This window comes from Primulina tabacum, chromosome 11 (genome assembly GCF_025594145.1).
Source record: "Primulina tabacum isolate GXHZ01 chromosome 11, ASM2559414v2, whole genome shotgun sequence".
Lineage (NCBI taxonomy): Eukaryota > Viridiplantae > Streptophyta > Magnoliopsida > Lamiales > Gesneriaceae > Primulina > Primulina tabacum.
The window spans coordinates 10,028,235-10,100,323 of NC_134560.1; the positions used below are offsets into that span (position 1 = coordinate 10,028,235).

The 72,089-nt window shown below is 35.9% G+C and overlaps 2 protein-coding genes and 1 non-coding gene across 7 annotated transcripts; 1 reads left to right on the forward strand and 2 right to left on the reverse strand.

The window, feature by feature from the left end:
• Positions 1-927: 927 nt before the first annotated feature.
• Positions 928-1,001, reverse strand: TRNAA-CGC (transfer RNA alanine (anticodon CGC)). The gene has a single exon. It is a non-coding gene; the product is annotated as a tRNA-Ala (tRNA).
• Positions 1,002-24,751: 23,750 nt separating this feature from the next.
• On the forward strand, positions 24,752-32,641 carry LOC142519004 (uncharacterized). 2 transcript variants are annotated; one of them, XM_075621880.1, is made up of 6 exons: positions 24,752-25,331; positions 25,430-26,174; positions 27,280-28,411; positions 29,679-31,074; positions 31,169-31,249; positions 31,944-32,641. In XM_075621880.1, exons 2-6 carry the CDS (start codon positions 25,448-25,450, stop codon positions 32,535-32,537), a joined length of 3,930 nt encoding a protein of 1,309 aa, XP_075477995.1. In that variant the 5' UTR covers positions 24,752-25,331; positions 25,430-25,447; the 3' UTR covers positions 32,538-32,641. The 2 variants fall into 2 exon arrangements, with proteins under 2 accessions (XP_075477995.1, XP_075477994.1); XM_075621879.1 differs by having other exon boundaries at positions 24,753-25,134; positions 25,274-26,174.
• A 7,558-nt stretch (positions 32,642-40,199) lies between these two features.
• LOC142519392 (uncharacterized) lies at positions 40,200-42,264 on the reverse strand. 4 transcript variants are annotated; one of them, XM_075622393.1, is made up of 3 exons: positions 42,052-42,264; positions 41,483-41,628; positions 40,200-40,569 (listed from the first exon to the last, which is right to left on the reverse strand). In XM_075622393.1, the coding sequence occupies exons 1-3, from the start codon at positions 42,122-42,124 to the stop codon at positions 40,321-40,323; spliced, it is 468 nt and encodes a 155-aa protein (XP_075478508.1). In that variant the 5' UTR covers positions 42,125-42,264; the 3' UTR covers positions 40,200-40,320. The 4 variants fall into 4 exon arrangements, with proteins under 4 accessions (XP_075478508.1, XP_075478511.1, XP_075478507.1 ...); XM_075622396.1 differs by having other exon boundaries at positions 40,200-40,532; positions 42,052-42,263; XM_075622392.1 differs by having other exon boundaries at positions 41,483-41,631; positions 42,052-42,262.
• Positions 42,265-72,089: the final 29,825 nt, after the last annotated feature.

A 72,089-nucleotide genomic window follows, 5' to 3' on the forward strand; every position in this document is an offset into this window, starting at 1 on the left:
ACACTAGCAATTCAGCTCCAATCCTTTAAAACAAGAAATTGGAAATGAAAAGGTGTGAAATTGTATCTAAAAAGTAAAACAATGAATTGATATTAAGATTTAAGACCTTGAAATATGCAGAGAGTTTATTTCGTATAACTTAACCCACTACTTCATAAAAATTAAGCTCAAGTCCTATCGTTATTTCTTCTTGTAATACAAAACATTCATAAAATTCAATAACTTAATGATCAGACGATGAACTTGAATCAGTATAATAACCTCATCAGCTGTGTCATAATTTAAAAGAACGAACTTTGGTTCAAACGAGGCAGGAACTGCACCGTGCTCAATTGGTTCGATTTCGCTTCCACCTTATAGCGAAATGGGAATCGCCGATTTTCGATGACCGTGAGTGAAGAAGATGCATTGCTTCAGTAGAAGAACTCGTAATAATAACTACAGAATTTTGCAGTGCTTCATGTAATGGAAATCACGCTACCTTATAACATAGAACAATTCACTCGAATGGAACAGTACACTTGACTAATTTTAAGAATGTTGATGGTTTGAAGATTAGAGCAGACAATCAATTAGAACAAAATGGATGTTTTGATGCCATGGAGAAGAAATCAACGCAACTCAAAGGAAGAAAAAAGGGACGAAAACCAAGGATCTTTACCTTAGATGCAAGAATCATCTATTTTCCATCCTTGAACATTGTTGCAGCCCAATATCAAGAAAATGAATCCCACCCGATGCAAGAAACAAGTTTTCACCAACCCGCATCATCGTCAAATTCAAGCGGGAAAAAAAACTATTTGGAAATATTACATTCAGAAAAATCAGCCCTGATCAAGGAAAAATCACCAGTAAACAGAAGATTTTTCGAAAATGGAATAGAAGCGGAACTTTCTCGCGCGCACACAAAACTGAAGCGAAAAAAATTGGAGGTGCGGGGAAATCGAACCCCGTGCCTCCCGCATGCGAAGCGAGCGCTCTACCATATGAGCTACACCCCCATCGACCTTTGAAAGGCTTATTGCTAATATTTTAAACCTTTACGTCCTTTCGGTTTTAGCTTTTTTAATCTTCAGTAAGTTCTTTTTTCTTTAAAGTTTAATCAATTGATACATATAAGTTAAAAACATATTATATTTAAAATTTTTAGTTAATATTTTAACAAGCCACCTTGGTATTTAAAAGTTGGTAAAAACTTGTGTGAGACGGTCTCACGAGTCGTTTTTTGTGAGACAGATCTTTTATTTTGGTCATCTATGAAAAAATATTACTTTTTATGCTAAGAGTATTACTTTTTATTGTGAATATCGATAGGGTTGACCGTTTTGCAGATAAAGATTCGTGAGACTGTCTCACCAGAGACCTACTCTTAAAAGTTGAGGTTGAATTTTGATAAGTGGATTTGATTTCAAGGCTCTCCACTTGAGTGTTTATTATTAAAAATTACTAACTAACTGCTTCCACTGCTTGAGCAATGTCCGGTCTTGTACAGATCATGGCGAACATCAAATTTCCTAGCTAATTGTGCCTTCAATCCTTGGACATGATCTTTGTTAGGGCCTGCTACCAACATATCGTCCATATACAACAGCAAAATGATATAATCATTACCAGACATCTTGAAATATGTACAAAGGTGTACACTCAGTCTGTTGCATCCAAGGCTCATGATATATGTAACGGCCCGAATATTTAAAGGTCCACGCAAACCTATATGCATACAAGTTATTAAATTCCTTTGTATTTTTAATTAAATGTTTTAATTGCATGAATTAAGTATGATGTGTATATTGACATGTTTCAAATATATTTTTTACATGGTTGCATTAAAATATAATTTTTAAAAGGTTATTCGAGTTGCGATCGAGGAACAGAGACCGATGGCTGAAAAATAAAAAATGTTTTTATTGGTTAATTGTTTTTAATTATTTAAATTAAGGGTAATGTTTTTTCTTATTTTTGAAAATATGGGGTTTTGAGGTGATTTTATACGCCGGGACATAATTTTTATCGGTGTTGTTTTTCAACAAAAATACGAACGTTTTGACAACTCGACTAATAAATTCACAAATTTATTTAAACAAAATAATTTTATATTTTAATTAAACACTAATGGGCCTAATTAGCTCCACTAATGGGCCTAGTCTTGTTTAGTGATTAGTTAACTATAAAATATTCAAAATCCCTACCCTAAACCCCATAATTCCCACGCCCCACACTCCCTATCAAATTGTAAAATCCCTCCCCAAGCAACACCACGGCATACACATCTTAAACAAGCAAGGAAAGTTCGATTATTGCAAGGAAAACCAAGCCAAGGTCGTTCGTCGTCGTTCTTCGCAATCGTCAACGTTTATTCATGCGTAAATTACGCAAAGGCACGCATATTTCTTTCCTTCAAAACATCATCACACCATATTATGTTTTTATGCATGAAAAGTTTGGAAAACAAGTAACCCCTTGAATTATTTTCGGATTTGTGGCATATGTAAAACTTTTTGCTTGGATTTTCCTTCAAATATCATGTGTTTGTATTGTTTAAGGGCTGCCATGATATAGGTTATGATTAAGCATGGTTTTCACGATTTTTAGAGTCCTAGGATCACCCAAAAATGCTGCAAATAAATTGAACAAAAGCTGGAACCAAAACCTGGCAGAAAGTGATCTTATGGTTTGGTTTTCATGAGAGGATGGCTTAGCTTGGGTTCGGTTGGGGCCAGGGCATGGCTATGGTCCGTAAGGGATCAAGGGAAGAGTCCTAGCCATGCTAAGACTCGAGTCAGGAGGGATGGGGAGGAGTCCTAGCCCCGAGAAGCACAAGGAACAGCGCAGGTGGTTGCTGTTGTGAAGGAAGAAAAAGGCTCGGCCTGAGGGCTTGGGTTGGGCTAGGATAGGTCCTTAGGGTCCTAGAATGGTGCTAGATGGGATGGTTTAGGGCCTTGTTGGGTTGGCTAGGTCCTAGCAACAGAAACAAGAGTCCTTGTAAAAGTGGGTTTCTCGGCCAGTTTGGGTTGCTGGGAGTTTGGCTGCGGTTTTCAACTAGGGCTCAAGTCCTATGGGTTATAAGGGTCCAGGAGGGTGCCTAGAGGGTCTGGTCATGATTTGGTGCAGTGGTGGCTCGATGGTCGGGTGGCTAGCAACAGAAAACGTGAGGGTGCATCATAGAGTCACGCACAGGTGGTGCCTTCTTCAGGTGGCTTGTGCGCTGGTCCAGGGGCTTGGGCTGGTCTAGGCATGATCTAGGGAAGGTTAGGGTCAGGTGGGCTCTGTGGTGGCTCAGCTGGAAGAGTCCTAGGCTAACTAGGAGTCCTAGAGCAACTATGATACACACTTACACACATGCATACAATAGGATCACAGGCATGGGTTTTTTTGAGAGGGCCAGGGCTGGTTTTCTAGGCTGGGCTTGATCAGTAGGGTCCCTAGATGGGTTGGCTTGGATTTGGCTCGAGGTGGCTTGGGCGTGGCTCGAGTAAATTAGGAGATGGCTCTGTGTGTTCCATAAGGTGTCAAAAACAAAAATTAAAGAACTAAAATTGAATCCATGGGTCCACGGATGTGGCTCATGACTTGGAAGGGTATAATAAATACTAAAAATGTTATGTTTAAAGTTTGGGATCAAAATAACGAGTTTTGGATTTATTCGGGATTTTATCGCCGCACAAAACGTTAATTAACGAATTAATTGAAACACCTAGTTTATGCTTTATAAAATTATGAAAAATTATATTTAAGCTCAAATAATTATTAAAAGTCTAAGTTTTTAATTTGTAAATTTTATACTAAGGTTTGGTTTAATTCGAGATTAAAACGCATTAATATGTTATATTTAAAGATTAATTTAAAAGTCATTGATTCAAGCCAAATAAAAATATGGGAAAATTCATATAAGCTTAAATAATTATTTGGGACATGTTAGAGTCAATAAAATCAAGAAAATGTCAAAAACGTAAAATGTCACGTCCAGGGGTAAAACGGTCTTTTTACACCTAAAAATTTGTAAAGCTCATGGCAGTGCCCTGAATGCTGTTTTTATGCTATTATGATTATTTCAAATGTTTATGAAATGTTACATGATTAAATTATGATTTTTAAATGTCCATGAATTTTTATGATTTAAGGTTGACATTTAAAATACATGTTGCATGCTTGGTTTCAAAAGAAAATGATATTTGTGCATGATTTTATAAAGTAAAAAAAATATGAAACGTTGATGAAAGTGAAGTAATTGTGACAAATGAGGATAGGCCAAGGCTCAGTTGACAATCTTATGTCGCTGATGTCCCCGCCGCCCAGTACTGTGGTTTCATGTAGATGGATCCATCGACAAATGAGGATATGAGGATATGATTGAGGATATGCCAAGGCTCAGTTGACGATCTTATGTCGCTGATGTCCCCGCCGCCCAGTACTGTGGTTTCATGTAGATGGATCCATCGACTTTTGAGGATTGAGGAAAATCACAATTAACGATCTGAATTCAATAAAGGAAAATGTTTATGATCATGATAAAAGGATACATGTTATGAATGAGGGAAAAAGAAAATGTTGAGGTTTAAAGTGTGCATGTTCGTATGAATATATTGAGGGTGATGTGAAAATGTTTACGAAAAAGTTTACGAAAATGTTTATGAAAAGCTTATGAAAATGTTTATATTTAAAGTTGATGCATCATTAAGAAAATGTTTTTATTTAAAGTTCATGCATCATGAAAATGTTTACAAAAATGGTTATGTTTAAAGTTTATGCATCTTCATGAAAACGATATTTTAAGTACAAGTATTTTTTACTGTTGTATGTGATCTGTATATGTATTTTGTTGTTATCAAGATTATGGTGTGTTGAGTCTTTAGACTCACTAGGTGTGATTGATGCAAATAATTATGATAATAATGTTAACGGATGTCTTGATGGTTGACTTTGCTGGACTGAAGGTGCACATAACCCGAGGACCGACGCTAGTTTTCCGCACTAGTTATGATTTATGATTTTAAGTTATGTTAAAGATTCTATGATTTTTATTTATATTATGAGAGATTTTTAAGAGGTTATAGTATGAGCTATGCTTTTCAAATAATGTTTTTGGGTTTGGTAAAACGTTGAACGATTTTATGATTCAAACGATTCTCCTTTGGATTTTTAAAGGTTAGTTGGATGTTTATTTTTAAATGATGTCAAAAATATTTTATACAAATATGTATGGTTCGGCCGATGTTACGTAAGGTTTAAAAAAAATCTAGTACTTTTTAAGAAAACGATTAAGCAGATGTTTCAATATAGAAATCAAATCTCTTGTACTAACACCTCGGCGCCTGCTTGAGACCGTACAGAGATTTGTTCAACCTGCAAACCAAGTGTCTTTGCCTTTTTTTGCAAAACCTTCTGGCTCAAGCATATAGATTTATTCTTCAAGATCTCCATGAAGAAGTGTCGTTTTCACTTCTAGCTGTTCTAATGTAGGTCAGACACCGCACATAATGCAAACACTACTCTGACTGTTGTAAGCTGAACCACAGGAGAAAATATTTCATTGAAGTCAATGACTTCTTTCTGAGCATATCCTTTTACCATCAATCTATCACGATATCGTTCCACTTGGTTATTGCCATCACGCTTGATCTTATAGACTCATCTGTTACCAATGACTTTCCTCCCTCGTGATAGTGTAACAAGATCCCAAGTTTTATTCTTGTCCAATACCTCCAATTCTTCTTGCATTGGTATCATCCACAAGGATACATCTGAGCTTTTAGTAGTCTCATGGAAACTCGATGGCTCATCATCCTCTGATAATAGACAATATGCAATATTTCTTTTAGTGACATAATCTGAAAGCCAACCTTGTGGTCTTCTTTCTCGAATTGACTGCCTCACATTGGAAACCTCGTAATCAACATGTTCTTGTTCTTTGTGCTCTAGTACTGCTTCACAAAAAATTTGACATTCGTCCTTCTTATTTTCCATCTGAAATATAGTAGTTTATGAATTTAGTGTGCCTTTGTCTCCCTTTACTTATCTTCCTCGAAGATAACATTCCTGCTGATGACAAGCTTATGGACAGTAGGATCCCACAAGAGAAACCCCTTAACTCCATCAACATATCCCAAGAAGATACATTTTTTGGATTTCGAATTCAACTTCGATCTTTCTTGATCATTGTACAGAACATATACAAGATTTCCAAATGTATGCAAATGAGAATAATATGCTGGCTTCCCAATCCACATCTCCATCGGAGTTTTCATATCAATCGCCACTAAAGGAGAACAATTGATAATATAACAAGAGGTTTTGACTCATTCCGCCCAAAATAACTTGTCTAGACTCGCAGTCCTCAACATAGCTCTTGTTCTGTCCAACAAGGTTCTGTTTATCCGCTCCGCCACTCCATTTTGTTGCGGTGTGTAAGTCGTCATGAAACCTCTGCTTATTCGTTTTACTTAAAAAGTACTAGGAATTTTTTTTTCAACCCTCACATAGCATTCGGCCAAACCATAAAATATTTTTGACATCATTTTAAAATAACTCAACCAACTATAATTTGAAAACCAAAGGAAATAGCATAAAATCATCCAACATTTTTTCTAAACCTAAAAATAACATTTGAAAAGTATAGTCCATACTATAACCTCTCAAAAACTACTCATAAATAAATAAATAAAAGTCATAAAAATATCTTTAACATAACTTAAAATCATAAATCATAACTAGTGCGGAAAACTAGCGTAGGTCCTCGGGTTATGTGCACCTTCAGTCCAGCAAAGTCAACCATCAAGACCTCCATAATCATTATCATAATCACCTGCATCAATCATACCTAGTGAGTCTAAAGACTCAACACATCATATTCTTGATATCAAATAATACTTATAAAACCACAATCAACAGTGAAAATACTTGTACTTAAAATATCGTTGTCATGAAGATGCATAAACTTTAAACATAATATTTTCGTAAACATTTTCATAATGATGCATAAACTTTAAAAACATTTTCATGATCCTTATCCGTAAACATTTTCATAAACATATTCATATCGTCCTCAACATACCCATGTTCATATTATCATCAAAATATAGGTATTTTTTTCCTTTCGTTGAATTCAGATCATTAATTGTGACTTTCGTGTTCATCTACGTCTACGTGTTGGGCGATGGATCCATCTACATGTAACCACAGTACTGGGCGGCGGGGACACCAGCAACACTCTCACCGGTCAACTGGGCCTTGGCCTTACGTATAAAAATATCATCGTATACATCTACATATCTGTATCCAAGGAAACACGATCGTCGGGCTCCCACTAGGACCATAATCCTCACGAAATTTCCAACATATCATCGTATTAGTCACAATTACTTCACTTCCTTCAGCGTTTCATATTCTCATCACTTTATAAAAATCATGCATTTAATATCCTTTTTCGTTTTAAAAATAAGCATGCAACATATCTTTTAACGTTATCGTTCTATCATAAAAATACATAATCGTTTAAAATAACATTTTAACATATTAAAAAAGTCATAAACATTTAAAATGACATTTTAACCTCAAAACATTTAAAATAACATTTTGACATATTAAATCATAAACATATAAAATTTACTAAAAATTTAAAATAATCATTTTAGCTTATAAAATTCCATAAACATTTAAAATAATCATTTTAACATATAAAATTTCATAAACATACATAATCATTGAAAATAATCATGTCAGGACATAAAGCAGCATCCATGACACTGTCATGACGTTTATTAATTTTTAGGTATAAATAGATCGTTTTACCCCTGAACGTAAAATTTCACGTTTTTTACTTTTCCTACATTTCATTGACTTTAACATATCCCAAATAATTATTTAAGATTACATGAAATGTCTCATATTTTTATTTGGCTTAAATCGATGACATTTCAATTATTCTTTAAATATAACGTATTAATGCGTTTTAATCCTAAATTAAACCAAACCTTAATATAAAATTCTCAAATTAAAACTTAGACATTTAATAATTATTTGAGCTTAAATATAATTTTTCATAATTTATAAAGCTTAAAACTAGGCTTTTCAATTAATTCATTAATTAGCGTTTCGTGCGACGATTAAATCCCGGATAAATCCAAAACTCATTATTTTGACTACAAATTTTAAAGATAACATTTTTATCATTTATTCTACCCTTCCAAGTCATGAGACACACCTGTGGACCCATGGATTCATTTTTAGCCTTTTAATTTTCGAAATAGACACCTTATCGAACCACCCAAGCCATCTCCCAGTTTACTCGAGCCACGCCCAAGCCACCTCAACCAAACCCTAGCCAACCCACCTAGGGACCTACTGACCAAGCCCAGCCCGAAAAACCAGCCCTGGCCAGCTTAAAAACCTTCTGGAAACACACCCAAAAATCTGCATGTGTGTGTGTGAGACTCCTAAGCACATAAGGACTCCTAGCCAACCTAGGACACCTCCAGCCGAGCCACCACCGAGCCCACCTGTCCCTGACCATCCTTGGACCACACCCCAACCAAATCCAGACCTAGCCCAAGCCCCCAGACCCGAGCAGCGAATCCCTGAACTCTGCACCACAACCTGTGCCGCATGGCTTCTCCTCACGGTTTCATGTTTTTGCTCGGCCCTACCTGAACCAAACCATACCGACCCCTGCCCAGACCCGTGTGCACCTTCTTAGGAACATAAGGACCTAGCCCAACCCAGCCCAGCCCAGCCCAAAAGCACCTGGTCGAGCCATCTACTCCCTGTGCAGCAACACACACACCAGCGTGTTCCCCTTGCTGCTCTCGATCGAGTGGGGTCTTATCTTGCTAGAACTCCTCCCCAGCCCCCTGGTCTCGAGTCCTAGCATGGCTAGGACTCCTTCTCAGCCCCTAACCGAGACCCATTTGTGACCCAAGCTAGGCCATGCATCAATATTCCCTTAAACTGAGCCCCATGATCAAGACGTTTCGATTTCGGTCCTAACTTCTTTCTATTATCGTTTGCAGCGTGTTGTGTAGTTCTAGGACTTCTTAAACTCGTGTAAAACATTCCTATAACATATCCTAAGCATGGCAGCCCCTTCTAGCACATATAAATCATGTTTTTGGAACACAATCAAGCTTTAAAAATATTCATGAAGATGCATGAACGAAAATGTTCAAAGGTGCAACTTGTTCTTAATTCAAAACTCAATTAAATAAATACTATGGTGTGATAGTTATTTGAAGGAAAGAAATATGGCATGTCTTTGCGTGTTTAACGCACGAATAAACGTCGACGAATCGAAAAACGATGACGAGGAGATGACGGCTTGAATTTTCCTACTAATTATTGATGCTTTCCTTGTTGTTTTCCTTGGTGCCGTGTGTTATAGGTGGTGGGGAAGAGTTGTAAATTATTGGGGAGAGTTTTAAGAGAGTGGGGCGCGGGGTTGTGGTAGGGTTAGGGGTGGGAAAAAATACCGAAATACCGAAATACCGTATCGAAAAAAATACCGAACTTACCGAAAAAATCGGTATACCGAACATTTCGTTAAGGTATCATACCGTACCGAAATGTTCGGTATCGGTATCGGTATCGGTATGAAATATATTAAATAATTTATTATTATTATTATTTTTAAATTTAAGTTCGGTATACCGAAAAAATGTCGGTATACCGACATTTTTTCGGTATACCGACAAAATTTTCGGTGTCGGTACGATACCGGTATGAACTTTTTTCATACCGAAAATTCTTTCGGTATCGGTATCGGTATGAAAAAATTCCATATCGATATTATCGGTACGGTATACCGTACCGTATCCACCCCTAGGTAGGATTATGGGTAGGTTTAGTTTTAAATATAGTTAACTAAAACACTAATTAAGATTAGACCCATTAAGTAGGTAATTTAGGCTCATTAGTGTTTATTTAAAATATTTAAAATAATTTAAAAATAATTTTGCTTAATTTTGTTTGTGAATTTATTAGTTGGGTTGCCAAAACGTTCGTATTTTTGTTGAAAAACCAACACCGATAAAATTTACGTCCCGGCGTATAAAATCACTTCAAAACTCTTTATTTTCAAAAATAATAAAAAGCATCAATCTTATTCTAAATAATTTAAAACAATTATTTAATAAAAACATTTTTTATTTTTCAACCATCGATCTCCGTTCCCCGATCGCAACTCGAATATCCTTTAAAATACATTTTAATGCATCCATGTACAAAAATATATTTTAAACATGTCAATATGCACAACATAATTAATTAATGCAATTAAAATATTTAATTGAAATACACAAGTAATTTAATAATTTGTATGCATGTGATTCGCGGGGACCCTCAAATTTCCGGGGCGTTACAATATTCCCCCCTTAAATTGAATTTCTTCCTCGAAATTCGCTTATCCTTAATAACCCAAAGTTTAGTCTTAGTTCTAGTATCCCAAAAATCCACGCTTCCGCTGTGCTACTCTGATAAACTTAAATTCTAAAATGTCCTTACGTCTCATTGATCCCAATTAAATTTACATTCTAAATCATTATTTTGCAATTCGCAATTTAAAAAAGACCCATAATGACTTAGTGTTATGTTATTATAACATCGAATTTCAACTTTTCTTAAAATTCTCAGTTTAAAAAAAATGAATGACCATACTTATCGTATATTACTTTACTTATTTTTTTACCCAAAATGTTCATCAACCTATCAATTTCAATCTTAAAATCCCAAACACACTTTCAAATTCTTAGATTTTTAAGCTTAATATCGATTCATCTTATAATACTCTTGATCAACATCCCTTATAACGTTATAACCTAAAATATCCCGAGGTTCTAAATATCCTTTCGAGCCCAAATCATCAAAAATTCATATCGATTAAACCATTAAATTATCGCTTATTGCTAATTAGTCCCCAATTTCCTTAACAATTACAAAATTAATTCTTAATTTTCTCAAAATTATCCTAATTGGTCCTTAATTTCGAAAATCATACGATTAACCCTTAAGTTCTTATCATTCTTAATTTCTTTCTACAGGTTTCCCATTACATAATTTTCAAATTCAAACTTATTTACCCAAAAATCAATTCTCATAATCATTCTTCCCTTCATCAAATCTTAAAATCCAAATTTATATATTTCTATACTCTCAAAGTCGTTGCAAATCCTCGAATCATTATTACTTATGAGTAATTCTCAAAAATTAATTCAACTAGTAACAACGAATCATAAATATTTTCTTAGAAAATCTACATGTCCCAAAAGCATTCATAATATTCACGATTAACTTATGGCCCAAAATGTAGAACGTCAATATTAAAACCCAAAAATCAACATAGTCCAATTCTACCAAAAAGCCAACATGCGTTGAAATCAAATAATTTCTTATTTCATATTATATCACATATAGAAATTCTAAGGCATATAAATCATAAATTATCATAAAGCTATCAAACATGTGACATAAACATATAATTCATATAGTCATGCAGGTAACATCATATAAATCATATAAAACATGTAAAAGTTACAGATTGAGGCTTGACGACTGAGCTTCCCGGCACTGATGGTGGCACAACCCTTTATAGAATCATTGCTCTGATACCAACAGAAATGTCTGCTTATCCGTTTTGCTTAAAAAGTACTAGGAATTTTTTTTTCAACCGTCACATAGCATTCGACCGAACCATAAAATATTTTTGACATCATTTTAAAATAACTCAACCAACTATAATTTGAAAACCAAAGGAAATAGCATAAAATCATCCAACATTTTTTCTAAACCTAAAAATAACATTTGAAAAGTATAGCCCATACTATAACCTCTCAAAAACTACTCATAAATAAATAAATAAAAGTCATAAAAATATCTTTAACATAACTTAAAATAGTAAATCATAACTAGTGCAGAAAACTAGTAGGTCCTCGAGTTATGTGCACCTTCAGTCCAGCAAAGTCAACTATCAAGACCTCCATAATCATTATTATCATAATCACCTGCATCAATAACACCTAGTGAGTCTAAAAACTCAACACATCATATTTTTGATACCAAATAATACGTATAAAACCACAATCAATAGTGAAAATACTTGTACTTAAAATATCGTTTTCATGAAGATGCATAAACTTTAAACATAACATTTTCGTAAACATTTTCATAATGATGCATAAACTTTAAAAACATTTTCATGATCCTTGTTCATAAACATTTTCATAAACATATTCATATCGTCCTCAACATATTCATGTTCATATTATCATCAACATATAGGTATTTTTTTCCTTTCGTTGAATTCAGATCGTTAATTGTGACTTTCGTGTTCATCTACGTCTACGTGTTGGGCGATGGATCCATCTACATGTAACCACAGTACTGGGCGGCAGGGATACCAGCAACACTCTCACCGGTCAACTGGGCCTTGGCCTTACGTATTAACATATCATCGTATACATCTACATATCCGTATCCAAGGATACACGATCGTCGGACTCCCACTAGCACCATAACCCTCACGAAATTTCCAACATATCATCGTATTAGTCACAATTACTTCACTTCCTTCAATGTTTCATATTCTCATCAATTTATAAAAATCATGCATTAATATCTTTTTACCTTTTAAAAACAAACATGCAACATATCTTTTAACGTTATCGTTCTATCATAAAAATCCATAATCGTTTAAAATAATATTTTAACATATTAAAAAATCCATAAACATTTAAAATGACATTTTAACCTCAAAACATTTTAAAAAACTTTTGACATATTAAATCATAAACATATAAAATTCACTAAACATTTAAAATAATTATTTTAGCTTATAAAATTCCATAAACATTTAAAATAATCATTTTAACATATAAAATTCCATAAACATCCATAATCATTGAAAATAATCATGTTAGCACATAAAAAAGCATTCAGGGCACTGCCATGACGTTTACTAATTTTTAGGCGTAAAAAGACCGTTTTACCCCTGGACATAAAATTTCACGTTTTTTACTTTTCCTTCATTTCATTGACTCTAACATATCCCAAATAATTATTTAAGCTTACATGAATTTTCTAATATTTTTATTTGGCTTAAATCGATGACATTTCAATTATTCTTTAAATATAATGTATTAATGTGTTTTAATCCTAAATTAAACCAAACCGTAATATAAAATTCTCAATTAAAAACTTAGACATTTAATAATTATTTGAGCTTAAATATAAGTTTCCATAATTTTATAAAGCCTAAAACTAGGCTTTTCAATTAATTCGTTAATTAGCGTTTCGTGCGGCGATTAAATTTCGGATAAATCCAAAACTCATTATTTTGACTACAAATTTTAAACATAACATTTGTATCATTTATTCTACCCTTCCAAGTCATGATCCACACCCAGTGGACCCATAGATTCATTTTTAGCCTTTTAATTTTCGAAATAGACACCTTATCGAACCACCCAAGCCATCTCCCAATTTACTCGAGCCACGCCCAAGCCACCTCAAACCAAACCCTAGCTAACCCACCTAGGGACCCTACTGACCAAGCCCAGCCCAAAAATCAGCCATGGCCGGCTCAAAAACCTTATGGAAACTCACCCAAAAATCTGCATATGTGTGTGTGAGACTCCTAAGCACATAAGGACTCCTAGCCAACCTAGGACACCTCCAGCCGAGCCACCACCGAGCCCACCTGTCCTCTGACCATCCCTGGACCACACCACGACCAAACCCAAACCTATCCCAAGCCCCCAGACCCGAGCAGCGAACCCCTGAACTTTGCACCACAACCTGCACGCATGGCTTCTCCTCACGGCTTCATATTTTTGCTCGGCCCTACCTGAACCAAACCATACCAGCCCCTGCCCAGACCCTTGTGCACCTTCTTAGGACCATAAGGACCTAGCCCAGTCCAGCCCAGCCCAGCCCCAAAGCCCCTGGTCGAGCCACCTACTCCCTGCGCAGCAACACACACACCAGTGTGTTCCCCTTGCTGCTCTCGATCGAGTGGAGTCCTACCTTGATAGGACTCCTCTCCAGCCCCCTGGTCTCGAGTCCTAGCATGGCTAGGACTCCTTCTCAGCCCCTAACCGAGACCCATCTGTGAACCAAGCTAGGCCATGCATCAATATTCCCTTAAATTGAGCCCCATGATCAAGACGTTTCGATTTCGGTCCTGACTTGTTTCTATTATCATTTGTGGCGTGTTGTGTAGTTCTAGGATTCCTTAAACTCGTGTAAAACATTCCTATAACATATCCTAATCATGGCAGCCCCTTCTAGCACATATAAATCATGTTTTTGGAACAGAATCAAGCTTTAAAAAAATTCATGAAGATGCATGAACGAAAATGTTCAAAGGTGCAACTTGTTCTTAATTCAAAACTCAATTAAATAAATACTATGGTTTGATAGATGTTTGAAGGAAAGAAATATGGCGTGCCTTTGCGTGTTTAACGCACGAATAAACGTCGACGAATCAAATAACGATGACGAGGAGATGACGGCTTGAATTTTCCTAGCAATTATTGATGCTTTCCTTGTTGTTTTCCTTGGTGCTGTGTGTTATAGGTGGTGGGGAAGAGTTGTAAATTATTGGGGAGAGTTTTAAGAGAGTGGGGTGTGGGGTTGTGGATAGGGTTATGGGTAGGTTTAGTTTTAAATATAGTTAATTAAAACACTAATTTAGATTAGACTCATTAAGTAGGTAATTTAGGCCCATTAAGTGCTTAGTTAAAATATTAAAATAATTTTGCTTAATTAAGTTTGTGAATTTATTAGTCGGGTTGTCAAAACGTTCGTATTTTTGTTGAAAAACAACATCGATAAAATTTAAGTCCCTGCGTATAAAATCACCTCAAAACTCTTTATTTTCAAAAATAATAAAAAACATCAATCATATTTTAAATAATTAAAAAATTATTTAATAAAAACATTTTCTATTTTTCAGCCCTCGGTCTCCGTTCTTCGATCAGCAACTCGAATATTCTTTAAAATACATTTTAATGCATCCATATAGAAAAAATATATTTTAAACATGTCAATATGCACAACATAATTAATTAATGCAATTAAAACATTTAATTGAAATACACAAGTAATTTAATAATTTGTATGCATGTGGTTCGAATGAACCCTCAAATTTTCGGGGCGTTAAACATCGTGAATTGTCTTTTTATGCCCTCATGTTGACAATATGCATCAAATTCATCACTGTATATTCTCCTCGATTGTCATTCCTCAAACACTTGATTTTCTTTTCAAAATCAAGTTCAACCCACGTTTTGAACTCTTTGAAAATCTGGAAAGCATCTGATTTCTTCTTGATTGGATACATCTAACATCTTCTCCTAGAGAAATCATTAATGAATGAGACAAAGTATCTCGCTCCTCCTAAGGATACAACCGGTGCTTGCCAAACATCCGAATGAATCAGCTCCAATGTTCTTTTGCTTCTGGCAATATAAGTGTAAAACTTTAATCTGTGTTGTTTACTGGTAACACAATGATCACAAAAGGGTAGTGACACTTTTGTAAGTCCCAACAGCATCTTCCGTTTTGAAACAATTTTAAACCCTCGTTCTGACATATGCCCGAGCTTTCTATGCCATAACAATATTAATTTTTTTCCTGAACCAATTGATGCAACAAATAGTTCCGCCTCTTTGTGTGTTTCTCTCAAAAATGCATACAAATTTGCAGCAATTTTTTCCACCTTCATAACCACAAGCGAACTCTTCACAATTTTTATGATCTCGTTCTCGATATGGGTTGATATAATCAAATTGCCCCAATGGAAGATTTTTCATCAGTCCTTTCACATGTCGTACCTCCTGTATGGTGTGAATGACGCCATCAAACATTTTTATTTTGATAGTAACGACCCCAGCGATTTCCAAGGCATGATCATTTTCCATGAATATAGATCCTCCTGAGACTGGTTCATAATTATCAAACCATTCTCTCCGAAACGTCATGTGTCATGTCGCTCCTGAATCCATAATCCATGTGTCACAAAATTTGTGTCTACCTTCTGCCAATACCGCTTCGCTGAATGATATTTCACCACTGCCTGAAGTACTAGCCACATTTCATTGAGAATTTTTTTCGATATTCGTACACTCTTTCTTGATGTTCCATTTACCATCACATTTAAAACAGTAAATATTTTTATTCTTACTTCTCGACTTTAATCTACCTCGTCTTTGGCTCTCACTGGAGTCACGTTCCATAAATCTTCCTCTTATCATCGGCAAAGCCCTGTCTGCTTCCAAGTTACTAAGATATCTTCCTTATTCTTGTGTCGGTTTTCTTCTCCGAGAGCCGTAGTTAAGACATCGTCAAATTTTAGAGAGCTCATAAAAATATTGTTGGTTATTTGATGATAAGTTGATTATATGAATTTGGTAGACTTTGAAGTAGAAGCTCTGTGCGTTCATTTTCCTCTATTTTATGTCCCATGGAAGTGAGTTCGAAAAATAGAGTATTTAGTTTATTGATATGATCGGTCATCGATGAGGATTCCGTCATCCAAAGTGTATAAAGTCTTCTCTTTAGGAAAATCATGTTGTGTAGTGACTTGACCTCGTACATCTTTTTTAGTGTAACCCAGATAACTTTTGCTGTTTTTATCTCAGAGATACTTAGCAGTACTTCATCTGCTATTGTCAAGTATAGATTGGCAACAACATTATTCATCTCATTCCACTTTCCATCATCCGTCATTTCCACCGGTCTATCTTCAATAGCCGCTGAGTAATTCTCCTTTCTTAAAACTGCTTGTATCTTTATTTTTCATAGCATAAAATTACTTTCATGGAACTTTGTTATCTCGTATATGTCCGTCATTATATCTACAACAATTTTAATAGACTGGACAAAATAATCTCGCCTTAACAAAAAATCTCAAAAAAATAACTTTTTTGATGTGGAAGATCAGTCTATGCTGTAACCACAGATTATACTCAGAATTTTAAGAAATTTTAAACCAAGGCTCTGATACCACTTGTTGGTTCTACGTACGGCAACTTGAGACAATAAATATTAAAATAAAGAATAAACTGGACACCGAGATTTACGTGGAAAACTCCTAAAAATTATTAGGGTAAAAACTACGGGCAAGATGAAAAGAATTTCATTATAATATTTTATGGTGTGCAACTCACTCACTATGTTTTCAAAGAGAACACACACTCTCTTAATACAGGAGAACAAAACACCTCACAAATATTATAGAACTAAGCACACATATGCTATAAGATAAGAGAAAACTCGAAGAATGGATGATTTCAGAATGAGGGGAGGGAGCTACACGTATTGTGGAACGCGTTTCAATCTTTCCCCAACCAATTATTCCCCAATCGCCAAAATTATTTGGCCGACATACAATTAATATGGCTGACATGGATTTGAGATAATTTGATTTCAAATCAATTGTATCAGTTTGGCTCAAAATTTGATATCCTTTGTACTGACCAATTAATTCATTTTTCTCTTCAATTTTAAATTCACTTCCTCGATCTAATTATGTCAAATCCTTTTGTAATCAAAATTCTTCAATAAAAAATTTCAACCTTACATAATTCTATATTAAAATATGTTTGGACCAGAAATATAATTGGACACAGTTAATTAGACCCAGCCAATCAAGGAAGATAGCAGACAGAGTGAAAACACGAAAATCCAAAAAAAAAATGATAAGTCGTACGATGAAGCTCATCAGTTGTCCGAGGAAGAAGTTGAATTTAGAAAATAATTTGAATGAATTGGAATGGGTCAAATGGCGGAAGAACAGTGATATCATGGGTAAAAGGGAATCCAAAAGCATTATGCAAGGAGACACCAACTCCAAGTACTATTTATCCTAAAACCAGCTATCATCGTGCCATATAGGTCGATGATCTAACCGGTGATTTAGGAGATTGATGAATGAATTTAACCGTGGAGAGAAAGTGACAGTTGCAACCTCCATATGAAAGTATGTGTGTAGCAAGTTTGGAATAAAATAAATGAATAAGAGGTTTGGACACTCACGGAATAGAAGTGGTTTAGGAAGAGAAGTTTCAAGAAGAAGAACTTCAAATGGACGAGCTAGCTATGACTCCATCTCAGATGGAAGATGTCTGATATAAAGTGCAAGATCCAACAGAAGAATTCGATATAAGGAATCCAAAAATCCTAAGATTGTATATGTTAGTTCATTATTGGAGGAGGAGTTCAAAACAATTTTATTTGCTTCTTAGGAGAGTTTATGATTTTTTTTCTTGGGATTATAATGATATATCGGTTTAGAGAGACGGCTGGTTGAACATCGACTCCTCATCAAGGTTTTTAGATAGTCCGCTCGGCGTATGTCAAAGGAGATCGAGTTTGAGGTGAAAGAAGAGATTGAAAAATTGTTGAAGGCTAAGTTAATTAGGTCAGTGAGACACGCGTAATGACTTTCGAACATTGTGCTAGTTATGAAAAAAATGGTAAGGTCAGAATATTCATTAACTTTTGTGATTTGAACTGTGTAACTTCCAAAGATGTCTATGTCATGCATATGGTCGATATGTTAATTGATTCAGTGGCCAAACATGAATTGTTGTCTTTTATAGATAGTTTTTTTTTTTACTATAATCAAATTAAACTATCTGAGGCAGATACTTATAAAACAAAATTTAGGTGTCCATGGGATATTGGTACTTTTGAATGGCTGAAAATGTCATTCGTGATGAAAAATACAGGAGTTAGGAGCCAGAGAGACATGACCTGGCATAATCTTGATATGCATGTAGACGACATCATGAAGAATTCTAAGCATGTTGATGAACAAGAATAACATTTGAGGAAGAGTTTCCAGAGAATGAGGCAATATGAAGTCAAATTTCATCCTCTTAAATGTGATTTCGAGAGTATATGTGGTAGCTAAGATGAACTTCATCAAATATATGCTTAATAGACTTGTTTTATATGGTAGAATTGGTAAATGATCTCTAACACTAGTTGAAGTTACATTGATTTATTTCTCCCAAAAATCCATGAAAGGCAAAGCTATTGCAAATTTTTTAGATGATCAGCATTCACCTGATCAAGTAGGAGGAAAACATATTGAGATTCCCGTATGTAAGGTGGGAATTCAACCATGGACATTGAAATTCGATGGATCAAGTACGGAAGAGTTGGCAAGAGCTAGTATTCTGAACACCTCTTGAAGAGGTGTGAAAACGCTCTCTCTTTTAACTTGTTTTTCCATGCACCAAAAATTCAAGTCGGATATGAATCACTTGTTATTGGTTTGGAGATTTTGAAAGATTTGGGAGAAAATGAAGTGATGATAACAAGTGATTCTCAGTTGGTTTGGAAAAGTTGCCGGCAAGTTCAAGTGCACTAGCTTATCCCTAATACCATATTACACAAGAGCTTCACAACTATTGGATGATTTGAGAATGTGTCATTTGTTCATGTTCGTAGGGAAAAAATTGGGAAGCGAATGAATTAATACAGATTGCATCTAGCTTGAAAATGTCTCCAGAAATCACACACAATATGGTATTGATTCAGAGAAGGAATCATCCATCGATCATTGAAAGAGGCATCAATTTGAAATGTTTTATTTGGATAATTAAAAAAGTGATTGTAGTGATGAAATAAAGCATGTGCTAGAGTCACCAGGGAGAAGCTTCCCATATGACCTAAAAATGAGAGCTCTCAATTATATTATGTAGAAGGAGATCTATCTAGAAAAGAGCTTGAAGGGTTCACATGAGATGCGTGGGTTTCCCAGAAGCATTGGAAATACTCAAACATGTATGTGAAAGAGTTTGTGGTGCACATCAGTCAATAGCAAAAACGAGATGGTTACTACAGATATATGACTATTACAGGTCATGCATTCTTAAAGATTAAATCAAATATTTAAAGGATGTCATCCATCTCAAAAGTATGGCAACATACAAAGAATTTCAACCGATGAGTTGCACACTGTCGTGAAACCATTATCATTTAATGGATGAGCCATGGAGTTTATCGGGAAACTCTACCCATCGTCTTCGAAGATCACTATTTCATTATTGTGGTCATATATTTCTTTACAAATTAGATCGAAGAAGTGCCTTTAAATAAAGAACAAAAAGATATGATAGATTTTGTATATGAAAATATTATTTACAAGCTCGGAATACCTCAATCTATCACCACATACCAAGACACAGAGTTAATAAACGAGGAAGTTTGTTGGAGATTATTGAATCAAGATGATTGACTCCTCCCCTCATCACCCTCAATCTAATGGCCAAGACCAAGCATCGAATAAGGTGATAATAAAAATTATATTGAGAATGATGGAGGAGAATCCCATAAATTGGTCAAGATTACTAAGAGACATTGTGGGCTTACAGGACTTAAAAAAAATGCTACTGGGGTAAGTCTATTTGCACTCACATTTGGCCATGGTGCACTCTTACCATTAGAAATCATAGTCCCATCCATGCGAGTTGCGACGCAAAATAAACTCTAGCCTGAAAGTTATTCTGAAGCCATGATGATCATGGAACTGGAAGGAGTCGACGAACTGAGAATGAAAGCTTATAATGCTTTATTTTTGCAAAAGAAGAAAGTGGCAATGATCTATAACATAAGAATTTACAAGAAAAATTTCCAAGAAGAGATATCTGGAAAACCATACTGCTTTTGGAGAGAAAGTACGGGGCGTTGGGCAAGTGGTCTCCCAATTAGAAAGGCTTATTGAGAGTCCACAACGTGATATAAGAGAATTCATATTGGCTTTCAAGTTTAGATAGTCAGTCACACAAAAGACGTATAAATGTCAAGTATTTGAAGTAATACTTTCCAAATCTGAGAGAAGAACATGAAGAAAAGAATGAGTAGAGAAGTAAGGAGGCGGTGCCGTTTGTGTAAAGTCATCTTTTTGGCCACTTTCGTACATGTTATTTTTGAGTGATTTAATTCTTATTTTTTCTGTTGGGGATATGTGAAGTTGTAAATAAAGTAGCCTATAATTTATTTTTCGGCTTTCAAGTCAAGCAATTAGATGATGTAACTTTTTTCAGTCAGACAAAATACACCAAAGAATTACCGGAGAAATTTGGAATGGAATCATGTTCAGCTGCAGCAACCCCATGAGTTTATCAGTTAAGATTGATAAAGACGAAGGCGGGATATCAGTCGAGGTAAAATTATATTTAGGCAACCCCATGAGTTTATCAGTTAAGATTGATAAAGACGAAGGCGGGATATCAGTCGAGGTAACATTGTATTGAGGTTTAATAGGTTCCCTTATGTATCTAACTGCCAGTCGACCTGATATATGTTTTCAGTCTGTAAGTGTGCTTGTTTTCAATCTGATCCAAACAGTATCACTATTTATATGCCAAAATAATTCTTAAGTATCTTAAAGGAACACAAAATGTTATATTATGATATGTTAATGACTCATATTTCAATTTAGTTGGATATTCTGATGCAGACTATGCAAGTTGTAAGCTTGACATAAAAGTACAAGTGGATCATGTTTGTTTCTTGGAGATTGGCTGATTTATTGGTTTAGCAAGAAGCAAACATCAATTTCCACCTCAACTCAGAATCTGAACACTTAGCCGTTGGGAGATGATGTTACCAACTGCTCTGGATCCAACAACAACTGAAAGATTATGATGTTAATGCTAAAAAGCCACCAATTTTTTTGCAGACAACACAAGTGAAATTGCTATCACATAGTTTTGCACTCTCATACCAAGTTCAGACCAAGAATATCGATATTCGTCATCACTTAATCCGAGATCTTGTATTAAAAAAGAACACAATTTTGGAATATTTTTCAACTGAGTAAGTTTGCAGAGAATGAATTTTCCTTATTTAGAAATATCTAAAAGCTTATTGATTTATCTTAGAATGCATACATTTAGGGGAAATATTGATTCATGAAGCTCTATTTATAAGACAATTGTTAGCTGGTCTTTGAGTTTCACTAATTGACAGTTAGTTTCACAACCTAAATGATAGATAGTCTTATCAGTCTAACTGATTTTATCATTTAGCATTGAATTTAATGACTTATTTAAATATCCTCATTAATCATTAAGAACGACTTGAAATTTTCTTTATTTATGTATTTTAAACCTATTTAAATTCGTACACTATACCTATCTTGTATTTCGAAAATTTTATAACACTAACAGATAACGTGACACGTGTCCCGTTTGTCTACTAATTCAAAGGTTGCATATTCGTAAGACTGTTGTTCCAAAGCCTGAGAGATAACTGATCTTTCAATCCAGTGATTCTGAGATGTCTAAACATTCTCCTCCTCCAAAGAATCCATCGACTATTAAGACCAGTTGCCACACCAATCAAGGCAATACATATCTCTCAGGTACAACGCATCAAGGTAACTAATGACAAGGCTACTGAAAATCCCATTGAAAGAGTCAAGCTGATAGCTGTTGCAGCTCCACCAAGGACAATCACAATTTCATCCAATCTTCCTCCTCCTTGTCCATATAAAGTAATTGACATAAGAGATCCAATTCAGGCCACAAAGGTCGGGACTGGACTCAATATTTTCAACCAAATTAGTTTCAGGGAAAGGAAAAGAAAATGTGACTGGAGTAATGGAAACTAAACTAGTGTCAGTAGTTGAAACACAAATTGATCTTCTAATGGACAAATTGAATGAGTTTGCGGAAGAGAAAGTTAAGTTCTTCAATGAATGGGTCGAGTTTAGGACATTTACTTTTGTGAAGAAACTAAATAAAAAAGCTTGTGTTTGATAGATAAATGACACTAGAGAAATCGATGTTAAATCAAGTTATAACAGTTGTTATTGCAGAAAACTAAGAGACTACTTGATCGATTTATTTTTCATTTACATGCTGGCCACAATTTGTGCTGAATAGAGAGTCAACTATAATCCAAGCAGACCTATAGCTTTTGATGATATCTCGGCGATAAATCAACTAGAAATTGATCTCGTGTTGTTGTAAATGAAAGTCAATCAATGGGAAAACGATAATCGACTGCTTGTGCCAGTGGAATCTCAAGAGAAAACCAAGAAGATAATTGAATCTTCCATCTCAGTCGACCTCTGGAAATGTATATGAACCAGTCGTTCAAGACAATGTACCAGATGGTTCACTCAAGGCTAGTATTGAGCCTTCTTTCAATTAACCTCCATAAATTCTGACTTCTCTATCTCCCAAGGTTACAACATAATCCTTTCTCCATCAGTTAAGGAAATTTCACTTCGGAATATTGATGAAGTTGTGCAATTTTGAAGAAAGACCGAATAGTCACTGCAGTGAATCTTGCTGATCAGTTCTCTGTTTCAAATGATCACATTTCGAAAAAAATCCACAAAGTTAATGATCAGCTTTCCTCGAATATTGATATTGTTGCTACTCAACTGACATATGTGCTTGACATTTTAAAGACCCCTAGTGTCAACAAAAAAGAGAAAATAAGTTAGTCAAGCAGTTAGAGTTAGTCAGGAAGGAAAAGAAGACATCAGATAATTCTAGTTTATTAGTTTAACCAACTTTATCATTGTATTCATTTAGATAAAATTGTAATATTTATTTTCAGTTCTCTAATATATAAATGCGTAGATTTTGTCAAACACCAAAAAGAAGAAATTGGTAGATCAATTAAGTTTTGGTGGTTTAACAAAAAGCCAACCAAAGTCCTTAACAAAAAGGGAAATTGACTGTCTCTCAGAGTTTACCAAACTAAATTGAGAGACCATTTGAAATTAAAAGGATGACTGATTTGAAAATCCTACCGAATCATAAATCAATAAGTCAGACTTCTCATATAAACATTCCCTGAAATTATTCAGTTTATTCAGAGCCCAGCTGAATTATCGGATAAATTTGTTCGTATTTCCGATAGAATAATAGAATTACGCAAGTATTATTCCCAGTGTACTATTGCCAGAAAGAACAGTGACATGGAAAATGACATGACCAACAACTACTCTATTTGGAACGGATATCAGATTTGCTTTTACCGATAGTTGGATCAAAGTCTATTAATAGAGGAAGACATCAGCCAGTCTCGCTCTCGCATCTTTGAAAAAGCTTAAACATTTTCAAGCATTCAAGAGCCAAAAAACTGATCAATGTTTCTCACCACACACAAGTGATTTTAATTAGATCATTAAGATCGATCTTTTTTGCTTAGGTTATGTGGTAAGTTCTGCTGAAGTTGGCAGTTGCAAGTGTTATAATTGTCAAAGTATTTTAGTAAAATCCTTCCACAAGGAATAAAGAGAGACGTAGGAGTAATTGAAGTATCAGAACATCTAGAAGCAAACTCTGTTATTTACATATCAGTTAGCATTTTTTGTTCAATATTTTATAGCCTGAGTGTCCTTTTCTTAAGGCATTTTTGTGTCCAAACCTTATCAATTAGCTTATTTCCACGCAGTGAAAAAATGTTGGCTTATTGATACCCAGTTGGTTTATTGATATTCAACTGACAAAAATTTCATTTTAGTGTTGCTAACCCAATTGAAATATTAGAATTTGTTGAGATTATTTGCTCATGCTCTCTAAATCAATCTCAAATCCTAACATCAGATCTCCCAACTTCTCCTTGCTATAAAACTTTACCTAGATAAAGTATATAAAATCATTATATATACTAAAAGATGAATATTTACTCTATTGATTTGTTTGTGATAATTAAATCACAAATTATTATATTTTTTTCAGCATTTCAAAATCATCATCAAAGCACAAGCATTGTCCCTCACCCTACTCCCAGGTGTCCGCAGCGGCGTGGCCAGAGCCCTAAGGTCGTAAATAGTCGTACGTTGCAGGGTTATTATGGTCATTCCAGTCTCCTGTTATCCGCGATTCTCCAATACGATTCACGTTTCAATTTACCAAACACCAAGCTTCGCCTCCCATCTCTCCGTCTCGGGAATTTTCCAATTTGTTCTTCGCGCTTACTGTCCTCTTGCACGATTCCTTTTCTCCGTGGGATTGATTTTCAGATTACATACTGGGAAATGCATTTTTCTTGCTAGTGATTGGTGTATTTTCGGATAGATTTCCCCTTTTCTCCGGCTGAATCGTGCGATCTGGGTGGGGGTCAAAGTCTTTTGATTGTCAACAGTTTGATTTTCAGGCGCAGAGAACTCAGGTTCTGATTAGAATTTCAAAGGCTATGTGTTTCTCTGATTAGATTCGACTGTTTGGAAGTTTTGTTTGGCTACCATTCGAATTAAGGTTTCTAGTTTTCTGAATGTGAATTTTTTTTGTCTTTTTTTCTTCTTATGCAGTTGTGTGGCGAATTAACTCTCATCAGTGTATACGCTTGATTTTACTTTGTCGGTAAAGGTAATCTGAAATAAAGTTTTGGGTGGTTTTGTTGTGGCTTGGCGACAGTGAGAGGGAAAGCTAGCGTTTGCGAGTTTGGATTTTGTTTTTGGTGATAGACGAAGGAAGTTACAGTTATGCCCAGGAGTGCGAAGCACAAATCTCATAGACAGAGTAAACACAGTTCGAGGGATTATTCTGATTCTGAAGAGGATGTAAAGATGAAAGACAAAAGCTGTAAAGATGATAACTTGGTTAAGGTTAGCCGGGATTCAGCATATGGTGAGAAGCGCATAGGTTCATCCCAGATTAGAGAAGGGAAGGAAGTTGAAAATATAATCGAGCATGAGAATGGTGGGGCCTCTGAGAACTATTTTTCATCCAAACGGCGGAAAGAGAATTCTGATTTTGGTGTTGGTGGTGACAGGTGGAGTGGGGGTGATAATGAGATAGGGAAAAGTGACAGGGTTATGGTAAATGAAACAACTAAAATGGAAGCCTTTAAAGTGGAACCTAAATCAAACGAATTCAGCAATAAAGGTGACAATTCGAGGAACAAGAGTAAAAAGTATGAGAGTGGAAGTACGGGAGAGAAAAAAGATAGTTTGGGATCTGTAGTTGTGGAGGAAGATGAGGGTAAGAGTAAAACTGAGTCAAAAAGGAAGTCCGAGAGGGATTATTCTGTTCGAAAAGAAGGAAAGGAAAGTAAGGACAAGGATCGCAGTCAGGAGAAGGAGAAGGGTCAGGAGAGGAACCGAGTGGATGAGGCAAAACTATCAGATGTTGATGTTGCCAAGCGGACGGGGTTGCAGCAGGTGGATCTTATTGTAGAGAGACAGTTGAAACGGGTCCGAGAAAACTCTGGTAAGGTAACTTTGTAGTGGCATGAACATGTGTGATTGAAAACTCTGATTGTTGGTGTCCCATTATTGAATTTTATCCCTGTTATGTGCGTAGTTCTCGTGATAACATTAAGTGGGAACATGATTGGAGCTTTAATTTTTCATTCTATACTTTTTCGTCGATTCCTGACATTGTAACTTTAACCACTATGCAATTTAGAAGATATGTTTGGTTATTTGATCTTTGTCTTGAATGAATGGGCTTTTTGAGCTCGTGTGCGTACTTTTGAGTTTCTGGAGCATATATTTGGTGATTTAGTCCAATCCAAGTCCTTACCATAGATGAGCCTAGTGTATTTAGATTTGCTTTGCAGACGAGTAACATTGTTTTCCTTTTTCAAATTATGAGTGAGCTTATAGTCGTGTGATTCTAGCTGACATTGTTCTGTACTCTTCGGGCCCATTAGCTTCTGAAGATCTCGAAAGCCTCCTTTTTTTTAAAAAAAAACTTTCCTTTGGGGTTGGCCAAGTGCTGCAGTGCTGGGTACCTAATATTATAATGATACAGGATGGTCGTGTCAAATTGATGAACTGGAAGCATGAGAAAAATTTATTTGGTTTCCACAAATTGTTGCTCTTCTGTAGTCTTGACATATTCTTGCTCAATTGTTCATTTTTTTCACATTTTAAAATTGCTTTCTCAGGACTTAAATTGGAGATTTCATTGCATTTTGGTCGAAAACATTATAATTTTTGCTTAATGGTAGATCTTTACTCTCGATTGACAGGCATATTTTGTTCTTGTCGCCATTTCTCCTTGTATATATGCACAATTCATGGCAGGAGAGTGTTTTTTCTTATTCTTCCTCATTGTGGCCTGTTGCTTTGGATAAGGTATCTTATAACCTGCCAACTGATTTATATGACTTGTTCTGACTTCTGAGGCTCGAGAAAATCTCTTACAATTCTTTTAGTATATATTTTGGGTTCATCAGTCACAGGGTAATGCAAAAATGATTATTTGAGGGTGGTTGCTCCCTGCTGACAATTGTTTTTGTTGAAGCACTAACCCTGAAAAGGAGTAGGCAACATTGTAATTGTTAATTTCTTTTTCTTTCTTTTTTCAGATTTTCCTGTACGAGACGAGTCACGGAATTCTGAATTTGATAAAGAACTAGAGAAGAGGATACGAAGGAGAAGAGAAGGTTCCAGTGATTGGGGTAAACATCATGATGCCTTTAAAGATGGTGAGGAGAGAGGATTCACATCAAGAACTGACCGTGTCAAGGATCTGAAATATAGAGATGAGAAGCACAAAGTTGAAATTTATGCAGATAAATGTCATGAAGATGACCACAAAGATGATAGGCAAAGGGATGAAAAATACCACAAAGAAACCAGCAAAGATAATAAATATCGGGGCGACAAGCATAGAACAGATGGTGAGAAAGATGGCAGGCGTCGAGAGGATAGATATCGTGAAGATGATGATAAAGAAAATAGAAGTAAAGATGAAAGGCATCGAGAAGATGGAGAGAGAGATACCAAGTGGAGATATAACAAGTATAGGGAGGGCACTGAAAGAGACAGTCGAAATAGGGATGATAGACGCCATGAAGATGGTGAAAGGGAACGCAGACGCAGGGATGATCGATATCGTGAAGATGGTAGCAAAAAGGGTAGACATGGAGATGAAAGATATTATGAAGATGGTGACAAAGATAGACGTGGGAGCAACATTCATAAAGAAGATTCCAATAGAGATATTAGACACAAGGAAGAAAAGCACCGAGAAGATGTTGAAAGAGAGAGTCGGCATAACGATAGTAAGCAGGGAAGTGATTTTGATAGAGGGAAGAGTCTTAGAGAAGCAAAGTACAGGGATGAAAGAGCCACTAGGGATCGTTCTGTTGATAAATCTGACCTTAAGCACTCAATTGATGATGTTTATGCTGCTGATTATCATTCTAGAAAATCAAGTGCATACAATTATAGTCCAACCCATGATGAACGAACTGCTAGGAACAGAGATGATCAGGGCATAAAGAGACCTAATGAAAAAGGGGATTATAATGATATTAAATCCCTAACCACCAATGGTCAAAGATTCGAAGCAGAAAAAGGTGGTTCAAGAGTAGATTCAACCCCTAATAGGGGGCAGTCTGCATCTAGGAATGCTGATGTAGAGATTAATTCCAGCCATAGTAGACGGCGCAGTTCACCGAGCTCAAGTTCTCTAGCTCCAAGGGATCGCTACAGGTATGCAATAATAACATTTTGAAGGATATTTTTGACTAAGTGTGTCTGACATATTTACAAAACTTTGGATGAATAGTAAGCATGAAACGTTTTTTCTTTATACTTTAATAATGTAACATACTAACATCTCTGTTATCTTGAATGGAGTGGGTTATAATGTTTGGTGTGCTCTCTGAACTAGGTAGGATTCTGGCAGTAGAAGATGCTATCTTTGAAATTTTTGAATTGTGTTTTATGGAAAATAGATGGTTTAGTGATCAAGTTGATTCTTTGAGTAAGAACTTGAGGATAATCATAAGTTAATGAATAAAGGAAATTGATTTAAATTGACATGCAAAAGCTGTTTTTCAACCATTTAAATCATTACATTTTAAAAGAAATATTGTCAAAAGCTCAATGGATTTTGAAACCTGTAATTGTATGTGTATGCTGCTCTTTTTTTGGAACTCTCAAGGATTCTTCAAATTTGTTAGCATGTATAAATTATAACGAATGTGTAAAGCAGCAACCTGCAGGCTGGGCACAATTCTTCTAACACAATAATTTGAAAGCCTTTAAAGTATTAACATGAATGGATGGGATATTTTAGAGGATCAGATTCCCCAACTTGTTTTACTTCGTCCATCTAATATATTGGCTTTCTGTGGTTTTCTCTGATGCCTCTATTAGCTGAATCAAATCTCATGATGCTTTGTTTTACATTGTTTCCATCTACGATTATATATTTAGTCTAATATTGGTGTATTTGTTTTGGTTTTTATTTTTATTTTTATTTTTATTGTCATGATGCTTACCTACCACCGATCCTTCTCTATGGTCCTTGTTGCAGTGTCTCTTCTGCTTTCTTATGATTCTGAACTGTATTTTCTAAATAAGGAGGAAAAAGTTTTGGTGTCTTTTTCTGTACTGGGTAGGTTTGTGGTAATGTTAAAACAGTGGTGTTTTTATCCTTCTTAGTGAAGTTTTATGGGTTAGTTAGTGAGGCATTGAATTGGTTCTGTATCGGTAGTATGTTGTTCGGTGGTCTTTGGACCAATGGCTGAAATGCTACTCTTCCCATCCTTGATTCCAACTTGGCATTTGACGTTAATTGCCCATTTTTTAACCCTACCACTTCAGAAATTTCTGGTTTTTTTAGTTCTTATAATTTGAAATTACTTTTATTTTTTTTCTGACGTTGTAGCTTATGCATCTCTTGAAAAAATTATGTCATTATCTATACTGTCTGTTCAAACACATGTTTAGACATCCTTGTTATTTTCCTCAGACTCTCAAAGCAAGATGAGTCCATGTACAGGGAATATGGTTATGAAGAAAGACATCAGCACAATTTAACTTCTACGAGAGATTATAATAGTGCTATTGGAGGATCTGAGAAGACTTCTTTGTCTTGGTCAAAGGAGAAACAAGTTCAAAAAGAAGATGGCCATTTAGGAGGTTTTGGTGAAAGATGTTTGAAATCAGATAGTCGCTCATCACCCACCCAACTTACAGAAAAATCTCCTCCAACCAGTATTGATCGGAGACAATTTAGTAGGTCTGATGTCAGGCGGAGTATTGATGTTGAAGAATCGACTCAGAGGAGTGGTGGCTCCCGAGATGTGAATGAATACTCTGGTAAGGAAGGTAGGGGAAGGCATGAGTCGGTCATGGATATGTTTCCTGGCAATGAACTTTCACAAGCTGATGCTGATGCTGATACTGTGTCTGGGTCTTCTCCTTTTATGAGAAACAGACATCTATCTGGCAGTTCTAAGTCTTTTCCACCTCCTCCCAACTTTCGGACAGGGGTGGAAAGCCCATTGATAGGTTCTGGTGAAGACGACAGTAGATTTAAGTCAAACAGTCGTCATAGAAGGAGTGGTGATCCTAACATGGGAAGAGCGCATGGAAATGCTTGGAGAGGTGTTCCAAGCTGGCCTTCTCCTCTTGTGAATGGCTTCATGCCTTTCCCTCATGCTCCTCCTCCTGTTAATTTTCATTCGATGATGCAGCCGTTTCAAACGCCATTGTTTGGCATCAGACCATCAGTGGACACAAACCATTCTGCTCCTTTCCATATGCGAAATACTGAAATATTTTCTGGCCCTGGACGCCCAATGGTATGGCGCAATCCTGTTGACGACCATTTTCCTCCGTTGCATGCTTGGGATGCACGTAATGCTTCCTTGAGGGATGAATCTCACATTTATGGAAGGCCAGGTTGGGACCATTCTAGAAATCTGCCTGATGGACAAGGATGGGATACAACTGGAGATTTGTGGAAGGGGCCAAATAGAACTGCGAGTTTGGAGATATCTTCCGAGCAAGAGAATAATTTTACACAGAATGCAGATGAAGTATCAGCTTCTCAGTCCATTCGGCCGGTGTGGAATGAACAAACTTTTCCTGGCCAACAGGCAGAGAGCAATGATGTCAATCAATCGAACTATGGCTCTGAAAATAATTCTGTTAAGACTCCCCAAATCATTCCAGAGGACTCTGGTGATGCTGCTAATATATCAAAGAAGGATGATGTGCTGCTTTGCCATGTTTACCTTTCAAAGCTTGACATTTCTGCGGATCTTACTGAACCTGATTTATTGAATCAGTGCTCAGGATTCTGTAATATGGACCAGATCATTGTTTCTGATATAGATGATTCTAAAATATTGTTCATCGAGGTAAAATTGTATATAAAATGATGAACGCCATCTTAGTGTTCTGCTCGGATTTTTTAATTTAAAATTTGATATATTTTCCTTTTTTGTATGACAGGAAGCTGGAGAAGCTAGAGTGGAATCTCACCAAATTTTGAGATATTTCCTGCCTACGCTGAAGGATGATTCTGTTTTCATGGTATAGTTTGGTGCATTTGTTATTGATGTAAATGCACACAGAAAATCTTATCCACAGAAGATCATAATATAATAATGCTCATGTAAATTATTCATTTCACACATGCATTGATGACCCCTACTAGTGCAGAAAGGTGGACTGTCTTATGCAAGTTTATCACTGTAATAAAACAATAAGTTTGGTGCCCAATTTGTGTGCATATTTATCACGTAATAAATGCATGTAATTATGTTTTTCTATAAATCACGGCTAGTGCTTTCGGCCTCATCTGCTAGGAGGTGTCCACAGAAGGAAAGACAAATAGCTGAGCATCATTAGTTTCGTTGGATTGGTTTTGGTCTGCATAAATAATATAGTCACATTCTTTTACTGACAAGCTGAGGGCAAAAGTAATTGTTTGTGGTACTCTCTTGGGAATATTTGCTCTCATATTGATTCTGTTGGGCAAAAGCAACTGTTTGTGGTACTCTCGTGGGAATATTTGTTTGCATATTTATTCTGTTGGTTGCCTTTGCTTGATCCATATAATTTTTAAACTTTGCCAATATTTAAGACACACTAATTCATTGTTTTTTTTCTAAAAGATATATTTCCTTGTTCTGGCAATTTGGTTTGATACAAAGTGGAGCACATTTGATGTCGTTATTTTTTTGTATCACTTGTTATCTTACTGATTTTGACCCTCGTGTTCTAGAGAGCAATGTCTCTGTATGAAAGGCAGAAGGATAGCTTTGATAAAGTTGTGGCTGGGGAGAAATTCTCAATTCCTGAGTCCCATCAAGAGGGTCCGGACGCAGAAGACAATACAGCCGAGAAGCAATCTTCTGTTGGTGACATTCTAAGTGCCGAGGATGGCCCTGCCCTTGTTAACACTGATGTATATGTTAATCGTATGAATACTTTGCTAAAAGTAGAAGGTTGCACTGAAGCCACCCATGAGAAGCCCATTCTACCAGTTGCTGTCGCAATGATAAAATCCGAAGAGCCAGTTTCCACCTTAGAGATCAACATGCAGGTTGATCTGGCATCCAACCTTGTTCAGCAGGACCATATTGTTGAAGAGAAGCATCTGCCTGTGGGAAGCGACAATGGATTCGATACTAGTTTACCTGCAAACATGAAAAATGACGGTAACATTGAAGAACTGAATTTGGATGGTACTGAATGTGTTACTTTACTTAATTCTGATTTCTTTTCAGAGGTATCTGAGGGAATGATGCCAGAGTCTTTGGTGTCTGGGTCAGTAAATTTAAGTCGGATACATCATTCTCCAGAAAGTACACATTGAGACGATTTATATTCTTATGTTTTTGAACTGCGTATCCTATTTTCTTACCGTATCATCTCTTCTCTTGTTGTTTATTTACTTCAATAAATATTACTTTCATGTTCTGTACTATTGTTTTGTCAAACTTTCTCTGGTTATAAGGGAAACCAAGTTCCCTCGGTTTCAGTCTCTTACTTGGACTGAAATCCGAGACAGCTGAATGTCACCATCTCCCATCTCCTTCAGAATGTTGATCGTTGAAGTTCTTGTTGATATCAGGTACGTTCTTCAAAAATCATTTCATAAGTTGGTCTATTTTTCCTTCTGTATTGGGGGACTTGGGTCGGCTGGATTCGAGGACAGGGACAAGCTGTATATTACTACATATCTTAACGTTAAAATTCAATAAAGATCTTGCATTAATCCGCCGTTTTAAAGAACCAACTCATCAAATTGTGGGGAAAAATTCATCAAGAATATGTAGAAAAAATACTTCAAAACATGGTACAATCAGCATATGTTCATCTGATATAATGTTCATGTTTAGTTGTAGATATCAAATCAAGAAATTTCAAATTCATTATTTGATTTTTATATTTCGGATGTCATAGAATTTTATAATTTTTAATCTTTTTATTCATATTTAGATTATTTTTGTTTTATTTAGTATTATTAAGTCGTTATTCAAATGACAACTTTAGTTTCTTCCCAAGTACTTAAATTGGCAAGTGAAAAATATTGTGAGTGCCGAGTGGTAGATTGGTTAATTAGGTATCTTGTGAGACGGTCTCACAAATCTTTATATGTGAGACGGGTCAATCTTGTCGATATTCACAATAAAAAATAATACACTTAGCATAAACAATAATATTTTTTCATGGATGACCCAAATAAGAGATTTATTTCACAAAATACGATCCGTGAGATCGTCTCACACAAGTTTTCGCCTTGGTTAATTAGCTATTGCCATAAATAAGTACGGTTAACATCATTCATTAATCGGTTATCTTACTTTACGACCTCATACACAAATATTTGGCGCTTATTGTTTCCAAAATTCGAAATCCCAATCCTTTGGTTTATTTCCATGAATCCGGTTTCTCGTGCTCAAAATAAAATGATTTTATCACTTCGTTTTTAATAATTTTCTAAGAAATATGTTTTTACCAAATTTTATATTCATGTTATTGCTTAACTAAATACATAACATCCCAAAAATTTAGCTGTTATGCTCCTAATCGTCGTTTTCACAAATAAAATAAATTTATGTATTGCTGACAATTTTTATTTATAATAATCAATCAATGCAATTCTCAAACATGTAATTAATTATTATTAATAACATCCACTTGCTCTTATTATTACATATATGTGTGTATATATATATATATATATTTTATGGCCGTAATGGTGTTACAAAACTGTGTTAAAACTGTTGAAAAATATATTTAAAATGTGAGTATTGAATATTTGAATGTTGAATATTTGAATGTTGAAAATAAGAGTTGTAAATATTGAAAATTAGTGTGATGATGTAGGTAATGATGTATTTTATTTTTGGATTATTTGTAAAGATTTCCTATAAATAGATCTCTCATTTGTGAAGAAAATCACAATTGAGTAGAGAGAAAAATATTATAAAGTGTGTAGTTTGGTAAATTTTGAGAGTTTGAGATTTTTACTTTTTACCATAAATTTTTACTTTTTCACAACACGTTATCAGCACGAAGCTCTAAAAGTCCTCCATATTTTTCCAAGCTCCAAACAGAAGAAAAAAGTAACAAATGTAATAATATTTATTTTACTGTTATTTATTTATTGTGTATATATTTAATATATAATATAATGTTATTATTAGAAATAATAAAAATAAATTTTTCAAAAACTTGTTATAAATCCTGGGAGGATGTTAAGACGACATCCCACACTCCCGGTAAGGGATACGACAAGTATAAAAGCTTATAAGATTTTTAAACAAAATAACTTACGACACCTCATTATAATAATGTGATATGATATACATAATTATTTAAACATGATTAATATTATATTCACCATATTATTACCATAAAATTATACAAATACATACATTTATTTTTTGTACACCAACGGTCATAAACGGTAACAAAACGGCTAGTTTTTGCCCTATAAATATCATCTCACAAACACATTCAATCACTCCAACTTTCTCTTCTTCTCTAAAAATTATTCTTCATCAAATTTTTCGAAGAAAAAAGAAGATGACTTTCTCAAAGTTATTTTTAATTATTTTGGTTATCATACTCACGAGTCTTTTATTTATCGGAGAATATCCTCCTCGTGTGTTTTCTTTATTTTTACAAATACTTGTACTTGTTGTTTATCCATTACTTTGTATTGCAATATTCATTAACTAATAAAATGCATCGTAATTTTTTTTAGTACCACCATGTCAAACTTGGCAAAACTCGAATTCATTGCTCTTGATATCACGGAAAAAAAATTATATGTCATGGACTCTCGATGTATAAATGCATCTTGAGTCATTGGGTCTAAATGAGACCATAAAAAAAAATGGCATATCGACATCCCAAGAAAAGGCAAAAGCCATGATATTTTTGCGTTGGCATCCCATGGCTTTGTGGAAGGGATTAAAAGAAAGATTCGAACAAATGAATTTAGTGAGAAATCATCAGGCACGACCCACTGGTTCAACGGCATTTCCTGAAGTAAATGTCGTAAGCAAAAATGAATTTAAATCTGGAAACCAAAATCAAAGTTATAAACAAGATTTTGGTCGAGGACGAAATCGAGGTCGTGGTCGTGGATGTGGACGTGGAAGTGGTCGTGGTCGTGGTCGTGGACGCGGCCGTGGTTTTGAAAATAATCGAGATAGTTACTTTTATAACTCATCTCAAAAGAACGTCCCAAACCATCCACAGAAAAGGCATCATGAAAATATGAGTGTTAATGAGAATCACTCAAAAAGATATGAAAGTTCTTGTTTCAGATGTGGTACTCCAGGACATTGGTCCCGTATTTGTCGAGCCCCTGAGCATCTTTGTAAACTTTATAAAGAATCATTAAAGGGGAAAGAAAAGGAGACCAACTTCACTGAACAAAGTGAACCTTTGAGTGATTCAACTCATTTTGATGCTGGAGATTTTCTGATTGATTTCTCAGACAATGATCAATTTGCTGGTGGAATAAATATGTAAAATATTTTATGTACCCATATGATAATGTTTTATTGTGTGCTATATTTTTGCATTTTATTGTCAGTAATTTTATTTCATTGCATATATTTTTTGAAGTTGAAATATGGAAAATACTATGAGCAAAGCTGAAGTTTGCATACCCGATAGTGGTACAACGCACACTATCCTCCGAGATAAAAGATATTTCTTGGAACTAAAACCAACAAAAACAAGGGTGAATACAATATCAGGTCCTGTAAACTTGATTAAAGAATGTGGTAAAGCACAATTTTTGTTACCTAATGGTACAAAATTTTTTATCAATGATGCTTTATATTCACCACAATCGAAAAGAAATTTGTTGAGTTTTAATGATATATATTCCCATGGGTATGATACTCAAACAATGAATGAAGGGAATAAGAAATATATGTGTCTTATCACATATAAATCAGGAAAAAAATATGTGATTGAAAAAATACCAATGCTCCATACTGGATTGCATTATACACATATAAGTCCGATTGAATCAAACATGGTAGTTGATAATTCTTCAATATTAACCAATTGACATGATCGATTGGGACATCCTGGTTCAACAATGATGCGAAGAATTATAGAAAATACACATGGTCATCCGCTGAAAGACCAGAAGATCTTTCAGAATAATAAGTTTCAATGTAAAGCATGTTCTCTTGGAAAACTTATTATAAGACCATCACCAGCCAAAATCCAAACTGAATCACCAATGTTTCTTGAACGTATTCAGGGTGATATTTGTGGACCAATCCATCCACCATGTGGACCATTCAGATACTTTATGGTATTGATTGATGCCTCCAGCAGATGGTCACATGTATGTTTATTGTCAAATCGAAATGTTGCATTTGCAAGATTACTTGCTCAAATAATAAAATTGAGGAATCAATTTCCCGATTATACAATCAAGAAAATTAGACTTGATAATGCTGGTGAATTTACTTCCCAGACTTCCAATGATTATTGTATGTCTATGGGAATCATTGTTGAGCATCATGTTGCTCATGTACATACACAGAATGGATTGGCTGAATCATTGATTAAACGTCTGCAAATGATTGCTAGACCAATGATTATGAAAACAAAGCTCCCTATTTCTATATAGGGACATGCAATTTTACACGCTGCTTCATTAATTCGCATCAGACCAAGTGCATATCATAAATACTCCCCATTGCAGCTTGCATTTGGTAAAGAACCAGACATTTCTCATCTGATAATTTTTGGATGTATGGTGTATGTGCCTATTGCACCACCGCAACGAAAGAAAATGGGACCTCAAAGAAAGGTTGGAATTTATATCGGTTATGATAGTCCATCATTCATTCGATATCTTGAACCTCAGACAGGCGACGTGTTCACAGCACGTTTTGCTGATTGTCATTTTAATGAGGAAATCTTCCCAATGTTAGGGGGAGAACAAAAACATACCGAAAAGGAAATTACATGGCATGTATCATCATTGTTACATCTGGATCCAAGAACAAAACAATGTGAAAAAGATGTACAACAAATTGTACATTTGCAAAGAATAGCCAATCAAATACCAGATGCATTTGCTGACACAAAAGGGGTAACTAAATCATATATACATGCTGTAAATGCCCCTGCTCGAATTGAAATTCCAAAGAAACAAATTGAAGATACTCATGATGTCATTAAACGCCTGAAGCGTGGAAGGCCAGTCGGTTCCAAGGATAAAAATCCTCGAAAAAGAAAATTTATAGAGAAACACGATGATCACAAAATAAAGAATGATGTTCCTGAAGAAACACATGATGATCACAAAATAGAGAATGGTGTTCCTGAAGAAACACATGATGATGAAAATATTCTGTCAGAACCACAATCTGACGAGAATCATGAAATCTCTATCAATTACATTAATACTGGAAAAATATGGAACCGAAAAGATATAGAAAAAATTGATGATATATTTTCTTATAATGTGGCAATCGACATCATAAATGATAATGAAGATCATGAACCAAAATCTTTTGGTGAATGTAAAAATCGGCAGGATTGGATAAAATGGAAAGAAGCCATCCAGGTTGAATTGGATTCGCTAAATAAACGTAATGTTTTTGGACCTATAGTCCTTACACCTGAAGGTGTAAAACCTGTTGGATACAAATGAGTTTTTATTCGAAAGCGAAATGAGAAAAATGAAATAGTGAGATATAAAGCTCGACTTGTTGCACAAGGTTTTTCTCAAAGGCCTGGAATTGATTATGAAGAAACGTATTCTCCCGTGAGGGATGCAATTACGTTTTGGTATTTGATTAGCTTGGCGGTATCTGAAAATTTAGAAATGCGTCTTATGGATGTTGTTACAGCTTACTTATATGGATCACTTGATAGTAATATATATATGAAAATCCCTGAAGGATTTAAGATGCCTGAAGCACAAAGTTCAAAACCCAGATAATGTTATTCTGTGAAATTACAAAGATCATTATATGGGTTAAAGCAATCTGGTCGAATGTGGTATAATCGACTAAGTGATCACTTGATGAAAGAGGGATATGTAAATAATTCAATATGCCCTTGTGTTTTCATTAAGAAAACAACATCAGGATGCGTAATTATTGCTGTATATGTTGATGATTTAAACATCATTGGAACGAATAAGGAAATTCAAGAAGTTGTGTCATACTTGAAGGAAGAATTTGAAATGAAGGATCTTGGAAAAACCAAGTATTGTCTGGGTTTACAAATTGAACAAAAAGAATGTGAAATGTTTGTTTACCAGACAAATTATACAGAAAATATCCTTAAACGTTTTAATATGGATAAATCAAATCCTTTAAGTACTCCAATGGTTATTAGATCATTAAACATAGAAAAGGATCCATTCCGACCATGTGAAGAAGATGAAGATATTTTTGGTCCAGAAGTACCATATCTAAGTGCTATCGGTGCCCTTATGTATCTTACAAATTATACAAGGCCTGATATATCTTTTGCCGTAAATTTGTTGGCAAGATTTAGCACATATCCAACAAAGAGACACTGGAACGGAATTAAACATATATTCCGTTATCTACGAGGAGCGACAGACTTGGGATTTTTGAATTCAAAAGATGCTAATCCAAGTATAATTGGTTATGCCGATGCTGGATACTTATCTGATCCACACAAGGCACGTTCCCAAACTGGATATGTTTTTACTCGTGGAGGCACTGCAATTTCTTGGCGTTCACAGAAACAAACGCTTGTAACAATTTCATCAAATCATGCCGAGATTATTGCACTACATGAAGCAAGTCGTGAATGTGTGTGGTTAAAATCAATGACCCAACATATCCAAATCTCATGCGGATTAACATTCGACGAGAAGCCTGTGATACTATATGAAGATAATGCTGCATGTGTTGCTCAAATGAAAGAAGGATACATAAACAGCGACAGAACTAAACATATTCCTCCTAAGTTCTTCGCATTCACCAAGGAGCTTGAGAAGAATAAATGTATTGATGTTCGTCACATTCAATCAAGTGAAAATTCATCAGATCTCTTCACAAAGGCGCTTCCTACGTCAATATTCAGAAAGCATATATATAATATTGGGATGCGCAATCTACGAAATTTGTGAAGAATTGTTCGTGTCAACATGAGGAGAAGTTTACGTGACTGCACTCTTTTTCCCTTGCTATGGTTTTTATCCCACTGGGTTTTTCCTAGTAAGGTTTTTAACGAGGCAGTATAAAAACACGTAATGAAGACAATCATTATGATCATCATCACAAGGGGGAGTGTTGAAAAATATATTTAAAATGTGAGTATTGAATATTTGAATGTTGAAAATAAGAGTTGTAAATATTGAAAATTAGTGTGTGATGATGTAGGTAATGATGTATTTTATTTTTGGATTATTTGTAAAGATTTCCTATAAATAGATCTCTCATTTGTGAAGAAAATCACAATTGAGTAGAGAGAAAAATATTATAAAGTGTGTAGTTTGGTAAATTTTGAGAGTTTGAGATTTTTATTTTTTACCATAAATTTTTACTTTTTCACAACAAAAACATCGATTATGTTTTAGATATAATTTTTTTAAAAAAAATTATAATAAGAGTAAGTGATAATATTCACTTTAGTTTCGTCTCTTAAGTCTTAGCATTCTCTCAAAGCTACTTGGCAAAATACGAGTCAATTATAAATCAGCAATTCTCCATGCTTCTTCACAAATCCCAACTTCTTATCAGCACCTCTGCTGCTTCAATTAAAGCAGGCAAGAATGGAGAAGAAGCCCATCAAAGAGAATAAAACGTAGTACGAATAAAATGCCCTGTTTATATCAAGTAAAGCCCTTTGGTGACGTTCGACGATGATACAGTTAGAGTGGAAAACATTAAATTATATTTAAAAATTTCCTCGCTGAAAAAAAAAAAAAAAACCCCTTTGGTGGCCTGTCTTCGAATTGCACTTTCATGCTTAAACTAAACAGAATAAAATATGCACCAGGTTATAACTTATAAAGAAACTGATTTAAGAACACACTAAGGTAACCATGTCTTCGGAAGAATACAAGTGTATTGCCGCTCAAAGCAATAATACAAGCCATATTAAAGAAACACACTCAAAATTCAGCAGTGTCGATTCATATTTGGAACACAATATTTATGTGGAGAGTCAGTGAGTCCATCTAAGACGCAAGACAATTCAAAATATTTGCTTTCAGTTAATATGGGTGGGAAAAAATGAACTTCATTCAAAGTCAGCGATGACTGTTGAAAATAATCCATGAGTCTCCCTGTATCAGCAATGCTCTGCTCGAGGGTCAGACACAGCCACCCAACTGTCCAAATAGAGAACAACCGATTAACAATTGTGATCTGGAAACTAAAGTCTTAAAAACACATTTTATTTGAGAAAAGATGACCAAAACATGATTTATCAGCTGTCGAGACCAATACAACACTTGCTCGGGAGTCAGGGAAAGTGGTACGTGGGATGATTCTTTTCCTCTGTGATTCTCTCTTTTATCATTTACGATATCTCACAAAAAATACAGGGTGTAAGGCACATTCAAACGCATAGGTACTGTTGAGTCTAGGCACGAGATATTAGGCGATGCTAACACTGATGCAAGTGAGACACTAAAGAATAACAAGTTAAAATTTAAAATTTTGTAACTAATTTCACCGAATATCATCCAGCATATGCATTACAGGCTATTGAATGACATCAGACAAATATTCATCATTATGTAAGCAAAAATGAACAATTATCACCTATTTTTCAACTTGGATCCACCATCGCTACGCTACATTATACATGCACTTTAAAGGCGCTTTGTAGCAAGTCTCGTGCTTTCTCGCCAAGGCACACGCTTTATCGAATGGTTGCACCTTGGTTTATATTTATGTGCAAAGATTGAGTCTATTTGCAAACCTTGTTGGCTTTCAATGATTATTGTATTGACTAGGGCAGAGAGAAACTAAATTCGATCGAAACGCTCTAAAAAGTAATTTAACACGAGCATTCAAGCCATGCTCATATAGGACCTCAAACATATGCAACTCTTCAGAACAGCTTCGATATAACACACAGATTTAAAAGAATGTCAAACAGAACACCAAGCATTAATATATACACTTAAGGAAACAAATAAATAGTGGAATAGAGATGGACAACGAAATTATTTAAGGCCCAGGAAAAAAAATACATAAATAGTAGGTCACAAATAACTAAAGATGAAAAACAAAATCATCAACCTCAATTTTCAAATCAGTCGTTCTTACATACCATGATAATTTCAATCTCCTCTTGAGACACCGGCGTCCTTTTTGGTTGATCAGAAGCCTTTCCTCCCACAGACATGTTGGACGGAGACCTTGAGAAAAATGCCGGCCCAACCGCTTCATTTGTAGCCATCTCTTGATGGTGGGATGCTGCTGTTTAGATAGGATGGATCAAGAATGTTTGAAAAAGAGTCGAACAATCAACTGCTTGGCATCAATTAAATATACAAACATAAACTAAACACCAAGACTGTATGCAACACGTAGTTGATGAATCTTGTCATGTATTTCCCAGTCAATTAACAGAAACTATTGGCGACAGCTACACGAGATTTGTTTCCTGCGGAGATAAACGTGGGAGGACGCGATTCACGAAATCAAAATCACAGGCATCTCTGTAATTTCGACTAGAGAATTTAGGGTTTAATATTAATCAAATTAAACATCACACGGGGACAATTACGTCAGGGACGACCACATAAGAACATAGATTAACGATGAGGCAAATATCAATCACATCATAAATATCTTATTCACCAAGAATGAAACAAATTCAGGCGGCAAGAGCATTACCAGAAGCTTTGGGGTGCCGCTGGGGGAACTTAATGCGTGGAATCCTCTTCATCGCCTGCCCTGCGCCGCCCATTTTGTAACCTGTGCGTTATCGAAATTGAAGAATATCGTGAAAAAAGAATGGCTGAAATTTTTTGTGAAATTTGTTGATTTGAAAGATGCTATTTTGTTCTACTCTGACATGGAATATAAATTAACTTTATTGCAAAACTATTTCGATACCAATTTATTTATTAGATTAAATCCGTCCATCCAAATATAATATTACTATTTTTCAAATCAAATTTTTCGATCCAAACATAATATTAATATTTTCATCATGTTTTAGACTTAGATGAACGAATCCAACTTGGAATAAATATTAAATGAATTAGAATTCGAAATAAAATTTTGATCGAATCGAGTTCAAAGCAAAATTTTGTATTTGAACAAAAGTTGAACAAATTTTTATTGATTTTATTGTTTGGGAGAGTTGGGAATCAGTCCCCAAATCAAAAAAAATTTAGCCTCGACTCCCTGGAGAGAGAAAGAAAAGTTTGAGTTACCAAAATTGCCCATATTCTTTATAAATTTAATTGATCCCCGCGCTCCCCGAAAATGGTATCAGAGCTTTAGGTTGATTTATTTCAAACACAGTATTTATTATTATAAAGAAACGGAATGTTTGAGGAGGAGAATTTCAAAAAATTATGAATCCGAACTTAGGTTCGAGAAAAATATTTTACAAGGTTTATTCCAATATTTTGGAATATACACAAGAGCATCTAACTATTGTTAGATATCAAGAACAGAAAGGGAAGCATCAGTACCCTCAGGTAAATTCTCAGGTAAATTCTCAGGTAAACTTATGATTCAAGCAAATAAGTTTCTGGAAATAGTACCAGATTCCTCTAAACTCTCTTTAGATCATAGAGAAATCCAGAAAACAGCACAAAATTATGGCAACATGTTATATTTTGTACCCCAACGAGTTGAAGAAATCCTTAAAAACCAGGAAGAAATTCTTGGATGTTAAAGGATATTCAAACACGAATTCAAAAACTAGAACAACAATCAGGTTCTAGTAAAGAACTTCAGGAGGATGGTTACCACCATCATTTGACACCAAACCTTTGTTACATCAACAAAGGAAAGCCAGAGTGGTGTCAAAACCATTGACCGAAGAAGAAAAAATGATCAATCTAATTAAATCTGTCTCAGAAAAGAAATTAATCTGATGACAACTTTAGAAAGGATTGGTCTGGAAGATCTACAAGAGCTGGCGGAATCTTTCGCAAATCTTAAAGTTGTAGATCTAAATATGAATACAGTAGGAGGAGAAATATCTGCTATAACCTGGTCATCGACTCAGGAACCACCAAGGGAAAGTATGGGATCTCAGAATGTTAATATGAGAGAATCCCAATCCGATTTCCATACTGGTGGAGGATCACACCCAGCGGGTACAAGGACAAGGAGAAATCAAATTCTCTTGCACCAAACACCTTACGGGAAAACTGTTTTAGATCCTATACATCCTTACGGGGTTATGCTTAACCTTGATGTATTAGATTTCAAAAACAGAGAAGATCTCATAGAAGATTGGACATCGGCTATGAGAATCGCAGCAGGAACACTTGATCTCAACAAAGAAGGATTCATTAAACTTTTAGAAATGAGTCTTATGGGATCAGTGAAAATCGCTTGGGACATGACTTCATTAGAAATGAAAGAGTCAGTCCTAGCTGGTGAATCTCTTAGTGAGATCGCTGGAAAAATGGCTACCCTATTTAAAGCACAATTTATAGGGGTAGACTATTTTAACAGTCAAAATACAGAGAAGATGAAGAAATATACTCAAGCTCTGTATAGTCTTGAATTACACGATATATGTTTGGTGGATGAATACATCAAACAGTTATTCACTAAATATAGATGGAATTCAAGAGTCGAAGAAGATATAGCTATGCAACTTTTCTTCGCAAAAATGCCAAGTCTCTGGAGAGAAATGCTCATAAGGGAATATGTACCTGAAAATCCAGATACGTTGGCAAGAAGAGCCTTTTTCCTCAAAGAAAATTTGGCAGAATGGTGTCACATGGCAGTATTACAAAAGCATTACAAACGCTTAAGGGGTATCAACAAAAGAACTTCTTTGTGTTGTAAAGAAAATGATCTTCCAACAATTATTGGAAGCAAACCACAGAAACATAAGAGGAAAAGTTTTAGGACTCATCCTTATGCTCGAAGTGGAAAAAGTTCTTGGAAACCAAGAACGGTTTGGTCTAGACAGAAAGCCAGATCTTACAAATCTGGAAAAAGAAGTGGACCAACAAGAAGTAGGATATCATCCCAAGCATCGAGTACATCTCGGAGCACAGGAAGAACACCTACGAAGAAAACTTTCAGAAGAGCACATACTAGAGCTAATGAAAGTTTCAAGGATTGTAATTGCTGGACATGTGGAACAAGAGGTCATATCCCGACCAACTGTCCAGAAAATGAAAAAAGAGGTATTAAACGCTTCGATCCAACCCCGGACATTGACGAAGTGGTTTATTACCAAGATCTTATTCAGGTATACCGATTTGAGGACATTGCCTCAGATGAAAGTATATATGAAGAAGAAGAGGTCTTAAGTCAGGGAGAATCTGATGGAACAGAATCGGAATCTGACTGAGGACGAGGTGTTTCGACACGAAACACATGAAGATTTGTCTGGGTTTTTCAGCCAGACAACAATATCTCATAATATGGTTCAAATGATCATGAGAGACAATCCTAGTCCACAGAGATATCAGGGATTCTCTGCAGGACAGGTAGAAAAGTTCTTAGGAAGTCTTGGCCTAAGAAACAGAAAGCATCATCTAATCTATAAAGTTTCTAGAAGGGAGATGGCAATCCCGATGGAACTTACAGGCAATAGAATGGAGATGCAGTTAATTTCTTCCGAAGAAATTAAGGAGGAATTACAAAAACTCAAGATAGAAGTAGCAAAGACTATGTCCTGGATTCATATTGGAGCAATCCAGATTATGATAAAGGCTACTTTCAAAGAAGGAATAGATTCGCCTATTGATATTGCTATATGTGATAAAAGAATGGGGAATCTGCAAGATTCAGTACTGGGAACAATCTCAGAAAATCTCTGCGCAGGAAAGATTGTGGGAGTGATCTATCCAAGGATAGCATACAACCTGACAGATCAAGATTTTAGCCGAGCCTTGACATTGCACCAAAATTTCAAGGAAAAAAAGCTGATGAAAGAAGGTAATAGACCATACTCTATTACTTATCAAATTTCATATGCTCTATCTAATGCACATCATTCTGAGTTGTTTATTAGAAATGAGTTCATTGAAATACCCGAGATATTTGGAAAAGTTGTCCATGCAATTTATCCAGAACGAGTTGAGTTTCCTTTAATACAGGAAACAGATATCCAAATACAAGACAAATCGATTCTACAAAGGAATCAAAGTCTTAGATTGGAATCAAGAAGAATAACTTTTCAAGGAGATAGAATAACAAGTTATAGGTGGGGAAAAACACTTATCCAAGAAACCCAACAGGAGCCGAAAAGTTTTTAAACTATGGGAAAGCTCAGATGCCCCGAAGGGTGGAAGGAAGTAGAAATAGTATTTGATATTACTAAGCAAAGGAATCAATTTCCTTGTAATACAATATACTATTTGGAACAACCTATGATAGGAACTTACCAAGGACTGATTAATATCGAAGAATTGGAAGTTCATATTCAAGGAATTCCAGGGAAAGAATCAGATATACTGATTCTTGGACTAGAGTTTCTCGAGGAACACAAACCTTGGAAAAGACTAGAGAATGGAATGGAGTTTATGGCAGATGATAAGATGTGGAAAATTCAATGACCACAAGTCCATTCTCCATATACATTCCAATAGGAATGTTGTATGAACAATATAAGGCAGAATATTTTGCTGCTTATATTGATTCAGGTGCTGGAATATGTACAGCAAAACGTGGAGTTTTTCCAAATAATTTGGAAGAATATTTATCAAAGATTGCTGGAAGAGATTTTTCTAGAAGAATCTTAATCTTATGTAAAGGGATTAAGATGACGGAAATCATGATTGGCGGTGCTGGACAAACCCCTTGGTACAAGGTAAAAATACCACCAATTTATTTTCATGATACATGAGCTGACATATTGTTAGGAAATAATTTCCTACAAATGTTCAAGTCCTATACTCAAGAAAATGAGACTAGACGATTAGTGTTCACAACACCCTGTGATCACAAAATCATAGTCCAGTGTCTATGAGAGGCATTTTATAGAAAATTGCCAATCCATGTTTCGCAGCAAGCGTGGTGATGAAGGAAAACTTCTGAACCCAAAAATGAAGGATTCTAGACGGTTTGGAGAAACAATGCTCTAGTTAAGAGCAGATAAAGTACTCCAACCAGAAGATATAGAATGCCTGAAGATAACTCTACAAACGAATGAAGTAGAGTTCGAATCTAAGGTATCATTGGAGGATGTCAAGAAGAGGATCAAAGAAAATTACAATGAAGATCCCTTGGCATGGTGGGACAGAAATCAACTCAAAGCTTGCCTAAAAATTAAGGAAGGCAAAGAATATGAATTTTTCCGTTGCAAGCCTATCCCAATGAACATAATTAATCAAAGGGATATGCAGATTATAATCAAGGAACATTTGGACCTTGGGTTAATCAAAGGAGGAATGTCACCATATAGTAGTCCAGGTTTCCTGGTAGGAAATCATGGTGAGATAAAACGAGGAAAACCCAGATTAGTTATTAATTACCAAGAGATTAATAAGATTCTGGAGTTTGATGGGTATTTTATACCTAGTAGAGAACACTTGATTAGTTGCATACGCAATGCCAAGATATTCTATAAGTTCGACTGTAAATCTGGATTTTATCAAATTCGGATGCAGGAAGAAAGCAAGAAATTCACAGCTTTCTCCACACCTCAAGGACATTATATCTGGGAAGTATTACCAAGGTGATTGGATAATTCACCGCAGATATTTCAAAGAAAAATGGATAATCTTTTTAAAAATTATTTCAAATTTATGTTTGTCTATATTGACGATGTTTTAATAGCATCTAAAAATATGGAAGAACATGTCAAACATTTAGAAATTTTCTCTACTGTTTGCAAGAAAGAAGGACTGGTTTTATCTGAAAAGAAAGCAGTTATTGCCACAAGGAAGATCAAATTTCTAGGAATAGAAATCGATGAGTCTGGAATAATTTTGCAGGATCATATAGTAGAGAACGTGCAAAATTTTCCAAACGAGTTAAAAGAAAAGAAACAACTTCAAAGTTTTCTGAGAGTTGTTAATTTTGCTGGGATGTTTATTAAAAACGCAAAACACAGGAAGGTGTTCAGTCCATTATTGAAAAAAGAAGCAAGATTTATATGGACAAAAGAACACAAAGAAGGAATTGTATTTTTGAAGGAGATTTGTAAGAATCTTCCAAAAATGGCTATTCCTCAAGATGAAGATGATTTGATATTATATATTGATGCCAGTGATCATTGGTGGGCTGCAGTATTAACAAAGCTCACACCAGATGGAGAACAACCATGCAGATATTGTAGTGGTTTATTCTCAGATGCAGAAGCCATCAGATGGCATATCAACGAGAAGGAATTTTATGCAGTAAAAAGGGCTTTTGAAAATTGGCCATTATTTTTACTTGCAAAGAAATTTACTTTGAAAGTTGATAACACACAGGTAAAAGCTTTCTTAAGGAATAGAATTGAGTCTAAACCTGATAAGGCCAGATTATTAAAATGGCAGGCACTATGTCAGAATTATATTTTTGATATTGTGATAATAAAATCTCATGAAAATATTCTCGTAGATTTTTTAACAAGAGATGGACAGCGGTGATATCGAGGCCATCATCAAGATGCAGATGCATTTGAGGGAACACCTTGAAATGCTTCAAAACGAGTTTAACAAGCTGGTCTTAAACGCAGAAGTTGCGGGAAGACTACAACAAGCCGATAAGAGAGTTGTCTCTGATCGAATTACAGGATGTTTACATGCTTATACTCAGTTATGGTCTGTAACACAAAGGCCTATCCTCCAAGGCATTGAGAAGACATTGGTTTTCCAAATGGAGAGTTTTTGAGTACAGGACTCTATACTTGGAGCAGGGGATTCAAATAACCCTAGCACAAGTGTTAAATCGGGATCATCTCCAGATGAGTCGGCTGAAACAAAAATTGAGACTCCTGATACTTATCTTGAGTTCTCAAGTCAACCCTTCACCTCGGGGGTTGAAGAGGGAGAGATCAACCTTAGGCCTTGTACTGACAAAGGCAAATCTAAAGTTGGTACTAATGAAGTTGCAATTTCTCCATTTCAGGTTTACCAACAGAACTGGGAGAAATTAAAAACAAGAGTTGGCATTAACCCAGCTACCAACAGGGTTGATGTTTCAGGGAAATATCCTAGGATATGGATGAAACCTAATTCATATCCCACGGAGGTCAAAGCCTGGTATGAATTAGGGGCTCTTGCCTCAGTTATACCACCTCACCCAGCTTTCCGGAAATTTCAAGATTACCTAAATAGATTCAGGAAGCTGTTCATGAAACGTGGGCAAATAACGATTATTTGTCCAGAGGAGATGTTTTGGAGCTATACTTTTTCAGTGCAGCACCAAAACCAGCAGGGAAAGGTTCACACGAAGCCTTTCATTTCATCAAGTTAAGGAGGTCGGATACAAATATTCAGAAATTTATCCAGGACCCTCCTATAGAAGAAACACCCATGGTTTCTTCAATAACTGAAGACGATATTTCAACCAGAAGAGCATGGGGTTTATGGGTCTGTCTCACTGAGATGGACAAAGTCAAGTTTCCATTTAAGTTTTATCAAAATTCTTTAAATGGATCGTTCCTGTTAAATACAATGACGGAAAAAACCACAAGTTTTGCAGAAGAAATATTTGAAAAGAAAAGAAATCTTCTGTGGCACAGCAAGCTGCCGGCCAGTAAAGAAACTCGCCGAAAATTCTGCAATATGGCACATATAGGTAGATGGTCAGAAAACATCTGCCCTGAATGCCAGAATCAGAAAGAACCGGAGTTCGGTAAATGATTCAAACCGAGATCTGATCGGAAACATTTTACCGAAACAAGGACAAGTGGAGAAGGACCACAATCACATTTTCCTCGAGGATACAAAAAGCCAAAGATTCCTCGACAAAATTAAAAGAAACATGTGATCATCCCACCGAAAAAAGAAGGACCACTATGTGAAAAAACATGTGAGTGGAATTCAAGGAACACCAATAATCGGTGGAAAAAGAACAAGGACCACCAATAATAGGTGAAAAATGACAAAGAAAATTGGATTCCTTATCTTTAAAGATAAAGGAAATCTGATAAAAAGACAAGAAAACTGGACCCAAAAATCATACTATAAATAAGGGTAAATGAGAAACAGTAAACCACACCAGAAAGAAACCTAAAGAAAATATATTATACATATCTAAAGGTTTTAAAAAGAAGAATCAAGTATAAGAGAAAACAGGCGGATGCTCTTAAATGGCTAGTCCAACATTTCCAGGAAAAAGGAAATGAGATTACAGCGGAACTCTTACAAACTCATCGCTACTGGTATCTCGGAGAGATAAAAGAAGATGAGAAGTTAATTTCTAGATTAATAATCTAGAAAAAGACAGTTCAAGAAAGGACCATCTCAAGGGACCACTCAACCACTACATGGTCCATGAGCAAGCTGTAAAGGTTTATGAAGATTTGAAATTCGAATTTCAAATCCGAAGAAGCCTTCTATAAATAAGGCAGGAAGGAAGAAGTGAAAATCATCGAACATTTTCCTCATTTCTTTCAACAAATAAATTGTAAAATTTATTTTTCTAGTTTATGTGTGTTTCAAGTTCGGCTACTATAAGTAGCTAAACAAGTTTCTCCTCCTCTACAGGAGGATTTTTAATGTAATAATAAATGGTTGTGTTTGAATAAAGAGATCTTTGCTCTTAGCCCCTCTCATGTATTATTTTCAAAATTCTATATTTTATTGTACACCCTAAGGTAGGAAACGAATTAGGGTTGTGCCAAGTACTGCTGAAGGAATCTGCGTCGGTAACCATCGGTTACGATTGCGTGGTTGGACTGTGAGGAGCAGTTCGTAAAATACGGTGGATATAACCCGGTGGTACTCCGGTCAAAGAGGTAAAAGATTTAATTTATTTTATGGAAGCATGATGGGCCATTACTTTAAAAAGAAAAAATCAATTATTAAATTATTAAGTTGAAGGGTATTTTGGGAAAAAGGGGAGTGGAGAGAAAGTTGGGAAGATTCGGGTACTGAATCAAAAGTTTCCCTTATTGTTTAGAGTTTGGGTACACTGTCGACCAATAATTATCTCAAGTTGCTTGTGAATCCATGTGTCACCAATTGTGTGTGCTCAGACCCTCTTTCTTCTACTTTCTTTGTTTGAGATCAGAACAATAACTACAGTGAAATGAAATGTGGTTTATCGAGCTGAATTAAGTTAAAAAGAATTGTATATATGGATTTAAACAATCTTTTTTCTTTGAGTTAGCTTTTGGATTAAGTTAAATTCAAATCTCAATCTTAACATAGTATCAGAGACAAGTTCCGATACTGACCCAAACTCGTCCTTATGTGTTAGACAGCCCTATAAGCTACCGATGTATATTTCATTCTTCAAATGTTCATTCCGAAGCGTGATGAGTGTATTAAATATCTCACATCGGCTAGAGTAAGTATTTGAAAGTTGTATATATAGATTTGACAATCAATCTTTTTAAGTTAACTGTTGGGATTGAATTAGGTCTAAATTTTAACCAATAATTTAACCTTGTTTTCATTTGAAGAATGTCGTATACAAATTTTTCTTATCCATTATAATTTTAGCCATTTCTCTCCACTGTCAATGGTGTCCGAAATTGCCGGATAAATCTAGCATTTTTGTAAATATTGTTTTCTCAAAGCCGCCCTCTATCTCTTCACAAGAACTAGCTCCTCGTTTACCGTCGAACAAGTGAAAACTCAAATTTGGTAGATTTTTTCATTTAGATGATAATTATTGGATAAATATGTTGGTAGGTATTCTTTATTTTTTTGGGAATTCTCGAGATAGAAATGGGTGAACCAAATGGCTGCGAGAAAATAGTCGTATAACGACTCAGATTCGACGACTGTCCTCACTGTACCAAGATGGGTCTTTCCAGCGTGCTTATGTTCTCACTCACACGCACCTTAGGAAACTTTCCAGAGGGTCACCCATCCCAAAATTACCCCAAATCAAGTACGCTTAACTTTGGAGTTCTTATGTGATGAGCTACCGAAAAGAAGATGCACCTTCTTGATATGAGTAGTACATATCAAATCTTTTAAGCCCTCTTCAACTGCACAGTCCCATACTTGAACAGTTTCGGAATCCCTCTCCTTCCATTGTAAGATCGGTTCATCCATGTTCCCTCCGCCTAGAAGCCTGTCAGGAGCCGCTCAATGTCCGTGCAACCTCATGGCACCGGCGATCACTCCCCGCCCTCTTCGGCCCCGGGCTTCACATGCCCACCAGCTTCCTCTTGGTTCGTCCCCGAACCACACCGTACTCGGAGAGGTCGGCTCTGATACCAACTGTAACCGACTCAGATTCGATGAATGTCGTCACTGTATCAAGACGGGTCTTTCTAGCGTACTTATCTCCTCACTCACACGCACCGTGGAAAACTTCCCAATGGGTCACCCATCCCAAAATTACCCCAAGTTAAACACGCTTGACTTTGGAGTTCTTATGTGATGAGCTACCGAAAAGAAGATGCACCTTCTTGATATGAGTAGTACATATCAAATCTTTTAAGCCCTCTTCAAACTGCACAGTCCCATACCTGAATAGTTTCGAAATACTCCTCCTTCCGTTGTAAGATCGTTTCATCCATGTTCCCTCCGCCTAGGAGCCTGTCAGGAGCCGTTCATTGTCCGTGCAACCTCATGGCACCGGCGATCACTCCCTGCCCTCTTCGGCCCCGGGCCTCACATGACTATCCCAACTGGTACCAACACTTTAAGAATCTGGGTACTTATGCCTGGAGGTCCTGGGTTCAAATGTTGGGGGAGGCGAAAGAAACCATTTTCGAGGAGTGTGATATTCTATGAGTGGCGATGCATGGGCATGGGCCTCGGCCATCCTAACGACCCATGACCAGTAATGGTGCGTGGGTATGGACCGAGGCCCATTTTGGTTCAGCCTAATGGCCCATGATCGTTACAAAAAAAGGCGCCTTTTATTGTAACGATCATGGGCTATCCCGATCTTGGGCTCCTTCGGGGGCCTTTTCCCGTCTTGGGTTCCCACCGGGGCCTTTTCTCTCACGGACTTTCCCATGCATCATTACTCATAGGACTCTCCACACCAGGATGGTGGAGTGGTACCTCCCCAAGTTTCGAACCCATGACCTTCTGGCATAAGTACATTGTTCAAAGAGACTCGGTACCAAACTTCCTGGTGTGGAGAGTCCTATGAGTAATGATGCATAGGAAAGTCCGTGAGGGAAAAGACCCCGATGGGAACCCAAGACGGGAAAAGGTCCCCGAGGGAGCCTAAGATTGGGATAGCCCATGGTCATTACCAGTCGAGACAAAAGTTTGAATTTTTTCCTTAAAACAATGTTACCTCACCCCAGTGCACACAATTGTTGGCAATTCGTTTCCCAAAATACAACGATTGCGGCTTCAAAATGAGTAGATATCTTGTGAGACGGTCTCACGAGTCTTTATCTATGAGACAGGTCAACTCTACCGATATTCACAATAAAAAGTAATACTCTTAGCATAAAAAGTAATACTTTTTCATGGATGACCAAAATAAGATATTTGTCTAACAAAATACTGCCCGTGAGACCTTCTCACACAAGTTTTTTCCCTTCAAAATAGTAGCACTACAAATTTTAAAGTCACACAAACTTGAAATGTTTATAACGCTATCATGATGATATACAAACTTTCTAATTTCGAATTCTAAGCGTTAAACTTAGAAATCCAATTTCAATAGTTTAAATCTTGCAAAACTTAGATTTAAGCGTAAATGCTTAAAAAAATTAAAACTAGAAAACAAATCTCGAATTTAATTCAAAAGTTTGAATTTAATCGTATGAGTTTAGAAAACCCAAACTCAAGATTTTATATCTTGAAAATTTGAACTTTAAGTGCTAATAATTAAAAATTCGCATATAGAACTAAACTTGGAGGGAAATGAAAAGAAGAGAAATTGGTGTGTTGAATGTAAATGAAGGTGTCATATTTATAAAAGATGAAAATTATTGAATCGAGAGACATGTCTTTCATAAAATGATGTACCATTTCACTAGTAAAAAGACACATTGTTACGGTCAAGTCATGACACCTATTCGGCCAAATCAATTGAATTGTATCTCTTCAACCAATTTTGCCGTGTGATTTCCATTTTTTTAATATATATATATATATATAGATATATTTTCGATTCAATCTTTTCACTCGACAAAATTCGAACTCAATTAATTTTTCATTAACCCTAATTGGTAATCGAGTAATAATTATGTTCATCACATAACTCGTTCGAAATATTTTATCAATTTTAAATGAGTACAAAGCTCTTTTTCCCCCTTACAAAATCAAACAATATTTTGGCTAGCATCGTCTTTCCACGAGCTCACATTCGGCCCTATTTCCCCTAACTATCTGGTCAAACACAATTTAAGAGCCGAAGTAAGTGCCTTTTTTTCCAATTTGGTGTCGAAATGGTTTCTACAACTGACTCTTTGAATTTTTCTTTTCTGGGTAGTTTCCAATATAATGGGGATCTATATAATAATTTAATTTCCAATTATTTTATTCTAAAGGAAACATTTCTCAGAGAGGAGAGAATTCTCCATTAATGACTTTGCAATATCTAGCACTTCACTATAAGATGTACATGGCACTAAATGCATAAAACATTTGAAAGACGGTCTGATGAATCAATTTTGTGAGATATATTTTTTAATTAGATCACTAATGAAAAATAATATTTTTATGCCAAAAATATTACTTATTATTGTAAATATGAACAGGGTTGACCCGTTTCACGAGCGAAGATCTGTGAGACCGTCTCACAAGAGAACTGCTACGTTAAATGATGATGATTATGTCTGTAATATGATCGGTCTTCAAATGGGTTTATTTTATAAATAATTTTAAAATAAAAATTTATTTCAAATTAATTAAAATTTTTTTTTGCAGAAATAATGTAATCCGTACTTACGAAGCACGGGTGCTCGGTCCACGTGAGCATTATCCGCGCTTCGTAAGCACGGATGCTTCACCACGTGGATTATCCGTGAAAAATGAGGTTCATGCGGAAACGAACAAAAAATAATTGTAAGGAAGTGAGCATTATCCACGTGAGCATTATATCCGCGCTTTTTTGTATTTTTCCTTCAGCTTTTTGAAAAAGTTTTACTTTAATTTTCCTTCTGACTTTTGAAAAACTTTCACGTGACTTCTTATTTCTGAAATATGTCGGATAAATTAATGACAAGATTAAATATTTTTTTGATTTTTTTAGACACTTTTTGTAATCTATATAATGCTTTGAAGTTCGAAATAATTTGTATAAATTCTCTCCTCGTTTCTGAAAAATATTTTCAGTATCCTTCTATATGTTATTCGAGCATTCACATTAAATTGTTCTCTCAAATTTCCTCGTCAAAATGTCTAATATCGATGTACTCTTATATTTTGGTGGTCATGTAGTTATTGATAAAGAATCGGTTGAATATAGTATTCCATTTGTTAGACCGATACAAGTATCACGATCTATTAATTTGTTGGAGTTGATTGAAGTTGTGCATGAATTGTTAGGAATCAATCCAATGAAGTTTTCTCTGAGGTATTCAACCAAATATTCATTCATGGAGAAATCATTGGCATGAAATTGAAGTCAATCTCGTTGATGATGATGCTTTACAGTTTATAATGCAATGTGACAATATGCATATGTTGCATTTATACGTGAAAGCAAATTCAATTGAGCATCATGTTGGATTTGATGATCCCGAATCCTATATTCCACATGCATCCGATTCAGGGTTCAATAACCAACCCAATACTTCTACATATGGTGGTTTCCAGGATCTAGAATCTTATGTTCCACAGGTTACTGAATGACTCGGTAATATAAATTTCGATGATGTAAGTGGGTTATGGGATCAATATATCAATGTCTCGTCGGAAAAAAATCCTACTCCATATTGGCCGAATCCAACATTAGATACGAGTGCTCGTTGTCCGGATCTGGCCACTAATGATGATATTTGGAGGAGTGATTCTGAACCCGATATGTCATATAGCGAGTTTGAAGAAGAAGAAGTGAATGATGATGATGAAGTGAATACATTTTCAAATCCTGATGGGGAGAAATTATCTCAGCAACCATCTCGTGACACTTTATAGAGGCAGACCGTACCATTTCTTTCAAACACTTCTGAAATGTCATCATTTTTCAATAAATTTTTTGGGGAAGAGCCTCCTGATTCTGTCAATGTATCTTTTGGAATGCAAACAAGCTATTATAATCCGGAAAGAGGTGAATTATGCGTTAATATTTTATTTAAAGATAGAATGATCGTCAAAATTACAATGATACAAATGGCTCCATGTTCCACAATTAGGTGGATTGAGTCTTCTCGTCCCTCTACGCAATCCAACATCTTCAGGATTTACCTCATTCGAGTAACCTGGAAAAGTGATAGGTGAAATAACATTCCTCTGTGGTCGAATGTCATGCACAAGATGCTGAGGACCAACATTAAGCAAATTTGTAAAACTTTGTATGTTCGACCAAGACGGATTCTGAAAATCCTGCTGACCAAACAAACGAAAGTCAGCAATCCCTGAATCACTTAAAAAACCAGGTTGAGTAGTAGAAGTTCCTGCAATATTCAACTCAGTTGATCGAATAGGAGTAGAGGTTTTGCAAACCCACTTGGTTTCCTAACCATGTCACTTCCCCACCCGAATGATGACTGATGCGAAAAAGAAGAAGGCGTACTGAAATTTTGTTGGACATTAAATTTTCCGACAAAATTGTTGTACGGATATGGTTGAAAACCAACGACAGTAACTGTAGGTGATATGATGCGTACAATTATTCGATTATACCATTGGAAGTAGTCTTCGTCAGTTTGCATCGATCGCCCGTGTCGTACCCCTTTAACAACATATCTCAACCTACTATTCCACAACTCAATTGAATTTCTACGATAATCTCTCCAATTGGTGTTTCGATTACTTGTTCTCGTGATATTATACAGATCATCATTGTCGACAGCAGACCCTGGAATTGATTGACGTCTTCGGAATTGTCGCATCACCCGATTAGGACGATGCATCTCCACGATGTCAAAGAAAATAAGGGGACAAACACATCGCCATATTTCGTTGTCGTATGAATCTATAATCGTCTTTACATCTATGTCACTCTTCTAGTAAACGATACAATTAAACAATAAAAAATAAAATGTTCAAATTAAAAATTCATTTAATCAAAAAATATATAATCTTCATTTAATCACTATTAAATATTAAAATTCAATAATACCTCATTATTATTCATACGATCTAGAGAATCCCTTATAATTCTTACAGCATGTGTTGGCGAATGTGTATAACTAAATCCAATTTTCCACCTACAATTTAACAAAAACAATTACACATAAAAAATTTATAAGAGATATATATGAAATTACCACAATAATTTTTAAATATTACCGTGCACCATATGGAGAAACTGGAATAATAACATATGGATCAGTGGGAGGTACAACTAATGTTAACCCGTCTCGGTCGGGATTAACACATTTAATCCTGCTCCATGCCCATATCTTCTTATAATAATAAAAATAGTTCAACAAAATTAACAAAAAAATTGTGTTAAATAATCACATTATATTAATTATACCTGCATGATATATAAAGGTCCAGCCATTGTAGTCTTCTCTATACGTGACGCGTTACACAACTCACGACATAGAAATGCTAAAAATGCACTACCCCAACTATAAGACTTTACGTTATCAATATCACGTAGAAGTTGCAAAAATATTAGTCTAGCAGACCCTCCTTAATAGTCAGGGAACATTATTCCTCCAATAATCATTAACGATTCACAAAGGGTATATTTCACAATATATACTTCTGAATTATCATCATTAACAAGGTTAGACATGCAATGATCGTGTAGTGCAGTCATAGACAAATGACCACCTTTCAAATGTTTTGATGATGACACAAATCCCAACAAATCCAAACAGATGTGTTGCCATTCCTCAACTTTACGTAACACATTTATTCCAGTGACTGCTTCACCATCAATTTTTAGACCCCAAATGATTGAAACATTTTGTAACGTGATAGTTGCTTCACCACATGTAAAATGAAATGTGTGTGTCTCCCGTCGCCAACATTCAACAAGAGCAGTGATTAAATAATTATCAAAAGCTTGTGAGCCACATTCTAAAACTCCATAGAAACTCATATTATTTAAATACGCAAGTACACGATTGTGTATGTAATTATCAGTGTATAACTTCCAAATCAAATTGTATGACCTCTTCACTTTGACAATATCATCAACGGTTAAGGAAGAAACTGTCGATGACATAGATGTCGCTTGTAAATAGAGGACACTGGGATCTTCTGGACCTCGATTATCTGTCATTTTGAAATAAGTTGTCGATCTTCTAAACTTCGTTCTATGGTAAGCAACGATCTCAAAAGTTGTTCGGTAAGGAAGGGAGAAATTGCGATATACAGAGATGAAGAAATGAAAATGAAAGAGTAAAGGATGGAGGAAGAAGGAGAGAAGAATGAAAAGAGGAGATAGGGATGGGCGGAGGATAAGGGTGGGAGGAATGCGACACGTGGAGCGTCCTTGCTTAGGAAGCACAGACGCTCCACGTTGCAGTGTCCGTGCTTCATAAGCACGGCGCTGCTCCACGTTGGAGCGTCCGAACTTCGTAAGCACGAATTACAATATTTTAGCAAATTTTTTTAAAAATAAATTTTTATTTTTAAATAATTAAGAAAACCCGTCTTCAAATATATATGAAGCTCGCTGTAATTTATTTGAGAGTATTGTTGAAAAAATGACCAAAGCCGAGATGGTTGAAATTTTGAGCGGTAAAGAATAGTCTCCATTTGATTTTGTTTGTCGTAGGTCTTGATTTGAAACGTCTGCCCTTTTTATTGCTTTAAAAGTACTAGAATTTTTTTTAAAGCCTACACACTAGGCCGAACCCTCAACATCCATGAAAATATTTTTACAAAATATTTTGCACCACTTTAAAAATAAACGTCAACCAACTAGAATTTAAAATACCAAAGGGAACGTCAAAACATGAAATCGTCAATTATTTTACTCACCTAAAAAGCAATAAATTTGAAAAGTATAGCCCAGACTAAACCTCTCAAAAATCTCTAAAAAGCATCAATAAATAGTCTTAAAATCTTTAACGTAAATCATGAATCAAAAATCATAAGTGCGGAAAAGTAGAAGCGCTGGTCCTCGGGTTGTGTGCACCTTCAGTCCAGTCAAATCATCCATCAAGACCTCCATCAAATTCACCTACATCAATCACAGTAAGTCTAAAGACTCAACACACCATAATCTTTATAACAAATAATACGTATAAAACAACATGCAACAGTGAAAATACTTTTACGTAAAAATAACATTTCATGACATGCATAAATAAACCATAACTTTTGGCGGGGGACACCAGCAACACTCTCACCGGTCAACTGGGCCCTGGCCTATCCTCTTTTGAATAGAATACGATCGTTGTGGCTCACTCTGAGGCCTTTTCCCATAAATGGGCTCCCTCTGGATCCTTTTTCTCTTACGATATTCCCATTCTTACCGTTACCTCATATCCTCATATCCTCTATGGTAACAATGAAAATACGATCGTCGGGCTCCCACTGGGACCATAACCCTCACGATATCTCTAATGTAAACACATAATAGTCACAATTACTTAATCTCCTTCAACGTTTACATTTTCATTACTTTATAAAAATCATGCATAACATATAATTTTGTTTTTGAAACCAAGCATGCAACATGTCTTTTAAATGTCTTCCTTAAATCACAAAAATCCCATAGACATTTAAAAATCATAATTTAATCATGAACATTTCATAAACATTTAAAAAAAATCATAATATCATAAAAATAGCATTTAGAGCACTGCCATGACGTTTACTAATTTATAGGTGTAAAAAGACCGTTTTACCCCTGGACGTAAAATTCCTCGGTTATGACTTTTTATTTAATTCATTGACTCTAACATATCCCAAATAATTATTTAAGTCTAAATTAATTTTTTCATAATTTTATTTAGCTTAAATATTAGACTTTTTCATTTATCTCTAATTAATTGTTTTGACGGTGTTTTAATCCTGAAAAATCTCAAAATTTAATATAAAATTCCTAAATCCAAAATTTAGTCTTTTGATATTATTTTAGCCCTTATGAACCATGACTCAACCCCTGTGAGCCGTTTTTCAATTTATTCTAGTTTAGAAACCCTACTATGACACCTAAACTTCGACCCCGAGCCATCTTTCGATTTTCTCGAGTCACCCCCAAACCAAGTTGATCCAAACCCTGACCAACATCCTAGAGTACCCTACTGGACCCTTAGACCACTTAGAAACCATCCCAAAACCCAGAAACAAAGTCCCCAACCCCATACAAGAGCTGGCCGAGAACTCCTATTGTGATAGGACTCTACGATTTTGCGTCTAGGCCTCTACCAGCGAGCCCAGCCCCTGAACCAACCACCCGCGCACCCTCCTAGGACTCTAGTGCATCACCTTAACCCGGCCTTTGAACCACAGACCGAGCCCCAAGCCCCTGGAAGCCTCAAACTTCCTGCGCATGCGCTGCGTGTTACTCGGGTGGGAGTCCTATCAGGCTAGGATTCCTTCCCAAGCCCTTGGTTCGAGCCCTAGCATGGCTAGAACTCTTCCCTCGACTCATCCCCATCCCTGTTTAGCCCTGAACCCAAGCCAAGACCCAACCAGCCCCTTCACAGTGAAAGCCGAACCCCTTGAACCCCATGACAGAAAATTCGGCTCCTGCTTTGTTGCTTGTTTCTTTCGACTTTGGTGTTTAAGGTGTGTGTTAGGTCTTTAAATCATGTATAAACATCACTTGTTCATCACCTAAGATCATGGCAGCCTCTTCACAATATAAAACATGAATTTAAATCATAGAATCATGAGTTTACCTCTTGTGCATGTCATAAATCCGAAAATACAGAAAATAAATTCATGTTCTTTATGCATACAATATTCAAAACAATATTATGATATGATGAATGAGAAAATGAGATGTATGGCGTGCCTTTGAGTTTTATACGCACGAAATAACATTGACGACGAAGAACGAACAAGAACCCTTGGCTTTGAATCCCCTTGAGCCTCACGAAAACCCTTCTACTATGTGGTGTGCAAATGTGTTACATGTAAGGGGTGGTGGGGAGCGTTTCAGAATTTGTGGAGTGTGTGGCCGTGAGTTAGTGTTGCAAGGAGTAGGGTTTTAACCTTTTAAATACTAATTAAACTACTATCTAGACTTAGGTCTATTAAGCCCATTAGTCTTAATTAGAATTTAATAAAATATTATCAAAGTTTTTGTTTAAATAAATTTGTAAATTTATTAGCCGGGTTGCCAAAAAGCTCGCATTTTTATTGAAAAACTCACAACGATAAAATTTACGTCCCGGCGTATAAAGTCACCTCAAAACCCCTTATTTTCAAAAATATGAAAAAGCATCACCCATATTTTAAATAATTAAAAACAATTATTTAATAAAAACATTTTCTATTTTTCAGCCCTCGGTCTTCGTTCCTCGATCGCAACTCGAATAACCTTTTTAAAAATACATTTTAATGCAACCATGTAGAAAAATATATTTTAAACATGCAAATATGCTCACCATAATTAATTTACGCAGTTAAAACATTTAATTAAAATACGCAAAGAATTTAATAATTGCATGCATGTGGTTCATGTGGACCTTTAAATTTTTGGAGCGTTACATGATTATTCACAAAAACTGTTATGAAACAGTCTCATTAGTAAATTTTATGAGACACGTATTCTATTTGGGTCATCCATAAAAAATAGTATTTTTTATGTCAAAAATATTACGTTTTATTATAAATATGGACAAAATTGACATGTCTCATAGATAAAGATCTACGAGATAGTCTCGTAAGAGACCTACTCTTGATTATTTTTTTACATTTTGTTAACCATAAGCATAAAATGCAATTGTTGTCGACAACCTTGTGGTTATGTAATTAGTATTAGCTTTGTATTATATCTTCTGGAATCATCAAAGTGATAGTAAATTTTCTTGTGATTGGTGGCAACTTGATCAAGAAACGTGCATAATGAAAAGAGCATTAGTTGCTTTTTTCATAGTCAATTATATACTCATATTAATTATGTAAAATTTGAAGACGAAGAATGTTACTTTCTAGGAAACGTCTACTTGTTTTAAAATACTACGATTTTTTTTATACACGAAAATCCCATTTTAACGCATGCATACAAGACTGCTGAAAATGAAACCTTTGAAAATAACCGTAATCAAATGAAAATAAAAAACTGCAATCTAAAATTTGCCAACTCGGCCCTTAACCATGCATGAACGAAATAGAACGATTAAAATACTGAAAATCGACTTCCTATCATAATAACGTATAAAAGTGATCATGTCTACTCAAAGCTCATAAAAACGTGATATGCGGAAAAGTGTGGTCCTTGGGTCATGTGAGCACATCCAGCCCTGCCTACTCAGAGTTCGGCACCTCCAGCCTCCTCCTCAAAATACTCACTTGCATCACACACACCTAATGAGTCTAAAGACTCAACACACATGTACCGTTGATAGCAAATACATATACATAACATGCGACAGTGAAAAGTATTGTAATAAAATACGCTTCAACTTAAAAGCATAAATGTAAACATGTCATTGAAATCATATCGCGTCAAAACAGCTCATCGTATCATCATTTACTATGCATTTTATTTTAATTGAATTACGTTCATTAGTTGTGACTTTCGTATCAACTCTATCATATCAGCTCTATTTGATGGATCCATCTACGTATAACCGTGGTAATCGACGGCTGTCGAACTTAAGCGACAATATTAACCATCCACTGGGCCTAGGCCTCATCAACATCGTATACATATATCGTCAGTCACAACCAAATTTCATCTTTCAAATATCACCATTTTCATCACTTAATAAAAATCATGCATATACGTAATTTTCCTTAAAACTAAGCATGCAAGTATTTTGTTCATAATTTCATAAAAATCATATACGTGATACACAATCATTTAAATAAAACACGTCAAATTGTGCTCAGGACGTTGCCAAGACAAAATCTCGACTCAAGTGAAAAATGACCAATTTGCCCCTCAAAACCCAAAATGACCATTTTATCCATAGACCTCAAAATTTCGACCCAAAGGCAACCGGACTTAAATCACAATTCAAATATTCCTAATCAAGCCTTGTACGACCCAACCTAACCCTCATTAAACTCGGTCATAATGTCGTAACGATACCCCGATCAAGATAATAGCGCTAGAACCAAAGCTTCTTACCCTATGCACTAGCGCCTAGGCGCCTGCACCGAGGCGCTGCGACGCTTGGTTAGTGCCTAGACGCCTGGTGTCAGCGCTGCAGCGCTACTAGGTGCGAAGCACAGGCGCCTAGTGTCAGCGCTACGGCGCTCAAAATGTAGTGCCGCGACGCTAACCCTGCGCGACCCAAATACTAAGAAGCCATCTTCTACCATGTTCCCACCCCACTCGGACTAGCCTCGAACCACTCAATCCTAACCCACACAGGACCCTCCTAGACCTATTTAATTAAGGACCTAGCCCAAAGCACGTTGCACACGAGATCTACTAATCACAAGCCATGAAATCCAATCACCTAACCCCAACTAGCGGCTAGCCTCTTCGATCTCTCTTCCACTCGATCCTAGCCATGCTTGGCCTCCATGGACCACGGCTTGGATCCACCAGGGTCCACACCATGCCCTGGTTTGGCCCTGCATGGCCGAGCCCTCCCCAAATACTCACTCAACCGACCACATAACTCTAGATCCCAAAGATTCAATCGATTTCTCACCGTGGCTCGATTCGATCTCGACTCCAGCATCATATCCCCTCATTTTACAGCCTACACACCCCTTAGCAATCATAGAAATCGGCAAACCCTTGCAACAATCCATAAAAACGTGTGAATGAGTCAAGAAACGATCCAACTTTCATGTCAAACTTATATAAAAATGCATACACAAGGTAGATCATAACATTTTCATACAAATACCTAAAATTCAGCATACTTATGACGTGTACAAGGAGAAAATGAAAGTACAAGCGTACTTGATTATTAAACAAATCAAAAGCTTGAATATCTTTGCGCGGGACGTGAATCGAAAATGCGACGGAAACATTTTCTTGAAAATATTGAGAGGCCTAAGCTTGCTGCTGCAAAGGGGAGGGAATGATGCTGAAAATGAAGGGGAGTGGCTGCTGAAAATGTGAGGTGGGCGGCTGTTAGGTTAGGGGATGTTTAGTGTTAAATAAATTAGGTTTAGGTTAAGTTAATGACACTCTAATGGGCCCTCAATAAAATTTTAAAAAGATTAATAGGTTTTCAGAACATTAAACATTATAACAACCCAACAAGCCCGATAACACTCCCGAAAAATATATCGTTTAGGCACGTTTTTGAAAATATTGACCGAACCTTCAGAAAAAGTCTTCTGAATCGATAAAATTTGCTCACTGGTTTAAAATACGGCACGGGAGTAAAAATACTATTAGATTTAATTTAATTGTGATGATGAGAGTTAAAACCAGTAGGTCGTGATAGCTAAAATTAGAAGACAATATAAAAGCAGAAGCCTTTGTATCGCTTTAACAAAAGCAGTACTTTTCGAGTAGTTAACGGCTTAGAAAACCAAAAGCAAAACTCGGCTTATTAAAGCAGAATTAGAACTTAGAAAAGCAGAAGCATAACTTATCAGAACTTAACGTCTTTTGCTTGATCGTTACAGTCTTAAATGTTACCGTTATTTTGCCTAATACTAGCATTAATTGCACCGTTAATGTTGTACAAAGACATTTAACGCTCCTTACTAGTTTTGGCGTGAAACAAAACTGATTACTCAGAAGCTTTCTGCAGGACCCTTTTTAGGTATTAAAGCTGATCCTACTCAGGAGTCTCAGAAGCCATTTTTGATTATAGACGTTGGATTCAAAGTTTTCTATATATAAGGGTCAATCCTTTATAGAAAATAAAATTATTATCATTATCCACGCAACGATTATTCCAACGCTAGTTTGAGCTAACAACAACAACTACTTATCTTTAAGCTCAACATACAGAAAAGCAGCACACGCTTTATAATAGACATCTGATCTTTTGAGATCATTTTGTGCTGTTGTTTTTTCACCTCTTCACAAGCTATACACTTTACTACATCTTGTTGAGAAGAGTCTGTAATCTGAAAAGAGTCTTTTCAGAACTTTGCTATATTTATTACATTGTGTTGTGTGAAACTAAGAATTTCAGTAGGCGAAAGATAAGTCCTACTGATGTGGGTGTGTACAAGTGTTGTATTATAAAAACCAAATTCTTTTAGTGATACCTTCTGGAAACATAAGAAGGGGAAATGTAGAAGATTTTACCTTCGAACTTCCAGAAACAAACACTGTTCCATTGCCTACTGTTTTACTGTTTTCACCCTCATTTCATCAGATCGTTTCCGCACTTATTATTGTGATCTGCTGAGTATTTATTCGAACAAGATTAGCTATAATCTCTAACAGGATTCTAGCACCCTTTGCAAAAACGTTCAACGAAGGATCGAGTTTATTCACCCCCTCTTTAAACTCAATTTTGATCCCCAACAAATACCCAACCAAGGCCCATTTTCGAAAAATAAGCTTTAAAACATCTAATATTAAATAATTAAAATTAATCATTCACTAAAAATATTTTTCCTGATAATCCACGGTCTCCTTCGTTCGAGCGCGAAGTGCAACTTAAATCATAATGCATGAAACTTTAAAATACTCACGAATTAAATCCTAACCATGCAATAATTATGCACTAATACATAAAATCATTAAACACATAATTTAAATAAAAACCTTAGATTGCATGCATTCTGGTCAAGTACTTTAAATTTCGTCGACCTTATAATACATATCATACACCATAAATTCATGTTAAATATTGTTTTTACCTCACTCAAAATCTATTTGTACAACAACTAATTGGTATTTTTCTTTGAAATTAGTTTTGCATTGGAAATTTTGTTATAGCTCAATAGTTTTGTGATTGTAAATTTTATTATGTATCTAATTGTGTTTTTTTACAATCACAAATTGTTATTTGGTTACTAATAGTTTATTGATTTTGTCATTATGCAAGAAAAGAATCATGGTAGATTCTGAATGAAGCATCGATGTGAGAAGTGTTGGTCCTACGTGCGGAATTTGAGATAATAAAACCCGAAAATAAAAAATAAACTGGACACCGAGATTTACGTGGAAAACCTCTTAAAATTATTAGGGTAAAAACCACGGGCAAGATGAAAAGAATTTAACAATAATATTTTGTGGTGTACAACTCACTCACTGTGTTTCCAAAGAGAACACACACTCTCTTAATACAGGAGAACAAACACCTCACAAATATTATAGAACTAATAGGATGAGAGAAAACTCGAAAAAATGATGATTTCAGAATCAAGGAGGAATCTCTATTTATAGAGCCTCCTATCAGTGTGAATACGCGTTAAAAACGCTTATTCATATTTCCGTCTGAATTTCCTTATGCTGAAAAATTTGCCAGCCGTGTTTTCAAATCAGCCCCATTTCTTTGACTAATAAATGCCCACTTGGCCGACATTTCTCCCACATGGAGATTTGATTGAGAATCAAACACATCTTCACATATCCTTTAAATCTTGACATTCTCTGCTGCTTACGTTTCTGCTAGGCCACTTGAGGATCTACACCACTCAAACTTATCAGTGTTCACTGGCTTGGTCAGAAAATCAGCTATGTTATCTTTTGTATGGATCTTCTGCATATCCACGCTTCCTTTCTCTACTACTTCTCGTACAAAGTGAAATTGGACTCCAATGTGTTTCGTCCTGGAGTGAAAGGCTGGATTTCTAGCGATGTGCAAGGCACTCTGACTGTCACAAACAAAGAAACATTATCTTGTTTGTGCTCGATCTCCTCCAATAACCTTTTAATCCATATTGCCTCCTCGCAAGCTTGAGTAGCTGCCATGTATTCTGCCTCTGTTGTAGATAACGCCACAACTGTCTGCAGTTTTGAAACCCAGCTTACTGCTCCTCCTGCAAGTGTGTAAATACATAACCAGTAGTAGATTTCCTCTTATCAGAATCACCTGCATAATCTGAATCGACATAGCCCCTGAGTGTAAAATCTGATCCTCCATAACATAATGCAGCATTCGAGGTACCCTTAATGTATGTAAATGAGAATAATCTGTTGGCTTCTCGGTCCACATTTCTATCGGAGTCTTCAGATCAATCGCCACCGAAGGAGAACGATTGATAATATAACAAGCGGTTTTGACTGCTTCCGCCCTAAATGACTTTTCTAGACCTGCAGTCCTCAACATAGCTCTTGTTCTGTCCAACAAGGTTCTGTTCATCCGCTCCGCCGCTCCATTCTGTTGAGGTGTGTAAGCCGTCGTGAATTGTCTTTTGATGCCCTCGTGTTGACAATATGCATCAAATTCGTCACTGGTGTATTCTCCTCCATTGTCAGTCCTCAAACACTTGATTTTCATTTCTGAATCAAGTTCAACCCGTGCTTTGAAATCTTTGAAAATCTGGAAAACATCTGATTTCTTCTTGATCGGATACACCCAACATCTCCTAGAGAAATCTACAATGAACGATACAAAGTATCTCGCTCCTCCTAGGGATACAACCGGTGCTTGCCAAACATCCGAATGAATCAGTTCCAATATACCTTTGCTCCTAGCAGTAGAAGTGCCAAACTTTAATCTGTGTTGTTTACTGGTAACACAGTGCTCACAAAAGGGTAGTGACACTTTTGTAAGTCCTGGCAGCGGCTTCCGCTCTGAGAGAATATTCAACCCTCGTTCTGACATATGTCCGAACTTTCTATGCCATAATACTGTTAATTCTTCTCCTGAACCAATTGATGCAACGGCTAGTTCTACCTCTTTGTGTGTTTCCCCCAAAAGTACATACAGATTTGCAGCAACTTTTTCCGCCTTCATAACCACAAGCGCACCCTTCAATATTTTCATGATCCCGTTCTCGATACGAGTTTTGCACCCGATGTCATCCAATTGCCCCAAGGACAAAAGATTCTTCGTCAGTCCTTTCACATGTCGTACCTCCTGTATGGTGCGAATGGTGCCATCAAACTTTTTAATTTTGATAGTACCGACCCCAGCGATTTCCAAGACATGATCATTTCTCATGAATACAGATCCTCCTGAGACTGGTTCATAATGATCAAACCATTCTCTCCGAGACGTCATGTGCCACGTCGCTCCTGAATTCATAATCCATGTGTCACGAAATTTGTATCTGCCTTCTGCAATAATTGCTGCTTCGCTGAATAATATTTCACCACCTCCTGAAGTACTGGCCACATTTCCTTGAGAACTTTTCTCGATACTCATACACTCTTTCTTGAAGTGCCCTTTACCGCCACATTTAAAGCAGTAAATATTTTTCTTCTTACTTCTTGACTTTGATCTATCTCGTCATTGTCTCCCACAGGAGTCACGGTCCATAAATCTTCCTCTTATCATCGGCAAAGCCTCTGCCTGCTTCGAAGTTACCAACCTGTCCTCCTTATTCTTGCGTCGGCTTTTCTTCTCCGAGAACCGCAATTAAGACATCGTCGAATCTTAGAAAGCTCATAAGAATATTGTTGGTTATGTTGATGATAAGTTGATCATATGAATATGGTAGACTTTGAAATAGAAGCTCCGCACGTTCATTTTCCCCTATTTTATGCCCCATGAAAGTGAGTTGGGCAAATAGAGTATTTAGTGTGTTGATATGGTTGGTCATCGATGAAGATTCCGCCATCCGAAGAGTATAAAGCCTTTTCTTTAGGAAAATCATGTGGTGTAACGACTTGACCTCGTACATCTTTGTCAGAGTGTCCCAGATAATTTTGACTGTTTTTATCTCAGAGATACTTGACAGTACTTCGTCTGCTATAGCCAAGTGTAAATTAGCAACAACATTATCATTCATCTCATTCCACTTTTCATCGTCCGTAATTTCCACCGGTCTATCTCCAATAGCCGCCAAGCAATTCTCCTTTCTTAAAACCGCTTGTATCTTTATAATTTTCCACATCATAAAATTGCTTCCATTGAACTTTTCTATCTCGTGCCTTCCCGCCATTATGTCTACAACAATTTTAGTAGACTGGACAAAATAATCCCGCCTTAAATAAAAAATCTCAAAAAATCTTTTCTGATGTGGAAGATCAGTCTAGGCTGCAACCACAGAGCATACTCAGAATTTTAAGAAATTTTAAACCAAGGCTCTGATACCACTTGTTGGTCCCACGTGCAGAATTTGAGATAATAAAACCCGAAAATAAAGAAAAACTGGACACCGAGATTTACGTGGAAAACCCCTAAAAATTATTAGGGTAAAAATCACGGGAAGATGAAAAGAATTTCACTATAATATTTTGTGGTGTACAACTCACTCACTGTGTTTCCAAAGAGAACACACACTCTCTTAATACAGGAGAACAAACTCCTCACAAATATTATAGAACTAATAGGATAAGAAAAAACTCGAAGAATGGATGATTTCAAAATGAAGGAGGGAGCTCTATTTTATAGAGCCTCCTGTCAGTGTGAATACACGTTAAAAACGCGTATTCATATTTTCGTCTGAATTTCCTTATGCTGAAATATTTGCCAACCGTATTTTCAAATCAGTCCACATTTCTTTGACTAATAAATGCACAGTTGGCCGACGAGAAGGTGGTCCATTATCTAGTTTCAGCAATGGTGGGGATAGTATTGTAATTGATGCTAGATTTGGAACTCAACTTAAATTATCATCCTGAATGGTGAGAATGAGTATTGATTTGTTGGTCCTACAACATTTCTAATAAATACCACTCCACGCTATCTTCAAATTGAAATAAATCGAGATAATACCCAATATTATAAGTTTTTATATTTCAATTGTCCCTTCTTGTGCCTATACAAGATTAGTGAGATTTGTAGACACAAAACCATGTAACTTTACTCTTGTATTTGTAAGTTCGGTGTTTCATATTATCTTGGTCGCATTCTCTATTCCAAGCCTCCATTTATGTGCATTTTTGCATAAAATAGACTTGAATGTGGTTGCTCCACACTGCTTGACTCTATCTCAATTTAGGATATTTCTTTTTTTTTCTTGGAGACATGTTGTTGGATATTGTTTGGGGAATGGTGATATTTGGTCATTTATTGGTCGAATAGTGAAGTGGTTTGATGGCCTTGATTGACTTGTGGAATCTCTCATTCATATCTGTTTTAGTTGATTCATCCTTTTGTACTCTGGCTTCACAGTTACTAAAACAAAGTTGTATGATCCTGCATGCGTATTCCATCGTTCCTTGGCCTTTTGGAAATTTTTACATGTATTGTTTTTTTTATTTGTTTATGCAGAATTCGTGTGGAGAGTTGGACAATTATGTGCTATTTGTTCATTCATTAACCTTTTTTATTATGGTTGTGACAAGGTGAGCATCAGTTGGACTTGACTTGATGATGTCTATTAACCCATGAATTACTTGTGTAAATTTTTTATCTTTGCAGTCGTCTTTAATCATGATCAGTCCACTGTTTTGAGCTCGACACAAATACTCTCCCTTTGCCATGATAGATGACAAGTATAAACTCTATGTTTCTTATTATTCCCTATGGGGAGTTGATGAATGCCTGATCTTAACTTTGCATTCTTTTGGTTCATAGATCTGCAACCGGGATGATTCCATATCCCAAGTCTTTGGTACATTATCAATGAAATGACCATTACTTTTTACTTTGAAATTCTACTAATTTTTTTTATATCCATTAATTTGAAAACCACGACTAAAATAACATAACATTTTCATAAATCAAAATCATTTAACAATTTAAACCTTAAGTGCATAAAATCCCTAAAATCGTCAATTACCAAAATTCGACTTCTACCTTTAACATGATCAAAATTGAATTCAAAATAAAGTATAAAATCTCTAATAAAATCTTAACAAATCTTTTAAAGTTTGCCTATAAATCAAGTGCGGAAATAAATATCCTCCGGGAATGTACTGCCATACTCGATACACTCAAGCGTCAGCGCCTCCCTCAATATCATCAGCACTTGCAGCATTCAAACCTATTGAGTCTAATGACTCAGCACGTTCTAAACATGAATGGTAAATAATACATATACAAGCACATGCATTAAAATCGTACTCTTATTTAAAATAACTTTTAAGCAAAAATAAATCATATATCGTAAAATCATAAATTGTAAAGCTTTGTATCCTTTATCATTTTGGGTGAAGTTTGATCCTTGAAGGTGGCCAGCCTTTTATCCTCTGATCGACTGATCAGTCTTAGCTCCCATTGCGCAAGGGGACGGGCACTAGGCACCATCATGGAAATACGATAATCGGGCTCCTTCTGAGGCCTTCTCCCATAAACCGGCTCTCTTTGAGGCCTTTTCCTTCACGAAATTCTCATAAAATTGTAAGTTCATCGTTCCTTCTTAAAACGGATCCCCCACATATCATCTATCCTTTTGTCACTGTCAATTCACATCCCTCAAAATTTTTTTCCTTTTTCTTTTTTCCTTTTTCCTTTTTAAAGCATAAAATATCATGACTTTCCAAAAATAACATTTTAACAATAAAAATTTCACAATTTTACCATAAATCATAAAATATCATATTTTCATCAAAACCATCATTTTATATCGTTTATAATGTGTTATGATACTTCGAGACGCTTCCAACTCTTTTCGTACTACCCAGGTATAAAATGACTGTTTTGCCCTTGGACTCTAAAATTCTCGATTTTGACTTTTACTTACTTTTATTGACTCTAGACCATCCGAAATAATTATTTAAGCTTAAATTTAATTTTTGATATTTTTATTTAGCTTGAATCCGAGCTTTTTGATTTAATTCGTGTATTAAGAATTCGTAAAGCGTTTTAATTCCGAATAAATTTAACTTTAATATTTTCTTCCCAAATTTTCAACATAGGCTTTTATTACCTAAACTACCCTCGTGAACCATGAACCGACCCCTGTGGACCATGGCTCGACCCTTTTTCTTATTCCTAGCCATAATTCGAACCCAAGCTATTCCCTTCAAGCCATCATTCGTTTTTCTTGGACCATGGCCGAGACACCTCGAGCGATCCCTTGACCAGACCTCCTAGGGACCCTACTAACCATGCCTAGGCCATCTAACCAGCCCCTAGCCCAGGCCACAACCTCCTGCACATGAGAACAAGAGCCGCGGCGGTCCTAGGAGTTTGGTGAGACAAGGACTCTTCGACTCGAGCCACCACCGAGCCCAGACCCTCCTGACCCTCACTGGCCTGGCCTAACTCAGCGTACCAGCCCCTAGCCACAAGGCCAGCCGCAAGCGCACCCTAACCCCTTATTTCTCCAAAGTTGCGGGTTCCCTCTTACTCGAGCCACCATGGCCCATGGCTGCACCAGGCCCTGACCCGACTCCTAGCCATCCTCCTTAGACCCTGCTGGACCAACCCTTAACCACCCTGCCTTAGCAGCGAGTCCCCCTTGGCCGCAGCCACCTTACGCGTGCATGAGGGAGGAGTCCCAATTCGCGTGGACTTC

Coding starts and splice junctions, on each gene's coding strand:
- LOC142519392 (XM_075622392.1), bottom strand. CDS start 42,124: ATGGGCGGCGCAGGGCAGGCGATGAAGAGGATTCCACGCATTAAGTTC. Junction 41,632..42,051: donor GCGGCACCCCAAAGCTTCTG/GTAATGCTCTTG, acceptor CTATCTAAACAG/CAGCATCCCACCATCAAGAG. Junction 40,570..41,482: donor AGGAGATTGAAATTATCATG/GTATGTAAGAAC, acceptor TTTAGTTTCCAG/ATCACAATTGTTAATCGGTT.
- LOC142519004 (XM_075621880.1), top strand. CDS start 25,448: ATGCCCAGGAGTGCGAAGCACAAATCTCATAGACAGAGTAAACACAGT. Junction 28,412..29,678: donor GCTCCAAGGGATCGCTACAG/GTATGCAATAAT, acceptor TATTTTCCTCAG/ACTCTCAAAGCAAGATGAGT. Junction 31,250..31,943: donor AGGATGATTCTGTTTTCATG/GTATAGTTTGGT, acceptor CTCGTGTTCTAG/AGAGCAATGTCTCTGTATGA.